A 72,089-nucleotide genomic window follows, 5' to 3' on the forward strand; every position below is an offset into this window, starting at 1 on the left:
GTGCAAAGCGTTCATGTCTTAAACTGCCAGTTCCCATTCAGTTCCTTGATATTCAAGGAGATCCTAAAACACATAAATATCCTCATCTAATTTTCCCATTTTAAAACAATACCAAAATCTGTCAAGGTGGTTTCTTACTGCGATAAACCTAATAAATTATCTTTGCTTCAACAGTGGGTTTTTTTTTTTTTTTTTTTTTTTACATTTCACTAGTCGTACATAGTTTTATTTATTTATTTATTTTTTTTTTTTTTTACATTTTTATTGATATTTTAATGGTTTCTAACATTGTGAGATTTTGGGTTGTACATTTTTGTTTGTCCTTCACCCCATATATGACTCCCTTCACCCCTTGTGCCCACCCCCCACCCCCCAACCCCACTTCCCGGGTAACCACAGTCCAGTTTTCTCTGTCCATGTGTTGGTTTATATTCCACATATGAGTGAGATCATACAGTGTTTGTCTTTCTCTTTCTGGCTTATTTCACTTAACATAATACGCTCCAGGCCCATCCATGTTGTTGCAAATGGGACGATTTTGTCTTTTTTTATGGCTGAGTAGTATTCCATTGTATATATATACCACATTTTCTTAATCCAATCGTCAGTCGAGGGACACTTAGGTTGCTTCCACTTCTTGGCTATGGTGAATAATGCTGCAATGAACATAGGGGTGCATAAGCCTCTTTGGATTGTTGATTTCAGGTGCGTTGGATAGATTCCCAGTAGTGGGATGGCTGGATCATAGGGCATCTCTATTTTTAATTCTTTGAGGAATCTCCATACCGTTTTCCATAGAGGCTGCACCAATTTGCATTCCCACCAGCTGTGTATGAGGGTTCCTGTTTCTCCACATCCTCTCCAACATTTGTTGTTTTTTGTCTTGGTGATTATAGCCATTCTAACGGGCGTGAGGTGGTATCTTAGTGTTGTTTTGATTTGCATTTCCCTGATGATTAGTGATGTTGAGCATCTTTTCATGTGCCTATTGGCCATCTGTATATCTTCCTTGGAGAAGTGTCTGTTCATTTCCTCTGCCCATTTTTTGATCGGGTTGTTTGTTTTTTTGTTGTTCAATTGTGTGAGTTCTTTATATATTATGGAGATCAACCCCTTGTCAGATGTATGTTTTGCAAATATTCTCTCCCAGCTGGTTGGTTGTTTGTTCATCTTGATTCTGATTTCATTTGTCTTATAAAAGCTCTTTAGTCTGATAAAGTCCCACTTGTTTATTTTTTCTTTAGTTTCCCTAGTCTGGGTAGGCATGTCATCCGAAAAGATTCCTTTAAACCCAATGTCAAATAGTGTGTTGCCTATATTTTCTTCTATGAGTTTTATAGTTTCAGGTCTCACCTTCAGGTCTTTGATCCATTTTGAGTTAATTTTTGTGTATGGCGATAGCACATGGTCCACTTTCATTCTTTTGCATGTGGATGTCCAGTTTTCCCAACACCATTTATTGAAGAGACTTTCCTTTCTCCATTGCATGTCCTTAGCACCTTTGTCGAAAATTAGCTGTCCGTATATGTGTGGTTTTATTTCTGGGCTTTCAATTCTGTTCCATTGATCTGTGTGTCTGTTTTTGTACCAGTACCATGCTGTTTTGATTACTATTGCTTTGTAGTATGTTTTGAAGTCAGGAATTGTGATGCCTCCTGCTTTGTTCTTTTTCTTTAGGATTTCTTTAGCTATTCGGGGTCTTTTGTTGCCCCATATAAATTTTAGTATTCTTTTTTCTATTTCTGTGAAGAATGTCATTGGGATTCTGATTGGGATTGCATTGAATCTGTAGATTGCTTTAGGTAATATAGACATTTTAACTATGTTTATTCTTCCAATCCACGTGCATGGGATATCTTTCCATTTCTTTATGTCATCGTAGATTTCCCTCAATAATGTCTTGTAGTTCTCATTGTATAGGTCCTTCACCTCCTTGGTAAGATTTATTCCTAGGTATTTTATTCTTTTTGATGCAATTGTAAATGGTATTATCTTTTTGAGCTCTCTTTCTGTTAGTTCATTATTAGCATATAGAAATGCAACTGATTTTTGTAGATTGATTTTGTACCCTGCAACTTTGCTGTAGTTGTTGATTGTTTCTAACAGTTTTCCAACAGATTCTTTAGGGTTTTCTATATATACAATCATGTCATCTGCAAATAGTGAGAGTTTCACTTCTTCGTTACCTATTTGGATTCCTTTTATTCCTTTTTCTTGCCTAATTGCTCTGGCCAAAACCTCCAGTACTATGTTGAACAGGAGTGGTGAGAGTGGGCAGCCCTGCCTCGTTCCTGTTCTCAGAGGAATGGCTTTCAGTCTTTCCCCGTTGAGTATGATGTTAGCTGTGGGTTTGTCATATATGGCCTTTATTATGTTGAGGTACTTTCCTTCTATTCCCATTTTATTGAGAGTTTTTATCATAAATGGATGTTGTATCTTGTCAAATGCCTTCTCTGCGTCTATTGAGACGATCATGTGGTTTTTATTCTTTGTTTTGTTGATGTGATGTATCACGTTGATTGATTTGCGGATGTTGAACCATCCCTGCGTCTCTGGTATAAATCCCACTTGATCATGGTGTATGATCTTTTTAATATATTGTTGTATTCGGTTTGCCAATATTTTGTTGAGGATTTTTGCATCAATGTTCATCAGCGATATTGGCCTGTAATTTTCTTTCTTTGTGTTGTCTTTGTCTGGTTTCGGTATCAGGGTGATGTTGGCCTCGTAGAATGATTCAGGAAGTGTTCCATCTTCCTCTATTTTTTGGAATAGTTTGAGGAGGATGGGTATTAAATCTTCTTTGAATGTTTGGTAAAATTCACTGGAGAAGCCATCTGGTCCTGGACTTTTATTTTTTGGGAGGTTTTTGATTACTATTTCAATCTCTTTACTTGTGATTGGTCTATTCAGATTCTCCATTTCTTCTTGGTTCAATTTTGGGAGGTTGTATAAGTCTAAGAATTTATCCATTTCTTCTAGATTGTCCAATTTGTTGGCATATAATTTCTCATAGTATTCTCTTATAATCCTCTGTATTTCCATGGTATCCGTTGTAATTTCTCCTCTTTCATTTCTAATTTTATTTACTTGAGCCTTTTCTCTTTTTTTCTTAGTTAGCCTGGCTAAGGGTTTGTCTATTTTGTTTATCTTCTCGAAGAACCAACTCTTTGTTTCATTAATCCTTTCTACTGTTTTTTTGGTCTCAATATCATTTATTTCTGCTCTGATTTTTATTATTTCTCTCCTTCTGCTGGCTTTGGGCTTTGTTTGTTCTTCTTTTTCTAGTTCTGTTAGGTGTAATTTAAGGTTGCCTATTAGGGCTTTTTCTTGTTTGTTAAGGTGGGCTTGTATCGCTATGAGTTTCCCTCTCAGGACCGCTTTTGCTGCGTCCCATATGGTTTGATATGGCATGTTATCATTTTCGTTTGTTTCCAGATAGTTTTTGATTTCTCCTTTAATTTCATCAATGATCCATTGGTTGTTCAGTAGCATGTTGTTTAATCTCCACATTTTTGTCACTTTCCCAGTTTTTTTTTCCTGGTTCATTTCCAGTTTCATAGCCTTATGGTCTGAAAAGATGCTTGTTATGATTTCAATCCTCTTAAATTTATTGAGGCTTGCTTTGTTTCCCAACATATGGTCTATCCTAGAGAATGTTCCATGCACGCTTGAGAAGAATGTGTAGTCAGCTGTTTTTGGGTGGAGTGCTCTGTATATGTCTACTAGGTCCATCTCGTCCAGTTTTTCATTTAAGTCTAATATTTCTTTATTAACTTTTTGTCTGGATGATCTATCCATTGCTGTAAGTGGGGTGTTAAGATCCCCTACTATTATTGTGTTGTTGTTGATTTCTCCTTTTAGGTTTGTTAATAGTTGTTTTATGTACATTGGTGCTCCTATGTTGGGTGCATATATATTTATAAGTGATATGTCTTCTTGATGGAGTGTCCCTTTTATCATTATATATTTCCCTTCTTTGTCTTTCTTAACCTGTTTTATCTTGAAGTCTACTTTGTCTGATATGAGTATGGCAACACCTGCTTTCTTTTGTTTGCCATTAGCTTGGAGTATTGTCTTCCATCCTTTCACTCTGAGCCTGTGCTTGTCTTTAGTGCTAAGATGTGTTTCCTGAAGGCAGCATATTGTTGGGTCTTGCTTTTTAATCCATCCTGCCACTCTGTATCTTTTGATTGGAGAGTTCAATCCATTTACATTTAGGGTAATTATTGAAATATGAGGGTTGAATGTTGCTGTTTTGTCACTTATTTTCTGGTTCTTTTGCATTTCCTTTGTTTCTTGTCCCATTTGTTTTGGACTGCCAATTCAGTTTGGTTGTTCTGACTTATGATTCTTCTAGTTTTCTCTTTGTTTATCATATGTGGTTTTAATTTGATTATTTGTTTAGTGGTTACCTTGAGGTTTGGGCAAAAAATCTTCTGTATGAGATATTCCATTATCTGATAGCCTCCTATTTCCTTATACTAAGTCAATTCAGTCACTTTCCTCTTCCCCTTCTAAGTTGCTCTTGTTATACCTTATTCTATCTTGTGTTGTGGCTGTGTGTTTACAGTGATGAGGTTAAATTTATTTTTGGTGAATTTCTTCCTTTGATCTTTGAGTTTAGTATTTAAGTGGTTGCTAACCTATTCCGGTAAAGATCTACTATTTCTCTGATTTTGTCTGCCTACTTTTCTCCTTACTCCAAGCTTTGTGTTCCCTTTCTCTTCTTGTTTTCAGGCCTGAGGGCCTTCTTGAGTATTTCTTGTAGTGGCGGTCTCGTGGCCATGAACTCCCTTAGCTTTTGTTTATCTGGGAGAGTTACTATTTCTCCATCATATTTGAAGGATATTTTTGCTGGATAGAGTATTCTTGGCTGAAAGTTTTTGTCTTTTAGTATTTTGAATATATCATTCCAGTCTCTTCTAGCCTGAAAAGTTTCTGTTGAGAAATCCGCTGAGAGCCTGATGGGAGTTCCTTTGTACGTTATTTTTTGTTTTTGTCTAGCTGCCCTTAATATTGTTTCTTTGTCGTTGACCCTGGCTAGCCTTACCACTAGGTGTCGTGGTGAAGGCCTTTGTCTGTTAATATATATAGGGGTCCTGTTGGCTTCGCTTACTGGTATTTCCTGCTCCTTCCCCAGATTTGGGAAATTTTCAGCTATTATTTCCTTGAATAGGCTCTCTGTTCCTCTTTCCCTCTCCTCTCCCTCAGGAATACCTATAATTCTTATGTTACATTTTCTAATAGAGTCCGATATTTCTCGGAGTCTTTCTTCATTTCTTTTTAGTCTTAGTTCTCTCTCTTCTTCCATCTGGAGTATATCTGTATTCCTATCCTCTAAAGTACTAATTCTTTCCTCCATATTGTCAGCTCTGTTCTTTAAAGATTCCAGATTCTCCTTTATCTCCTCCATTGTGTTCTTCATCTCCATCAGCCCTGATAGGTTTTTCTTTATGATTTCAATCTCTTTTGTGAAGAAACTCCTAATCTCATTGAATTGTTTGTCTGTGTTGTCTCGTATTTCGTTGAGTGTTTTTATGATAGCTATTTTGAAATCTCTGTCATTTAGTTTATGGATTTCTGTGTCTTCGGGGTTGATTTCTGGTTGCTTGTCATTTTGTTTCTGGTCTGGTGATTTCATATATTTTTGCATTGTGGTTCCTGTGTTGGTTTTGGTTTTCCTCATCCTGGAAGTCTCTGGTTGCACTTTCCACCTGCCGCCACTGTGTGGTGGTGAAGGGCTGTGTAGTCTAAGCCCCCTGCGCTCTGCCCCAGTTTTTCTGCTGCGATCCGCAGTTTTGTTTTGTTTCTTTTCCCCACTGCGATCCACGGGTCCAGTCCAATTTATTCAGGTCTGCCTCGGACCGCTAGATCTGGTCGAGCTGCAGACTCCGGGTTGTGGGGAGAGGGGAGCTCTCTCTTTTGCCCTCTGGGTCCCTGACGTGGGAGGCTTCTCGTTTGCCCCTCTTTATCCGCTCTCTGGGTTGCTCAGATGTTGATGGTAGCCCTGTGGCTCCTCTGAGCCCTCTGTGCGGGAGTTTCCCACTGGCTGAGAGCGCCCGAAGAGCTGCAGTTTCCCGCCGAGGGCCGCCCCTCCCCCCTCTCTGGGAGCCGCGCGGACCGGATCGCTGATCTGATGGGGAGGGAGCGGAGTTCTCCTTACCTCTCCCCACTTCCTCCCTTCCTCCGGGGGCCCAGCACGTTCCGCTCTCAGATGTGCGGCAGTGTGGATCCCTCCGCTCCAGCTTTTGACTGTCTGGGATTCCGTTGTTTGTCTGTGGCTGTTACTTTTGTTGTATTTTGTGGGGGAAGAATTCACGGGAAAACTCACTCCGCCATGATGCTGACGTCACTCCTGATCCATAGTTTTATTTTCAACAGTGGGTTTTTTGATAGTTATATGAGCAATTGACAATTCTCACAGCTGGTTCATTAGAGGCCCTGGTCCTGAAGTGACACAATCACCAAATGTAGTGTGTCAATCTCAATTAGATTTTAATGCAGAGACAAATAAAATAGTTTGAGAATTTTGTGAGTATTGGGGAAATTTAAACGTTATCTGGATATTAAATGACATGACAGAATTTTTGTTTATTTTTATAGGTGTTATATGTGATTCGTAAATTATGTGGGAAACTGTTTTTTCTTAGGATGTGCTGAAATATTTTTTGGCAAACTATTTTCAGGGGATAGCAAAACAAACGATGTATAGGGCCAGCCTGGTGGTGCAAGTGGTTAAGTGCACGTGCTCCGCTGCGGGGGCCCGGGGTTCGCCAGTTCGGATCCCGGGCCTGCACCGACGCACCGCTTGGCAAGCCATGCTGTGGCGGCGTCCCATATAAAGTGGAGGAAGAGGAACATGGGCACAGATGTTAGCTCAGGGCCAGTCTTCTTCAGCAAAAAGAGGAGGATTGGCAGATGTTAGCTCAGGGCTGATCTTCCTCACAAAAAAAAAAAATGATGTATAGTTAATTAGAAAGATTAAGTATATGAAGAAAACTTAAAATTCTTGAGTTTAGCTGAAGGATATATGCATACTCATTGTTATTAGTTTTCAACCTTTGTTTAAAATTTCATTAAAAAAATATGAGAAAATTTTTCCACCCAAAGCTTTGTAGGAACACATACCAGACTTATTGCCTTCTGGTTGTTAATACTGTCTCCCATATGGTTGTTTCAAGATTCTTGAAGTTTACCAAAAATCTTACATTTTGATATTTCTGATTGAGAATCTAAAGTATATATTTGCAATATCCCACCACAGTTTTCCATTACTCAAATTCTCACACCCATAAATCTGAAGGCAGACATTTACATTATATTTTGTTATACTAAACGTTCTATAACATTCCTTGAATAGATCCTTTGGGAAAAACTGCACATACACACACATATGTATACACACATACGTAAACACATGTACATTTACAATTAAACATTACTTCCTTCTCATATTTGAATGAGAGAGGAGGGAAGGACAAAATCATAAACACAGCTATTTCAGCATTTGGTGAAAGAAATGGAACTTTGGAAGCTTGAAAATGACAGAGCTCTCTGCCGAAACACTCCATGACATGAATTACTGCCTCTGTGCTTCGATAGAGTTATTAAAATTTGAAAAGGAGAGAAGGGAAAAGAAAAATAGTAGTTTCCATCCCAGTCTACAAAAAGGGATTAAACATCATGGCATTGACATCTGGACTTTGAAGCAGGTGAATAGAAGGCCTACTCAGGATTGATGGCCCACTGACTTCTATTTAATTCAAAATTACTATTCACGTCATCTTAAATTCCAGAGAAAGCGGCAATCTGGTGTCGCAAATGCTGAATGTGAGCAAGATTGTCACACAAAGGCTGGTACCATATGTGTCAGACTTAAAATAGAAACATAATTTTCTGTTTGGGCATGGATGATAAAACGTCCAGTAATACTGACTTCTGTTAGCATTTGCAATGCTAAATAATTTTAAGAAAACAATCATGGCTATGGTTCACATTTTTAATACAACACATTTTTTAGCATGCATTTATCATAAATAGATAATTTTATATGGATAGAATTTTTCATAAAACAGATATCCTTATGTATATGTATTTTGTATATATATAAAAATGCACCTGTGTGTATGTATAAAATATGCATACACAAACACATGTTTGTGTAGGTATGTATGTGTTAATTATATGTGATATATCTACATTATATATATATATATACGTATGTATAGGACAACCCCCCAAAACAACGAAATTTCTGACACGAAATGTCAGTGACACCTGGTTTAAACTTTAAAAAATTTGAGGACCCCATTACTCATTAAACATTTAAGAGACCTGCTTTTTTGTAAGAATTATATGCTTATAATGAAGATATTTTTGGATTAAGATTGCTTTCTGTCTCAAAGTATTCTACATCTGTAATTCTAAAAGGACGAGAGCTGACACTGAGTAAAAGGATTAGGGAGGTTCATGTTTATATGATCAACACAAAATCAAGGATGTATATAAATTTGTCATAACTAAGATAAGAAACTATGTTCAGGAATATATTAGTTATCTACTGGTGTATAACACATTTCAGAAAATTTAGCAACTAAAAACAACACACATTTATTTATCTCACAGTTTCTGCGGGTCAAGAGTCCACACTTTGGTCCATTGCTTCAGGGTCTCTCACAAGGTTGCAATGAAGGTTCTGGCCAGGCTTATGGTTTCATTTGAGTGTCAACTGGAAAAGAATCTGCTTCCAAGCTCATGCAGTTGTTGGCCAAATTGAGTTCTTTGTGGGTTGTTGAATTGAGGGCTTCAGCTCCTCGTGGGTTGTCAGCTTGAGGCCACCCTCAATCCCTAGCCACATGTTGGGAAGAGGTGCCTTCAGTTCCTTGCCACTGGGTCTCCCCAACATAGAGATCCACATGTCTTTCTACTGGACAGCATCCAGATGGATGACTGGACCTTCAATGTTTCCCAGAGTCATCAAAGTTTCCCTTGCCCATGAATTGCCTGGAAACAGAAGATTCCCAGAACCTGTTGAAAGCTTTCCAGATGGGATAATATATTTCTTTGGAGGTAGTCATTGGGGACTGATCGTCATGACCAAAGAAGCATCAAAGTGCTTTGGAGATGTGTGTAAGAACCTAGCATTTTTGTATAATTCCTAAGTAGAAAGTCTCAGTCATAACCAGGATTAAATTTCCCATCAGCTCTTTACAATGTAGTTTTGGAGTTAAAGAAACTGGATTTAAATAAATTTAAAAATATTTCACTTTATCCATATCTAGGTTTGTGGTGATAAAAACCATTTTTGTTATTTCTCCAAGGATGTTCCTTTATTTAATGGCTGGTCATGTATGTTTTCTCCGGCAAAAAAGGTTTTCTTTCTTCGACACTGAATTACCTATAAGCGTTACAAATTTATCACTAAAGGATGTTAATAATATAGTGCTCTAATTAACTGACCCACATAAGAACGATTTATAGGGACAGAGATTAGTAAATCCAAGAATGAATGAATCATTTATGGGAGCTGAGTCTGAATTAATATCAAGTGGTGGGTCAAAGCTCAAATTATATGCATTATCTAGCGTTACAGAGAAACATCTGACATTTGAAGGTCATATAAGAAAGAATCTTCAAAAAATGGAGACTGCTTTACATACATTTATACAAGACTGGAAGGCCTGCGTATTTCTCTACAGAGATTGAAAGTTTAGAGGATATTGGAGATAGTTGTGTATTCAAGTGCTGCTTATTATTTGTGACTATTTCTTGCTTCATTACCTTTCTTTAGAAAGAGGTAATAAATGCACAATCTTCTCTCAAAACTCAACCTCCCTTCTTACATTCCTCATACCTGATTTCAGCATAAATGTCATGCACTATGTAATGTGCATTTTTCAACAGAGATGAGCATAGACGTTTTTTAAATTGAAAGAAAATGTGCCTTCTTGCATTTGTCCTTCTCAAAGCCCACCCATCCTCTGTTTTTGTGATGTAAGCATGATGCATTCCATAAAATGCAGTTCATATGTGCGTGATAACATACAAATAAATTGTAAGAAGACAATGGAAAGCTTTTAAATACATCATACCAAAACATGCTACCCAGAAATATAACTTCTATTTAGAAACTTCCCACATAGGAACTACGGCAACAGTTTACTCAATAGACCTTCTTGTCTGGTCCACAAGTGTTTGTACCTTCATTGTGAGTTCAATAATGGACTATAATGAATTCCTCCCAAACAACCACAGTGTAACTGTTTGCATATCTTCATGAGAAATTTGTTTTTAAGGAGGAAATTGGAATTCAATATTTAGGACGTTTGAAAGGAGAAAGTCACTAAAGTGATAAAGATGAGATGGATGGTAAGACACAAATGGTGACCCTGGGTCTTTGTAAGTTGAACTAGTGTGGTGTTGCATAACAGCTTATTGAGAAGGGCTTTTAAAAGGTTATTATTCTATTCTACCAAAAGTATTGAGAAACCATTTTTTTTAACTGAAAGTTTGTTGCTCTCAAATTTTTCCTGTATGCCAGTTTCTTCAGTTTCTCAACACTGAAATAGTACACTGTGAAGTTTTTGCTCTTGCTCAGCAGTTCTGTGACTGAGAAATGATATACTTGAAAAATGCTGGAGGCCTGTTTTAGTGGGAGAGCGGTAAGTGATCCATCCCCCACTTCCAATATACAGGTGCAGTGTTACTAGGAGGGGATCTTGCACCATATTTAGATGGGTGTAAACAGCCAGGAAAGCAAGTCTTGGCAGAATTTATTTCTTAATAGGAAGTAGAGAAGAGCAGGAAGTCCCAAATGGCAGTCAATACTATTCAACTCAGCAGACATATGACTGCAAAATATTTATAAATACTAAAAAAGCAAATTTGATCAATTGGAAATGTGAAAATTACAACAAAAAAAATCACATATGTTCATGTATTGGCTTATTTCACCAATCCTGCTGTATGTAACCAATCTCCTCTTGTAGGTGACACCTGCAGTCTACCCTCTGCAAACTCCCTGATGACCCCACTCATGTTCCAACACCCCAACATCCACCTTTGTCCTTCCCACCTCAGTGACACTCTCCTTTCTCTCTATGACCTCAGATATCCCATCTACTGGATCAGCCTTGCACGCAAAAGTCCTCTACACTCAGCTGGGCCTCTAAATTTCCACTAGGCTGTTGGAGATCTTCACCCCTCCCCTTCATGCAGATACCCATCTACCTTGCTCAGTTGCACATAGTAGTTTTTGGACTGAATTAGCTCAGAAGGGAAGGAAAGGGAATGATGAAGAAGAATAGATAAAAGCCAAGATTTTGATTTTTGAGCTTCAAAATGATTCTGAGATTTTAGATAACTAACAAATGGCAATAGCTAGCTGTAAAAAGAAAGCAGTTACAATGGTTGCAATCAAGGCTAGGGTGACATGTGTAAGCATTAGATATTCATTCTTCATTTCCATTTAATTGATTATACATGTGTTGGCATTTTTGTTTTCTGCTTAATGATTTGTTTTATTGATGACTATTCCCTTGATTAATTATATGTGCTATTTATGCCAGTGAGGACTCCTGGCATCCAGGATGGAGGGTAAAACATTTGATCGGTTAATGGAATGGACATATAAACTCAAGTCAATAATATTAATCATAGTAACATAGGATCAAGAAGAAAATATCATTTAGTAGTGATCTGAGGGAAAAAAAAGGATCAGACAAAAACAGAATCATGTAGTCAAGTATATATTAGCAAATAATAAAGAAGAAACCCTATAGAAGCACTTACAGGATGAGCATGGGAAGGGAGTGAGAGAAGGGGGGGAAGAGAGAGAGAGAAACAGAGAAAAACAGAGAGAGACTCATTCTTTACAGCCTTTTATCTCAATGCAGTCTAAGAATTCTTATTTGTCAATACTTGCCAGAATAAAAAGAAAAGTAATGCTATTTAAAATATCTTTTAGAGGGCCAACCTGGTCGCGCAAGTGGTCAAGTGCACGTGCTCTGCTGCGGCGGTCCGGGGTTCCCGGGTTTCGATCCCAGGTGAGCACTGAGGTACCGCTTGTAGAGCCATGCTGTGGCGGTGTCCCATATAAAGTAGAGGAAGATGGGCACAGATGTCAGCTCAGGGCCAATCTTCCTAAGCAAAAAGAGGACGATTGGCATCAGGTGTTAGCTCAGTGCTGATCTTCCTCACTCACACACAAAATAAATAAAAAATAAAATATCTTTTAAATATATGATAAATTTCATGAATCTTTTCTTGATCTAATGAACCAAGTCACTGGTGAAGTCATGTTCCATTTTCATATTTAAGAATCACTGGTAATTTTAACTCCTCACTTTTCTGCTGGATTGAGTTACCACAGGAGAGACGTTATCATTAAGATGTTCTAAAATCATTAACACTTTTTGTTTGCATGTCAGTCTAGCCAAGGGATGCATTGGTTTTTTTTTTTTTTTTGGTTGTTTCCAAAGCTTATTTCAATATTATAAATATGTGCAATATAACCATGGCCTATTAAATAATTACATCAATTAAATTTGAAGGAGTTTAAAATTATTTTTATGTACTTGATATAGGTGGATGTTTTCCTGTTTGGTGATTATTATGTTTTATTCCTTTTATTTTTCAGAATGGAACAAGCTATATCTGCTATCTAAAAGTTGTCTTGGTCTATAACTAAAATTTTAATTCAGGTTTTCAACATAAAGAGTAGACAGAGATTTATTGGACTAATCTTTTGTTTAATTGGCATGGCATGTATAGAATTAATTTTTTCATCTTTTATTAAAACCATCATTGTATTAAAATAGCATTATACTTCAGCTAACTGTAACTCCATAAGATATGACTAAATATAAGGAAAAATAATTGAATAATACTGGGTTTACTTTTAAGAGAAAGTATAATATATCAAAATAATCACTTGGCAGGTTCAAGCATGACATTAAACAGCAAAAATTTAGAACGAATAACTCTGGGCATTAATTATTTTCTTCTGTGAGAAATTAGTTGAAATGAGGTATCCCAAGATCCCTTCAGCTCCAAAATTCTTCGATTCCTTCCCTGTTTACTTATTTTCTCTTCCTCCATCTCTTTTCATTAACTCAAGCTTCCTCTATCCATCACAGAGAAGACTACTCTATTTTTCTCCTTTCCTTTAGAATCTGACTCTAGTTTTCTAAATATTGTTTATTAAGGTTACTTTGGGCTATTATTGCTTTTTTGTGTGTGTGTGAAAATGAAAACAGAATACGTCCTCTATTACTTAATGTATTAGTTATTCCACAATATTTCTGTGTAATGAGCCACCTCTCAAATTCACTAGCTTCCCTCTGGCTGCCAGAAGTCTGAGCTCTCCTGCCACATCCAGTGCATGGGGTCACTTAATCAGTGCATCTCTCACGTGGCCACCTGCTGCACGGATGAAATGAAATTCCAGACTTCCGGTTTCTGGTCCAGCGTGTAAGAAGCTTGGAAGTAGCCACTCTGTCCTAACAACAAGTAAAAAACTGAACAAACTGAAAAATCAAGAGCTTTTCTTAGATCTTTAAGAAAAATTAGGTCAGAGGGCAAACCGCTGCCCCCGAAATCAGAAAAACAAACAGGTAGATACAGAGAATCACAACTTACCAGAGCAGACACCCACTAGCAGAAACCTACATGGGGACCAGCGTCAGGGTAGAAAAACCTAACCTGTAATTGATGAATTGCTGGAGTCTCAGTTTGGACACATCTGAGAGTTAAAAACTCCAGGGGACCCAGTCTTGGAGGGGCAGGCTTTTGTGAGTTGTACCTCCTGGAAATCTACCATGTCTCACATTGAATATCAGAGACAAATCCCCTCCTACTTCTGGCAGGAGGATGGGAAAAGGAACCATTTTGAAATAAGCCAGAGTGTTCTATTCTTCTTAACGAGGTCTGCTCTCAGAAGAAATTATTTAATCAGAGCTTAACCTGTTGGCATTTTATTAGAACCTAACTGACCTAGAGGAAGGGTAATACCCAACTCTAGCTTTTTCCAGCTTTCCACGTGGGAGAAGGGAAATACATGACTCCAGCCCACTCTTGTCCCACCTAAATGGCGGTGGGGGTATGACTGAGCAGCAATGGTGCTGGGGCACAGTACCCCGGCAGAGACTCAATAAAAGGCTGAGACCTAATCATAGGACTAAAGAATGCTTCCCCACTCCCCACACCTTACTACCACGTTACTAAAGGCCTATTTACCTAGTACATTTACCTAGTACACCATGTCAGACTATCAAAAAAAAATTACAAAACATACTAAAAGGCAAAAAACGTAGAGCAACCATCAGAACCAGATTCAGATATGGCAGGAATATTGGAATTGCCAGACCAGGAGTTTAAAACACCTATGATTAATACGCTAAAGGAATTAATGTATAAAGTAGCATGCAAGAACAGATGGGCAATTTAAGCAGAGAGATAGAAATCCTAAGAAATTCTAGAGATGAAAAACATCGTAATAGAAATGAATAATGCGTTTGATGGTAATATTTGTAGACTGGACACAGAAGAGACAAGATTCTCTGAGCATGAGGATATCTCAATAGAAACTGTCAAAATTGAAAAGTAAAGAGTAAAAAGACTGATTAAAAAAAAAAAACCCAGAAAAGAATATCCAAGAATTGGGGAACAACTACAAAAGGTATAACATACATGTAATGGGAATACCAGAATAGGAAGAAAGACAGAAAGGAATAGAAGACATATTTGAAACAATATGACTGAGAATTCCCCCCCAATTAATGTCAGATACCAAACCACAGATCCAAGAAGCTCAGAGAACACCAAGTAGAATAAGTGTAAAGAAAAAAAAAGACCTACACTAAGCATATCATTCTCAAGTTACAATCAAAGTTAAAAAAAAAAATTCTTGAAAGAATCCAGAGGGAAAAAAAAAAAAAACACCTTATCTATAGAGAAGTAGTGATAAGAATTACATCTGACTTCTCAGAAACCATGCAAGGAAGAATAGAGTGGAGGGAAATATTTAGTGCTAAATAAAATTCCCTAGCTTTAAATGATAGTCATTTCTTTTTCCTTCATGCATCTACATGTCGCTTGGAGAGTGATTTATCTAGGTTAGAATGGCTGTGATTGTCTCCAAGATGTAAGTCAGATCTAGGTCTGCCCTACACGGCTCTCATTGTCTTTGGACAGATAGACTAGCGGGGCAGGTGATTTTCACAGTAATAGCAGAAGTGAAAGAGCTAAAGGCCCACAACACAAGTACATTTTATGCCTTTGTTGCATGACAAATACTAATATCCCATTAGCCAAAGCAAAACATGCTGGGCCCAAATTTGAGTGGTAGGAAAGTATGTCCACCTTTGCTACTTCATTAGCTGCCTTGGAGGGACTGAGAAGTCTCACTCCAAATGACACGGATATACAGCTAAAGTTGAAAAACTAGCACTGCTAATTCAAGCTGCCACACTTTCCATGCATTTTGATGATAGGTATATTGTTTTTAAATTTTAATTTACTCAAAATTGAGGCAATTTCCCCTTTATTTATTCCTTTCCACCCCTGTCTACTCTTTAAGCCACTTGCAGGCCAAGCTCCTTCTAGTCCTAGAGTCAGTGAAACCCTACATTGCAGGCAATCAATAGATTTTACTCAATTTGTAAATCGTGTCTAGAAATAACATATTATTTTCATGAGTTTTGCTTGTGTTGAAAAGCCCATAGTTGAACTGACTTCTTGCTCCATGGATAGAATCATGGAAAGGCAAAAAGTCTTTCTTGTGATATTTCTTCTGATATATTTGCTATAGTGAGTAATTATGTTTCCTTTTAGGACAATTACAGTTCTAGGTGGGAAACCAAGCAAGTGGTGCCTTTGTGGTCCAATAGCAATTAGCCATCCAACATTTCTACTAACAAGTAAACAAAAATATCATTGTATTTATTGACAAAGCTGAATATTTCAGGTAATTTCAGATGTATTTTGAAGAAAGCACTTCCTAACCAGCACTTCCTAACCATTACAAGTGTAATTTCCTCTACCAGGAAGACTAACTATTATCTACCTTTGAAAAGTATGTAAAGCTTTTATATTCCGACAGTGTCATTGTATAGATTGCCATGCTCGAATCATAGATGGAGAGTTAATGAATATTAAAATGCTTCTCTTACTGAGTGGTAGGGGGAAGGGTGAGGCATATGGGTACAATCTCCCATTCAATAAAGAATATAGCTAAAATGGATTTTCTTTTGCATTTTGCACTCAATAAAATGTTAAAATATTTTTTCTGAAAAAAATTTGTTGGCTGTCTTTGTTTTTTGTTTTTGTTTTTTGTTGTTTTTTTTTTGTGAGGAAGATCAGCCCTGAGCTAACATTCATGCCAATCCTCCTCTTTTTTTTTTTTTTTGCTGAGGAAGACCGGCTCTGAGCTAACATCCATTGCCAATCCTCATCCTTTTTTTTCCCCCTAAAGCCCCAGTAGATTGTTGTATGTCGTAGTTGCACATCCTTCTAGTTGCTGTATGTGGGATGCGGCCTCAGCATGGCCAGAGAAGCGGTACATCGGTGCACGCCTGGGATCTGAACCTGGGCCGCCAGTAGCGAGCGCACACACTTAACTGCTAAGCCACGGGGCTGGCCCTTGCTAAGTCTCTTTTAACAGAAAAATAAAACACTGAAAATGTTAATATTATAAGATTTTTATAGTATTAAACAGGATAACAAATTTACTTTACAGACTCTGAAAGAAATAGAAGAATGAATTTAATGCGGTTAAATGAACACACATATTTTCTGAATACATTCATTACTGGATCAAAATTGCTCCCCAGCATCATAGTACATTAAGATGGTATGTGTTAATTTGTCAGCACTTCTTATAACAGTCTCTGTTGAATATGTATGGATATAATAGACTCATAAAGATTAGTACTTTTCTAAAAATGCTTGAATTCAATAACTTGGAGGAATTAGTATAAAATTTCAGTGATGCACAATGAAAAAAATAGACACATCAAAAATTTTAACATATAATACTAATTGATTCAGCATTGATAATGATGTTGAAACTATTCAAAATATGACAGCACATTGGTTACTCTATGAAGTAAATTTCAAACAGATTAAATACTTAAATATTGAAAGATGGAGGAAAAAAGTAAAAGAAATCTTTCGGGAAAATACATACGTTGATAACACATTTTTAACCAACTGTAAACTCTGAAACTATTTTTATAGTCATTTTTTGTTTTTTCTAAGTTAATTTTATCTTTAGTACAGTTTTAGATTTATAGAAAAATTACAGAGATAGTACAAAGAGTTCTAATATGTTCTGTAATTTTCCTATTATTAATATTTTTCATAATTATGGTGCATTTGTTACAATTAGTGAACTAAAATGGATATTTTATTATTACTGAAGGGCATTTTTTTTTCAGATTTATTAAACTTTACCTAATTTACATTTTTGTTTTTCAGGAGCTCATCTAAGATACCACAATTCACTTAAGTTATTTTATCTCCTTTGTCTCCTCTTGGCTATGACAGTTTCTCAGACTTTGCTTTTGATAACATTGAAGTTCTATGGAATATTGTTCAGATATTTTGTACAATGTTCCTCTATTTGGATTTATCTGTTATTTTTCTTATGATTATACTAGTGTCATATGTTTTGAGAGGAAGAACACAGAGTGAAAGTGGCATCATTATCACATCATGTCAAAGGTATATACTACAACATGACTTATCACTGTGGATATTAACCTTGATCTTCTGGCTGAAGTCGTGTTTTTGTGTTTTCCTACTCTTAAATTATCTACCCCCCACTCCTTTTCATACTATACTCTTTGGAATGCAATCACTATGCACAACCCACACTAACGGAGTAGGGAATTATGTTCCATCTCCTTGACAGTAAAGTTTCTACATAATTTTTTTTTAATTCTCCACTGGTATTTATCTTTTCTCTCCTATTTATTTATCTAATCATTTATTTCATTTATGCTGGATTCATGAATATTTATTTTATATTTTGCATTATAATCTAATACTACTTAAATGTTACTTTATATTGGCGCTCAGATTGTTCCAGCCATAGCCCTTGAAGCTCTTGTAGTTGGCACCTGTGTCCCCTTGACATACCCCTATCATCTGTGTGTGTGTGTTTCTTTTGAGGACTTTTTTGAACCTCCTTTATTTTCTGACAATACAAGATGCTCCAGGCTCATTTTGTGTATTTCTTGCCGTAGTCCTAAAAAGCCACGATTTCTCAAAGAAGCTTTGCCTCCTTGCATAGCAAAATGGTAGTAGAAAAGAGATCTGAGCTCTCAATATGTTTTGTTCTACTGGATGTTGTTGCTTCTAGGTCTTCTCAATAGATAGAGCAAGAGAATATATATGTGTATACTAACTCATGTATATACACCTATTTATCAATATTTCTATGTGCCACCATCAGTATCTATATTAATCTAAACAAGTGTTCCTATTATCGTCTCAAACTCTAATGCATTATCATGTGGATTATTACAACCTCTCCCTCTTACTTATCTGTAAGCTCTCACCCTAACAATAGAAACCTGACTCCCATCATAGGCCATAAATTTACTTAATTGTTTGATTCTAGCATACACATAAAGTGGTATCAGAATTTTTAACCCATACCCCTGTGGGAAACAATTTTATCAACTAGAGCATTGTGCCTACATACAGTGTGTTCTACAGACGTCACTCGTATCCAAAATTACTTTGATCAGCACCTTTTCACTCCTATTTCTTCAGTGAGGTTGTTTCATACATTTGTAAGAGTTAAGTTGTTTTTGAAAAAATAGTTATATTTGAATAAATAAAAATAAAACTCTTTTATGGTAAAGCGTAAGATAAGCAAAGTCAATTGACAAATGTCAGAACTAGGCAAATCGGATTGATATCTTGAATGTACTATTAGTTCTTAAAATTGATAAGAAGCACACAAATATTCCAATGACAATATTTGCAAAAGAAATAAGTAGGAAATTTATAGAAGGATGAATTCAAATAGTCATCAAACATATGAAAATCTCAAATTTCAAAGTAAGTAGGGAATTTCAAAAGAAACAATAAGTTATTGACCAGGACACAAACAAAACACTAAAAAACAATTAAAGGCTATTTTTCTTTTAGATAAGAGGGAAAGGTTATTCATATGCATTACTGATGGAAATCAGCCTGGCCAAAAAATTCAAAAAAAAAAAAAAAAGGTATCCCCTTCCTCCGAAAAATTCTGCTCCTGGTAATTCATCCCATCAAAAACAAAAGTACATATTAATATTTAAGGACATATGTAAAAATAAATATCAAATTAATCTTTACACTGGAAAGAAAATAAAACAGCTGAATATTCATCAGTAAGGAATGACTGAATACATTATGGCATGTATGCAGAATTTATTATCAAGCATTTATTTAAAAATTGAGTAGATACAGTATTGTTAACTACAGATACTGTGCTGTACAGCAGTAGATCTTAAGACTTATTCATCTTGTATAACTGAAACTTTGTGCCCTTTGACTAGTACCTCCCCATTTCTCCCTTCCCCCCAGCTCCTGGAAACCACCATTGTACTCTCTGCTTCTTATGAGTTTGACTATTTTAGATTTTTCATATAAGTGGTATCATGTAGTATTTGTCCTTCTGTGTCTGGCTTGTTTTATTTAGTATAATGTTCTCCAGGTTCATATATTTGTGGCATAGGCTGTGGTGATAGTTTGATGGATGTATACTTACCTCCAAACTCATCAAGTTGTATACATTAAATATGTACAGCTTTTTGTATGTCAATCATACCTAAATAAAGTTGATAAAAGTAGTAAAAAGAGTCAAGAAAGAAAAAAATTGAATTCTATGCCCATTGATGTGGAAGGATATCCACAAAGTATTGAGTAGAAAGAAGGTGAGGAAAACCTAATTAAAGTTCTTATAATAGGATTCTTATTTTACAAAGCAAAATATGACATATATGTACATGATTCTTTCATAAAACTTGCATAAACCATGCATATGATATTCTTATTTAAATTTGGTATTGAAGCAAGGAGTGATGAGGGGCAGGATTATTTTGGTGGTGGGAGAAAGTTGGGGTAGAAAATCAAGTCAAAGAAAAAAAACTACACAAAAAAGTAACTGGAAATGATCATATTTATGCTTATATGTTAAATCGTGTGAATGGTATACATATGAGAAAATTAAAGTTATTTAAAATAAATTATATTAGAAACTCCTATTACAACATATATTATCTAGATATTTAATTGATACATGGTGTCTCAGTCAGTTCAGCCTGCTCTAACAGAATACCATAGGTTGGGTGGCTTACACGACGATTTATTTCTTACAGTTCTGGAGGCTGGAAGTCCAAGAATTGATTGCCAGAATGGTTGGGCTCTTGTTGAGAACCTGGGTTATGTCCTCACATGGCCTTCCCTGGTGTATGCACACACAGAGACACACACACACACACTCACACACACACAGATCCTGTGTTCCTCCTCTTTTTATAAGGGCATTAATGAGGGCCCCATCCTCATGACCTAATCTCATGCTAATCACCTCCAAATACCATCACATTGGGCGTTAGAGTTTCAACATATGATTTTGGGGAGAACACATGATTCAGTCCACGGTACACAGGCTGACTATTTGAAATAGATAAAAATTACATATATAGATGTATACACGCACGTGCGCGTGTGCATGCGCATGCGCACATTTATAGCCTATTTTATTTTTGCCAATATAGAGTAACACTAATTGTTTATATTATTGATATGACATGGTAAAAACACCTATACAAATTATTTTAATGAGAACTGTAATATGCAAATTACAAATGTATAATAAGTGGGCAAATATCAATTTAATCTGAGTTATGAAGTGAGATCATATTTGAGCTAAATAGCAACTGGGAAGTAATTAGCTATTAATTTTCATATCATTTTTCTCAAAATGTAGGTTGGCTTAGAGCAATTAACTCAATAGAAGACTTTATTTTAACATGCCACTTTAGGCTTAACTGAAAGGTATAATACTATTCTGATCCATGGAACTTGTCCAGAGAATTTATTTCAAACAAAGTGGTGAACTCATTTCAATCACAGTAATAGATACATCTGCCTTACTAGATAGTAATGTACCCGTATACCATAAAATATTTTAAGTACCCACATACTATAAAATATTCTGTTGTTTTCTTTTGTATGCAATAGTTACTAATTAGAATTGAATAATTTTTTTGTCTTATAAAGTATTATTAACCTTTTAGCCTCAGGAATTTGTCTTATTCCAATCAGTTACTCAAAATTAGTCCATTCCTTTCTTTAATAAAAATGGCTTATCTCAGGGAAATAGCATGTAATATCTGGAAAATCAAATATATTGCAACAGAAAATCTCAGAAAATTAAAATACAGTTGGTCAAATATGTGAAGTCACTTTTGATGGTCTTGTGAGTGAAAGGCTACTAAGAATATTGGTCTTGGTAATTGAAGCAACCAAAAATTGCATCTGACATTTTGACCTGACAGTGAATATGCAGACATGGAGAAATCTCCATTATTCGTTTGATATGTTAAAATATTTCCAAATGTACAGGAAAGATATTTTAAAACACTAGAGCTAGGCACATTTATGTAGTGACTTTTCCAATATTTCAAAGTTGGAGACAGACACTGGACAAGGAAAAGTTTAGAATACTATTGTTTTGGAGGAAGCGGTTACAATTTTGAAGGTCTTCAATATCCAGTTATGTAATATAAACAGGGGCTGCAGCCGGGTGAGGGCTAAGGAACAAATCAGAGTGTATACAACCTGTCTCAGAACATTAAAATTCAAAGTAAAGAAAGAACATTTTTCTGGACAAACAAAATATGTCCCCAAAATGAAACTGACCTGTAGACTTTCAGTGTTCTGAAAATTATGCCTAGTAAAACATTACTAATGTTTGATTAGTATTGGAAATCAAAATCATTCTATTGCTCTCCACATATACTCTTCTGCAAAGTTCCCGCAATCTAAAGCTTACTAGCAATGTTTTTCACAGTGATATTATTCAATGCATTATATTGATATAATCAGAAATCAAGTGTCAGGTCTATTTAACACAGCAATAGTCAGGAACATTTATATGTTCATATGAGAAATGTATTCAGCCTTCCAATTCTGGCTTAGACAAAGTAACAGTGACAAGACATATCTTCTGCCAACCTTAAAGAACAAAAATAAAGGACAAAATATAAAAAATGAACAGTTTTGAAGACTGAAGATGGAAACTGAATGAGTTAATCTCTTCCACTGCCCCAATTTAACTGCTTGAGAGATTTTCCAGGATGCAGTTCAAGGATGGGGAAGCCAGGTGGAGCCTGGTGGGCTCTCTATGTTGAAGAGATGGAGTTGAGATTCTGAGGAGATCTAGGAGCCCAGATTCTGCAAAAGAAAATACTAGAGAGAGATTCACAATAAGAGAACTCTGAAGATCTGCAGGAGATACACCTAAATTATTTGGATGAGAAATGATGAGCACATGTGCAAGAAAAGAACTATCCAAAAATCTGAGATTACAATGCCTAGGATAGTGCCTGTTCCCATTAGATACTCCAGAAAATCTATCACTCACAAAACATTGGTACAGAACACGTGAGCATCTTGCCTCAGGAGTGGGGGAATCCTTAGACTGAGGACTAATTCAATTCAGATTAACAAATCTTAGGAGCAAGACCTGAAAGGATCAACCTATTTCCAAATAATGTATCTATGTCCTAGAGTCAAACTCCAAATATTTAAAGAAACACACAAAAAAAATAGCTCCCAGAAAGACAAAATTCACAGTTTGGAAATCAATTAAAAATTACCAGGCATGCAAAGGAGCTATGAAATATGACCCATAATGAAGAGGAAAAAAATAATCAAGTACAAATGATCCATAAATGACACATATCATTAGCACATGGAATTAGCAGAAAATGAAATTAAAACATTATATTCCATATGTTCAATAGTTTAAGTATGTATGAAAGATATAAAAAAGACAAATAGACGAGATAAAAACTAAAGTGTATAAGATGAAGACAATGCATTTATTGGTATTAATGGCAAATTAGATATCAAAGAAGAAAAGATTGGTGAACTTGAAGATTTCTCAATGGAAACTCTTAAAATTAAGCAAAGAAAGGAAAACTGGGGAATTCAGCTCCAGGCCAAAATCTTATATGTGATCTTTCAGGCCCAGGCAAAGGAAATCATAAAGGATTTACCTGGCTGGGCTAATGGCAGAAAGTTGCCCTCCACACACCAAACTTGATGCCAATGCATTGCAACCTCTGAAGAGAGTTGCGGTCAATACTCAGGTCCACAACCACCATTGCAATCCAGGCCCAGATTGGATTGGCATGCTTACACATAGATCTTCTTTTTTGGCCAAATGACTCCATTCTGAGGCCTACTCACCTAGGTTCCCTCAGCCAAGACCATTCCCAGGCATTTCCTTGTGAGGAGATTTAAACTACTAAAAATTAAATGATTATTAAACAAAGTTTAATTTTTTTTGATTCTGTCTTGGTAAGTTGTGTTTATGAATTTTATTTAAGTTTTCAAATATACTATATAAAGTTATTAATAATACTCATTAATTTTATTCATAAGATTTGCGACATTTGTACTTTCCTATTCTATGCCCAGTATTTTTATCTATGCCTTCCCATTCGAATTATAATTGTCATATTATACTTTCATAGTTTATTTTATCCTTGGTCTCCACATTCTTTTCAGCTGGGATAGTTTAATCTTTGTTTCCTGCCCTTTCTGTTCTCTGGAACATCTCTCTTCTACCTCAATCCATTTTCCATACTGATTTTAGATTGTCTTACAATGCATCTTTCATCACTTAAACTTCCTTGCTCAAAACTTTTGGCTACTCCTCATTTTTATTAAAAAAAAAAAAGAAATATTTCAGTCTACTACATATGAACTACTAATATAGCCTCAAAAGTCTCATTGACTCAACAATAATTAATATGTGCCTATTATGTCAAGCATGGGATAGGGTCTGGTTAGCAAAAACATAACAATTTCCTCTTTTATTCTAGTGAGAGAGAAAAACATTAATCAAACCATCATAAATGCATGTAAAATTTCAGAGGTGACACGTGTTACAAAGGAGAAGAACCAATTCTATGAGAATATGAAATAGAGGCATTTAATCTCACTAGGGGTATCAGTAATCATTCCTCAAAGGGGCCATGCTTCTGCTAATAACAGAAGAATAAATAACATTTGACTCAACAAAGAGGGACAGTTTGGCCCTCCAGAGGAAAGAACATGTGCAAAGGCCCTATGGTTGGAGGGGCATGGTGTTGAAAAAGAGAAGGAGAAAGCCAGGCTAGCATGGCTGGAGAGAAACAATGTGGCAGATAAGCTTCGGGGATAGGAAGGAGCCAAACCCTGAATGGTTTTCATGGTTATATTGAGGAGATTGGTCTTCATTGATGCACAACTGGAAGTCAATGATCACACTTGTGTTGTGTACAAGTACTTTATCAGCAGTAAGGACAGAGGATTCAGAAGAGGCCAGAGTGGCTACAATAAAGTAGCTGGGGCAGGATTTCAGGTAAGATATGATTGTAGCTTGTACTAAAATTGTGAGGATACAAAGATTGCTGTATTGAGGAAATTATATTTGAGAGATGAAAATGACAGGACATGATGGGTACTGGGTTTGAGTGGAGTTAAGACTAAGTCCTTTTAATTCTACTTCTCCAATATATTTCAAATTGATTACAATTTTTATGCACATCTATATTGTCTTAATATAGGTTTTAATATAATCTTTAACATAATATAATCTTTAGTATAGATCCCAATAAAATGTTTTGTTATATTTTAATCTTATCCTTACAAGTCACTGGCTCCAAAACTAATCCCCTACAAAATATATTATCCATTCCACCCATATTTCCCTGTTTAACATCATTCAATACTTCCAAAAATGATATAAGTTCCTGAATATTATATGCAAGCTTTTGTCCATAATTCATGATTTCCACAACCTAACTTTTCCAAACGGATACGAATTGTCATGTTCTGTGCATATGCTGTCTCTTCGCCTTTGAATGTCCCGGAGAGTCATTTTTTTTCTTGTCAAACAAACACACTAACATTACATACTCAAGAGGTAACTTTAATCAACACTTACTTGAATTTTCCAAAGAGTTCTAAGCTCTTTCCTTTGCCCTACTTCTGTATCTTGTACATTCTTATATATATATCTGGAATACCTAAGCATTCCGTTTTTTTTTTTTAATTACAAGACTAACTCTCAAACCAAAAAAAGAAGAAAAATGCAGTGCCTTTTTTTTACCTTATTAGTGTGTTCCTATTTCTAGATGTGCTTTTGCTAAATAGTCAATGCTCATTAAATTGTTTATTATTTGTGGAACTGAAGTACACGCTATGTATTTGCAAAAACAATAAAAAAAAAAGAATTTCACTCTTTTGTAAGGCAATGTTTTTAAAACACAATGTCTGAATGAAGGTTACAATATCCACCTTCTAATTTCGTTGACAAGTATTTTGTTTTTAAAGTTGTATATAAACAAACAAGAATGCATGTATTCTCTATAAGTTTAATTTCCCCTTTATACTCTAATTACAATTTGGTGAGACTAAATTCTCTAATATGATGTATTAGTAGATACTGTTGAAAGTTTTTCCAGTAATTTCAAGAAAATATTTAAAATTGCTAAAGCACAATTGAGGCTATTGCATTTCTTTGGTATATTGACTTTTTACACATAGAAAATCAAAGTTTAATTACTGTTCACGTTTGATGAAAGGCTTTACCTGGCAGGTCTCAGGCTAAGCTTCTGTTAGCTCTGACGACAGTAAATAGATTTTCGTAGTAAGCTGTATAAATCCATCTGAACACATGTAATAACGTTTCCTTTTCTTGTTTACTAGATTTACCCTTATTAGAAATTCAGTACTGGTTCCATTTGCATATTCTTTATTTTCTATTCAAAAATATTAATTAAATTATTTTGGATGCCATAGATGGAACATTGAAAACGTTCCTCGATGCTCATTTTATGGCTTTAATAATGTATCAGTAAAATATAAAAATCTGCATGTTTTCAATTCTGATCTATTCAAAGAATGTGCCTTTGATTACTAGTGGGGTTATAGTTATGTGTTGCCAATGTGGAAAGGATGGAATTTGACTTAATTCTAGTCCCTACTCTCTCAAGCGTTGATATAAGGGAAAATATGTTAAAGAAAACTTTCCAACTTTTCCCCAGCTCAAAGACACCCACTCTAGATCTTTCCAAGCCACTTAGAAAATCAGTGCCCTAAAATTGGCACTTCTGTTTATATTGTCCCATAATCTCTGGAATTGATTTAAAAGTCTAACTCTGTGCCATGTGGGACTATGGCCTCCAACTGAAATCATTTTTATGGAGCAGGAAATGAGACACAAAACCCTTCTGGCTTTGCTTGTTTTGTTGTTTTTTATTTTACTTTTGACCTATCATAGAATAGGATTGCATAATTTACTTGTTTCAGAGACAATCATGAAATGTTTATTTTATTTTGAAATTACCAATTCTCGAGACTGAAAGAAACATTGAATCATTTGGTAGATCCATGCACCCTTCTCCTATTTGTGAATTGTTTCCGCAGCGCTTCCTGACTAAGACACACTTCAGAGTCTGTCCTAGTAACCCATTACTACATTTCAAACTCTCTCAAATTATGGGCCACTGAAATGACGATTACTTTGAGGCTATGATATAATCGTTGCAAGTATTAATTATGGCCACAGCGCCAAAAGAACATTCAGGTTTATTAAGTTATTTTAATGTATTTTGTTTTTATTTTTTTGCTACAGCTTTTCAGATTTTAGCTGGCATTTATATCTATGATGCAAAGCACTTTGGTTATGTTAAATAAATTGACTTGCTACTAAATTAAACGATATCCATACATAAATTAAACAATAAATTAGATTAAAAAATTCACATTTTAAAATTGTCTTTTATCCTTCCTCCACTTCCTTTGCTACACTGACAGTGAATATAAAATTGTAAGAAGAAAAGGTTATCTAATGAGCGTTTTTAGTTTGTTTTATCCCTCTTTTTAAAACGTATATGTGACAATATTAGTAAAACTTTGCAAAGCAAAAGAAAGCCACTTTAAGATAGATAAGTTCAGTTCGTAATTAAACTTGCTATTTAAAATCACTGTTTTTATGTTGGCTTTTTTGCAGAGATCACAAACATAACTATCTTTCAATATATTATATCCTGCAATATGTTCCAGTTTGCCATAAATAGAGATTTGATTTCCATTAAAAACAAACAACAACATGATATTCTTAAAGAAACATTTAACTAAAAACAAACAGCAGATGTTTTTAAATACCAACAAAAAGCATTGTGATACCATGTAGATCTAAAATTGGAAATAATTGCACAACAAATATTTACATTAGGCTGCATATGATTACTCATGATTAGAAAGTTTACTCATGATTCTCTCGACATCATAAAGATGGTCCTTTGTGACTAAATATTGTGTGCAGGTCTGTTTTACCAGGGTCAGAATACTTTTTGCAATACAGTTAGTACTTGGGTGTTCTTGGGCTGTGATAGAACTATGGAGTCAATACTTAAAAAGGAAAATGTAAAAACTCTGTATCTCTAATTAAAAAGAATTGGCTTAATAAGTGAAAAAATAAAATCCTTTGAAATAATCAAATAAAAGTACATAAGCACCTAAAAGTCAGACTGTGGAAAAACCTCAAAAAAGATTACATTTGACAATATTCATCAGTCTTTTTGGTTTTTTTTTGTGAGGAAGATCAGCCCAGAGCTAACATCCATGCCAATCCTCCTCTTTTTGCTGAGGAAGACTGGCCCTGGGCTAACATCTGTGTCCATCTTCCTCCACTCTAAACGGGACACCGTCACAGCATGGCCTGACAAGCGGCGCGTTGGTGCGTGCCTGGGATCCAAACCCAGGCCGCCAGCAGCAAGCACAGCACGCGTACTTAACCACTACTCCACGGGGGCCGGCCCCCGTCAGTCTATTATTAACGACATATCTTCTTTGGATCCTTAACATCCTTGGTGTGAAATATAAAAAATATCTTGCTATCAAATTTGCCATATTGCATACTGGCTGAAAGCAACAAATTTTTTTGCTGCTTGGGTTGAAATAGCATCCATATCACTTATGAGCTTTCCTTGAGAAAGTATCCTAACTGGGCCTCAGTTTTCCCGTCTGTTAAATGGTATAGTACATACCTCAAAAGATTATTGTGAGGATTAAATAAATAGTGAATAGGATAGCATTATATACATATAAAGTATTATATGTTTTAGTTATTTGTAATTTACTAAAGTCTTTTACTTTATTTTTTATTTTATTATTTTTTTTTGTGAGGAAGATCAGCCCTGAGCTAACATCCATGCTAATCCTCCTCTTTTTGCTGAGGAAGACCGGCTCTGATCTAACATCTATTGCCAATCCTCCTCCTTTTTTTCCCCAAAGCCCCAGTAGATAGTTGTATGTCATAGTTGCACATCCTTCTAGTTTCTGTATGTGGGATGCGGCCTCAGCATGGCCGGAGAAGGGGTGCATCAGTGCACGCCTGGGGTCCGAACCCTGGCTGCCAGTAGCGGAGTGTGCGCACTTAACCGCTAAGCCATGGGGCCAGCCCAAGCCTTTTACTTTAATCATCTGAAATAAAAAAATCACTTTGCATCAATGTAAAGTCTTATGAAAAAAATATTTCAGTCAAAAGTAAGATTTCATAAAATTTGGCTAGTGTAGTAGATGATAAAAATAATAAAATCTACTTATCATTAATCACTTATAATATAATATACCCCTCAGTAAACCCAAGTTTTTTCTTCCATTTTTCCCTTTGAATTGTCTTTGTTATATCAGTATAAAACACCAGTGAAAATTCTGATGTTAGTCTTAAGTTATTATAGTTGCTGCCTCTACTGTATTTCTTTATAGCAAGCTTGAACCAAACAAAAATGCTGGATCATTGGAAAATTTTAACTCAATGAAGACCCATATTTTATTCATCATGTTATAGGGAATATGTAGCTAGTGTTAAAATATATGTTTAAAAGGTAGTGTAAAAAATTGTAGTCACAATATTGTTTTATGAAATATGTATGTGTCTGTATTATATTTAAGAAATTAATATTGAGTTTTTAAAGTATATATTTTCAGATACCTCTGATAGTAGTTAATTTTCTTTTCAGATATATTAGTACTTTAAAGAACTACAAAACAGACATATTTGCTTAAAGATAATCACAAGGACATTGAGACAGTAATATTCTTATTTGTCTTTATTTAAATCTATAAAGCAAAAGAAGAAAATTAAGCCAGACTATCGTATTCAATTCATAATATAATTTGGTACAAAGAGAAACATTTTTTAGCAAGGTAATAAGGTAAGTGAAAATGAGCGGATTGTGTGTGTGTGTGTGTGTGTGTGTGCATATGTGAAACAATCTATACATCTTCAGGCAATAACATTGTAGTCCAGTCTTATGAAAACGTAACAAATCAAAGGAACATATAGATTGATTGAAGTATGGGGCTGTAAACTCCATGTTTTAACAGTCACATCCCTCATAACTTAACTAAAATGTATTTGTTTTTTTTCTGAAAATTAAAGTTTCTGAAATTTAGTCAAATTAATAACCACAATATAAGTTGGCATTGTAAATTTCCAGACAATATCATATTTACAAAGCAAGCCTTTATAAAATCAAGTCACTGTGAGAAAGTATAAACATTATGCTCAAAGATAGTAACACTTATTTAAAAGCATTGTAGCTGAATGAATACAAAACAACAAAAAACTATTGTCTCTGTGACTGATACTGTAAAGTTAAAAGGATACTTGAATTCAGAAAAAAATTCTTTTATACGTACATTTTTTTATTTCAAAAGGTACACAATTCTCATTTTCTGATTTATTCATATATATATATACACACACATATTTATTCTGATATAGTCAATAAATTAGAATATGTGAGGATTTATTTTTATTATTTCAAAATTGTGTCAAAAAATATAACAATAATTATAATGGCAGATTGTTGATTTTAATTTGTACTGTATAATTTAACATGGTACGTGTAAGAATGTTGACAAGTTTTTTAATGATTATATGAGTTGTATCTGTGATAGAATAAAGGTACAGAGCCCCCAGAAATGTGGAATTCTTTCTGAATTTTTTTTTTAGTAAATTACTCTGATCTATATCATCATTATCTCTGACCCCGTTCCAAAAATAAATCAAATAAACAAAAGTCCAATCTTATCCAACAACTGAAACATAACCAATGAGGTAATTAAATTAAAAGTAAAAAATATATAGAAGATGAAACTGAGGGGAATAATGAGGTAAGATAACAGTGGTAACACCATCAATATTTGTATCACAAAATAACATATATGGTCGTTGCATGATATTTTCTTATAATTTTACCATACTTAAGGAAAATATTAATTTGCTATTTTGATAGATATGGATTATGACTTTTCCAAATTATCAAAGAATGGTTCAAATTAATACAATGAACATGATCAGTTTATTTAATAATATGATGAGTTACATATTCAATGTCCTTTTTAAAACACTGCATACATATTAAGGATTTGGGAGAATCAAGGTTATGACTAATGACTGTAAAGGAATAGGAGAGCAGAGTGCTGGAACTAATTACCTTTAGGAATTGTTCTGTGCAAAAATTGGTATTTGATTACTCTCGTTTGTCTTTTTTCATTTGTTTCTTGCTATGACCTCTGTGATTTCTAAGCCTTTGTCTAAAATTTAGGAAGACGGAATGGATTAAGTAGAATTAGAAGATGATAGATCTGCTCTTTTGCTTTTCAAATATATCTGAATCATATATTTCATTATATTTATTGAGAATATTTCCTTTCTCAGAATTTTATGGTGAAATGGATGGAAAACTTAATGCAGTTAAGGCTTGTAGAAAATGAAATGAGTGATTTCATTTAATTTAGAGGTTCATATAAACACTATGAAAGCAAAACATGACTTCTTGTATGCACATTTGAATAAACTACTCCAATTTCACATTTTAATTTCACCTTCTTTTAATAACTTTTGCCAGTTTCAAATGCTACCTGCTTATGTGAGATGGTTTGTAATGACTGTTTCCTACAGTCTCCCAATTTTTGTATTCATTCTTATTTTTTCCTCTTTGCTTGAAGACTTAGACCTCATTGTTTCAATTATCAATTGTAGTTTCGTATTTCTCGAATTTAGATTTTCAGCTCTTCCCTATGTTACACGTCACTCGGACAGCCAGCTTAACAAGTTAAATATCAAAATCATTTACATATTTTAAAAATCTCCTTGTAATGAACCTATCACTTAATCATCCAACTAGGGCTTAGGGAGAGAAAAAAGACCTCTATTCTCACCTAGGAAACAGTCCCTTACTTTTTTCTGCTGTTTCTGACTGCATCCCTATTTTATTTACCATTTTTGTCTTCCAGAAATTTGACAATTATAATTTCCCTTCAGCCCATGTACTCTTGCTCCTGTTTTCCCATTCTTTGGAATATCTTTCCCAACTTTCTTTAGTCTAACTCTGCTTATCTTCAAGCCAAAAGAGAAGCTGTCTCTTCCAGGAAGCCATGTCTGAAATTCTAAGCCAATCTATATGTTAACTCCCTGTGTGCTTCAGTAGTTTCTTTTGCTTGTTTTTATCACAACAATCACCATCTTATATCGGCAAATGATCTTCAGTGTATGTCATCACCAATTTAAGAACTTTTAGTGGCTAACAGGGAATCTGATGTTCAATAAAATTGGATTGACCAAACTGAATTAGACAACAAATGTTATGTGGCTCTATGTAGCCTGTCGTTATTTCACTCACTGAACTGAATCATTTTAAATTTAAAATATTCACTTTATTCTTTTCCCAAGGCCTCTATTTATTTTTTCAAGAACAATATTTATTTTTAAGCATAATTTCAATTAATCACTTCTTTTTTTTTTTTTTTTTTGTGAGGAAGGTCAGCCCTGAGCTAACATCCGTGCTAATCCTCTTTTTGCTGAGGAAGACTGGCTCTGAGCTAACATCTATTGCCAATCCTCCTCTTTTTTTTCTCCCGCAAAGCCCCAGTAGATAGTTGTATGTCATAATTGCACATTGTTCTAGTTGCTGTATGTGAGACGTGGCCTCAGCATGGCCGGAGACGTGGTGCGTCGGTGCCCGCCCGGCATCCGAACCTGGGCGGCCAGTAGCAGAGCTTCGCACTTAACCTCTAAGCCACGGGGCGGCCCCAATTAATCATTTCTTACTTAGGACAACTGGACTATCAATTGCTCTGTCAATATAATCATTACCTAGCACGTCGTCCTGTAGAAAGCTTACTCTCATTCATACATAATTCATTTATTTTCACCTCTGAGAATTTATATGTTGCCGCGTACAGATAAAAGACTATATACCTCATTCTCTTTTCAGTCTCTTTTCTCTTTTAGTTCATTATTCAAAAGATGATTCATGAGTCACCTTTAATGAGTGGAGGCCTCTGATGTTTCTTGCTAGTATACTCTATAAGTTAGAATCAAACGATTGTATATGATTGTATAGGTGTATTTCAATTTGAGAAATAATATTCCCCCTAACAAAAAATTTTATGAGAAAAAGGTTAATTAATGTAAGTCTTTGAAATTTTGGTGAATCCCCAGTCTTTGGCAAAATTAAATCTAACCAAAAGAAAACAATAAGCCCATTCCCTAGGAGACGGATTGTACTTTTAAAGAAGGAGTAACTTGAATTAACTTTAAATTGCTTCCCTTCCTCAGGCTGGAATAAATCCCCAAACTAGATTTTTAATTGGTTCCTGAAGCTCTTTTTTCTCAAATAGAAACATCAAACTCACTCTGAAATGGAATTTGAAGTCTACATTAGCCCAAGGCAAGAAAAAACAAAATGAAATAAAATTTACGTCCACATTTTCTCTTTAATCTAACTCTTTTTACTTCTTGTAAAATCCCTAAGAAGGAAAAATCAACATTGCTTTGTTTGATGTTTGTTTTTTCTTAAGTGATGACGTACATGGGAGTAAACTCCTCTTAATATAAGGCAATTTCCACTTTAAAAATGTGTATCAGGTCAAAAAACCATGGGAATGCAATTCAAATATAAATAAGGATTCTAAACACACTTAGTAGTTGATTTCTGATTTATGAGGTTAAATTAAACAGATTAAAGATTAATTATATTTTAGTATTTATTTTATCTATTGCTTTTCCGTGCCATATATGAATTCTTCGTATTGTAGAGTAAGTCATTGCTGAAATTAAAAGGGGATATGAGGTTTAAGAGGTTCAGTCTCCTTCTTTACACTATTGACAAAGGCTATATATGATTTTTTTAAAAGAAAGGAGTCTGTTTATTGAAACCAAAAAAACAGAGAATACCGTTTTAGTATATACATATTGTGGAAAGTTTATTCTATTGTATTTGATGTAAAACTTTGCCATGCACTGTTCTAGTCCATACTCCTCTACCCACCACTAACCTCCCTCTAGATGGTGCAAAAAAATGAAGCAAAGGATTCAACAATAGCCTCACTGGTGTCATCCTTAATTTCCAGCCCTTTCATTATCCCATATGCTTGGCAATTAACTACATTTTATATTTCTTTTAGAAAATCGAGAGTACCAATTATGTTACCAAATTTTAGGCTATTAATTATACCATTGATAGAGAGAGATAGAGTGAGTTAAGTCACATTATTTGTGGTAGTTATATTCTATGAGGTCACTTTAAACACTAAATTAGCCAACACTGAACTATTGCTCCTAGGGGAATTACAGGATTAGGTTCCTGAGAGCCTCTGGTCACAAGATTTTTGTCAGCTGCTCAATACATAACCTTGTTTTATGTGTGTTTCTGTTTAATGACACCCTATTCAATATATATGTTGTTTTTGTTAACATTGAATTCACTACCAACAACACTATAACTTATAACCAAACAAATCTTATTTTATACACCTATCTTTTCTGTAAGGCACATCACAGCTTTTTGTGCTTAGGAACACTAGACAGCAATTTAACAATACATCTGGGAGCCATTTTAAATAGGAAAAAGCATAAAAATGAGAAAAACTAATAGGCCACAAAAGGAACACTTCTTTGTAGTACAAAAGCTGAAAGAGGGCTGAGGGTCGCCTTGTTCAACCTCATCTGAGACCAAGCATGTCAGGCAACTCAAACTTTTGTTGCTCTGCACATGTCCATGAATGCCCTTGATAGTACTGCAAGTATTGATTTGGGGGTTACAAATAAATTCTAGCAAGTAGGCAAACTCACAAATACAGAATCTGAGAAAAAGGAGGATTGAATATAAATATATTTTTATATATATTGTATGAGTATTCACGTACACTGTATATGCACATATGTATATATAATAATATGTATAGTATATTAATATAAGTGTTTATGATATACATGCATAAACATGTTTGTGCACATGCACATATGTATGTGTGTGAATATATGTATATGTGTATATGTATATCACCTTTGAAGATTTAGAAGAAGGATCGTAAAAGAGATGTAATTTTCCACAGTTTACAAATGTTTCTCATAAATATAGAGTAGTCTAGTAAGCTTGGCATGAGCTTCAGAGATATTTTTTCTCATAATTTACATATTCTTTCCATAAATTGACTTTTTGTATAGTTTTAATATTATGTAGGTTTAGGACAATATTTGCTTGAATAAGGATAAACCTCAACATCCTGTCGAAGTATACACAACAATAATTTCCCTATGTGCTGAGAATTTCAACAAGAGAAAATTTATAGAGGATTTATTTCCCCAAATGTAGAATATATTCTGTGGTAAACCAAATCCTGACCCTCCAAAGATGTCCACATCCTAATCCTCAGAAATTGTGAATAGGTAAGGTACATGGCAAAGAGAAACTAAGGGTGCAGACAGAAGTAAGTTTGCTCATCAGCTGATGTTAAAATAGGGAGATTGTCCTGGATTACCTGTGTGGTCCTAATATATTCACAAAGGTTCTTAAAAATGGAAGAAGTAGGCATAAGAGGGGAGTCAGAAAAAGAACTGTGATGACAGAAGCAGTTTCAGAATGATGTGATGTTACAAAGACTCAACCCTGCATTGCTGGCTGTGAAGCTGGAGAAAAAGAACCGCGGAATGATCTATAGTGACTTTTGCTGTAAATAGATTTTGTCTTCACAATCTGTTGGTGATAGTTTGCATTATTGAACTGTAATCACAAAAAAACATTTTGACATTTTTTAAATCAAATATAGCTTCTTCCATGGTTGTAAAAAAAAATAAAAAAGAACCACGGTTGAGCGCCAGGGACAGTCTCTAAAAACTGGAAGAGGCAAGGAAAAGGATTCTCCCTTAGAGACTCCAAAAGGAACGTGGCCCTGCTGAGTTTAGTCCAGTGAGATTTCAGACTGAGAACTGTAAGATAATAAATTTCTGTTGTTTTAAACCACTAAGTTTGTAGTAATTACTTATAGCGGCAAGGGAAAATTAATGTCTCTCTCCTCCCTTCTATCTCTCTAATTCTGTATACACACACACACCCATGCATGTACACTATACACATACATATATAAACATGTAAAATATATATTATACAGATATTTTAGCTATCTGTGGTTTGTATTACATATTAGCATGCCTATATATACTGATTTCCATCATTTCAAATATTAACTCCAGTGATATATTTGTATAAACACTGGCTTGCTTTCAACCTGTATTTCTGTAATTGTATCTTTTGTAAAGAGACACTTGTTTTGGGTCTATGAAAACGGGAGCAACTCTGAACATTTAGTCCATGCCTTAAGTTCAAGAAGATTCACATTTTGGCTTTTTCAGTAGCAAACCTGCCCCTCGTACCAACATTTGAAAGTCTTACGTGCCCTGATGGAGCCCCACATGTTATTACAGAGAAGTTAATGAAACTTGTGTAAGGTAGAGAGATAATGTTTTATCACTTTAACAATTAACCTCAGAGTTCTTCTTAGGAAAGGAACCGTGTTTGTAGAACATATTTTGATGGGCTGTGTAGAATAAATACGATGCTGAGGATGTGAGAGGAGAGCGGGAACCTGAACAATACAGGTGAATGGAATAGCTGTACTAAATCAGGAAATATGAATAATAATGGAGAGGTACCCATTAGTAGTTTTGTTATAAATATTTCATCCCCATAGCACAATTTATAGTAAGATTGTGTTGCTTTGGTTGAATATGTTCTCAGTTTCTGAAGGTTGTATTGCCTAGAGGGGAGAATAGGAGGCTGCTGTAATCGGCCTCTCCCTCCTGAATTTCCTCTCCCAACCTCCCCATATGCACTGCCCACTGACTTACAAGGGCAAAGGACCTTTATTAGTGTGACAGAAAATTGGAGGAAAATTTTATTTCTAAAGAAGGAATTTTTTATGCACCGTAACTTGGCTGCTCTCCCAATTACCACCCCTCTCCCACCATTTTGCTATTGTTGTAAACATCGCAAGTCAATCCAAAGTAAATTGCATTAGGAAGTTTTCATATTTTTTGGAATTTTTTTCACTTTGTTATTTATTGTGCTCTTCTTTTTATATTCTGTAAGTGTTTATGTTTTACAAACATGGTTTAGAGTACAATTTTGTCATTTTTAAAGGAAGGTGTTAGATGAAAGAGGAGGATTCTGTGTTGAGGCCTACAGACAATGTGGAGATGCTTAGTGATGAAGAATTGTAGTCTTCTGTCATTTTACTGCCCTCATGACCAAGGGATCCCCAAAAAGTTAGTCTTTCCAATGAAAGCTTCCTATCAATAAGTTTTACATGTGTTGGTAATCCAAGTTATTGAATACCATTGGAAATCACCTGGGGGAGGAGGTGACTAGGAAGCGACTTGTAAATGTGGCAATGGCTGCAGTAAAATTTTAAAAACACTAAACTATATTTCATAACCATTTGAAAAATAAAGGAGCTATTGGAATCTCAGAATGAAGCCTTTATTTACAAAGTTATAATTAGTGTAAATGCTTAGAAAGAAAGTCATTTAGTAGTAAAACTGAAACATAGTCAGATAAAGGAAAGTCAGGTAGTGAGAACCTCATAATTCCAGCATGCATAGTGAATAAATTGCTAGCAAACAATGCAGTATGAGAGAAGCAAAAATATTTCACTCTCAAATAGCATTATATGTTGATATATTGATGACATGTCACATCCTACAGAGGAGATGTTTTGTATTACAGTGAAAGAAACAAAACAAAACAAAGCAAAAAAACCCTTCTGTATCCAGGTTGAGAAGTCAACAGATTTCACCAAAATATGTCAAGCTGTAGCATTTGAAATATTTTTAAATGATGGTCAAATCTGAAAATACATTTTTCTTGCTACAAAGAGCTGGCCCCAACAATTAAAGGCAAAGATATACTTAATGTTTTATTCGTATCTAGCAACAAAAGGTCTTTCTTGGAGGAAACATGTTGGCGTCTGTACTGACAGTGCTCCATCCACAGTTGGCTCCATGAAGGGTTACACCTCCTACAGAATAAAGAAAATCCTGCATCTTCCCAACAAATCAATTTCTTTGCAGAGATACACTAGTGCCAAAGCCTTTAGAGATTAAATTTAAAAATTGTATATGATGCTACAAAAAGGCTCCCATTTATTACACAAAAACTAGTTGATCTAATCACATTTAAGAAAAATGCCTGAAAATCTCACTTAGATGACATAAAATCCCTGCCGCACGTAGAAATTGGGTAGGTTACCAAAAGATGAGTTTTCCATAGTGTATTGAACTGAAAGGTGAAATACATGAGTATGTACAAGAAAAATATAAGCAGATTTTGCTGAATGCTTTGAAGATAGAGAACAGCTGCAGAGCTAGCTCACTTAGCAGACATTTGTCATCACATGATCCAGTTGAACAAGTCACTACAAGACCCCGGAGAAAATACCTTTCTTCTTCAAGTGTAAGCTTTTTGGACTTTAAGGGAAACTGAATGTAAAAATCATACTGCAAAAGAAAGTTTTGAAATGTTTCTATTGCTGATTGGGATTCAGAGAATGGGTGAATATCAGCAAGATTTTAGGCTTATTGTAAGCCAACTAGAAGATCTGACCAACAAAATTATAGTTTCTTCCCTTCCTTTCAACATAAATATATGACTGCGTAGGGTTCCTTTCTTTGAATCTTCTGCTTAGCCTCAAAGCTTGACTTTGAGGGAAAAGAAAGAATTTTGCAAGATGAGTAGTTAAAATAGTTGTTTTAAGATCCTTATCTTCTAATATCAACATCTATGTCATCTAGATTTTGACTCTGCTCATTATTTTTTCTCTTGAGAATTGGTTATGCTTTTCTTTTTCTTGATACATTTAGCAATTTTGAGTTGGATCCTGGACATTTTAAATGTTATGATATAGAGAATCTGGGTTCTGTTATATTCCTCCTAAGAGTGCTAATATTCTTTGTTTTATTTTAAGATGCAATTAGCTATACAGTTAATTCAATTACAAAAATCTTTCTTCCCTGTAGTGGGGGGTAGCTCAAATTTACATCCGATTCTTTGAGTTTTAGCTGGCCTTTTTGAAGTCAATACCATGTTTGTCTGGTTCAAGGGTCAGCCAGGTATTTGGGCAGAATTTGTACACAGAATTCGGAGCTTCCTCTCCTTGGCTCTCCTCTTTCTGAGATTTTCACCTTCAGATTCCAGTGGCTGTGATTGCCCTGAACTCTGTCTTGCAGTTCTTCAAAAGAAGGAGGCTGTGGGTTTTTCTATTGAATTTTTACGCTCCCCCTCAGACCAGTCCTGCCTGGACTAGTCTCAGGCTAAAAGCACAGCTTTGAGAAATGCCTTCATCTTGGGGTGTTCCCTCTTTCCAAGTGCTAACTCCCCTCCAGTACCTGCTTTTTTTATATATTTATTTTTCCATAAAATATATATTTATCTTTTTTCTTTATTCAGCTTAAATCACCGAAATGTATCAGTAAAAATAAACTTATATTTTATATATTGCATGTGAGAAAACATACCTCACTAGAATATTGTAAAGTAGTAATTTTTTTATAAGATATTTAGGCCCACTTAGATGATAAAGCAAAAGTATCAAGCAGGACTTTTTTTTTTATGAAAAACGGGAGGAAGAGGCTGAAATTTCCTCTTCCTAGCTTAATAACTTGCTTTAGAGTTGATGTCCTCATAAGAAGAGAGAAGCAAATATAAAAATAGAATTGATAAATTGGCCAAAATAAAGAGAGCTACAGGAAAATGTTGTCTAATTAAAAGATCATTGAAGATGATTTATAGATTATTATATCTACAATTACAGATCATTCTGATACATAGTGTGCTATACAGATAATTTTTTCTTTTAATGTAGAGATTCCCTGAGACTTGACCAGTTTCTTAAGGGTTCCTCCAGGAAAAATAAAATAATAAAAATAATATTAAAATCATTTAAAGTTAATAAGAAACCATAGAGTATTATTAAATAGGACTATGAGATCACAACATTTTAGTTTTGAGAATATAGAACTTAGTAGTCATTTGAGAAAACACACACAGATTTAATTGAAAATCTACCATTTTGGCACCACTGTATCTATTTTTTTAGAATGGGAAGTTTTAATTGACAGGTGGTGGGGATTTCAGTTTGTTCATGAGACTATTAGATTTAATATTTTTTATGTTTTCAATAGATTAAATCTCTTTTTACTATCATCTTTTGACAATAAACCTAGATTGTCAATGTCTCAAGCACATAGGTGACAGTCATATATCTGGAAGATTTAAGAGATAATGATACAGATAATGAGGAAGGCTGTAGTTGACCCAGGGGTAGGAGACCTAAGTGTATGTGTTTATTCATAGATTGGTGACAGTTTACCAAGATGCTAATCCTTACTTCTTTTAATTGAATTGAACATGTTTTGAAAAATGAACGATCATTTAAAGGCTGAAACATTTAACACTAACATTCTGGCAACATTTCTTAGATTCCCGTTGGTATTGAAATACAAAATGCTATGAAATATCACTGTAATGTATTGAGGCAATTTCCTTTTCCTGTGCTTGTGGGTTGATATTTCTGAACAACGGCTGCAGATTACATTCTGAAAGCATGCAATTGATTTTCAAACCCTTTTCATCCTGATTGCAATGTTTAAACAGCCATCTGAGAAATTTCCTGAGACGAGATGGACTGCTTTTTGTTTTACATGGCCAATAGTTTAAATTTTAGGTTGACATTTAAAGAAATAAATATTCAAGCATGAGGTAAATTTGAAAGTCATTAAGATTAAAGGTTTACGGTAACATATTTTCCCTGAGTGTTAAAACAAACATCGTATCATATTTATCCAATACTAACCTGGCTAACATATGAAGAATGGAAGCATTGATTTGACTTTGACCCGAATAATGATGTACACAATTATAACCTTTGCAAGAATGAATTAAAGCATATTCTAACTTTTTCATTATTTCACATTTTCACTATCAGAAGATCATTACTCAAAAGGGAAAGGAATGCTTTGCAGTGGGCTCTTGCTCAGAGTTATATTTCAAGTTTTCATCATATTGGAATGGAAGGACAGGAAAAGGAAGATGAGGACACTCTATCAAATCATTACTTGTAGTTTTTCACATGTAATCCTCAATGTGGCTTAAGATTAACCAAGAGAACAACCCATTTTATTTCAGCAACAAATCTCTCAGTAGGTTGATGGAGGAGATGCATAATATACGTTATTTGAATACTTCAGCATATAACTTTTATTTGCAAAATGCAAGGAAGATTTTACTTTAAAGAGAAAACTTCATACCCTAAGGATTTAATTAAAAAATACAAGTGAACAAAAATTATGAGAACCTGTGAACATTAAAATAGATGAAAATTGCAAACGTTTAATATGAAAAAGTAAATTATATCATCCCTTGATTTGTTGAACATAATAATGCTTATTGAAATGAGTCAAATGACATTTTTTCTTCTGAAGGTCTTTCTGATATATGGCATTTGAAACTTACTTCATTGTTCATGATCATTAATGTTTAATTTCAAAGATCATTTAATATGTACTTTGTAAGGAAGTCTGGATTTAGACTCCCAAGTTTGCTTGCTTGATTGATTTGGTTAACTCAAAGAAAGACACTGCTTAGTCAAAATTCACACAACACATGGACTCTAAGTACCCCAAAGTGAATTCTCAATTCTATATAATTGCTAATTTTTAAATAAATAAAAAAAAAGATTGTTTAACTTTTGTCCAATCCTTTCTAAGGGCAAGTGAGAGTTTAATACCTCCATCTATATTTAGCCCAAAGCATGATTTTTTGGTAATTCAACTTAAACAAACCTGTACTGATGGCCTACAGTGAGCCAGGTTCTATGTCATTCACCAAAGATGCTTCAGTGAACCAAACAAAAACACCAGCCTACGTGGAGCCTATATTCTAGAGGTGGTGGGGCAACAGATAACAACAAACATAAACACACGAATGATATTTTATATTAAAAGGTGATGAGCTCTGTGAGATGAAAGATAAAGTAGGGCAAGGAAAAGGCTTGCAATTGTAGGTGGGGACTGCGGTTGGGTTACACTTTTATTTAAGCAGATAAGGGTAGGCCCATTTTGGGGATATTTGAGCAAAAATTTGAAGAGGTAAGGGAGTACACCATGAAGATATTTGGGGAAAATTGGTCCAGGCAGAGGCAGAACAAAATCCTAAGAGTGGAACTTGCATGGCACATTTGGAGAAAGCTATGAGTCTAGTGTGGTTGGAGAGGAGTAAACAAGAGCGAAAGTAATGGCAGACGTCTGAAAACTAACGTGGGGGGCAATCATGTGGGGGTTTTAAGTCATTTTAAAAAATTTGGCTTAGAGGAGGACGGAGTCAAGATGGCGGAGTAAGCAGACTCGGAACTCACCTCCTCCCGTGGACACAGCCAATTTACAACTACTCGTGGAAAAATTACCACTGAGACAGAAGTGAAAACTGAATGAGAGGAACTCCTGCAACAACGGACAATCCTAACTGAGGTGGAAGAGGCAGAGACTCCCTTCTGGAGAGGAAAAACGCCGCCTTCACAAGCCGCCAACGTCACGGCTGCCGGGAGCAGCTCACAGTTACGCAGCCTCCCTGGAGACGCGGGGCCCTGAGCCGGGAGCGCCCCCGCTGTGGGCATTGTGTGGACCCAGGACAATCGAGACCAGCGGCATAATATGTGACTGTGCCTGCTACTAAAACATTGGGGAGTACCCCCAGAAAACCCGGTTCACAAAGAAACTAAAACTGGCTCTTACAGGGCCCGCGCACAAACTCACCCGTTCCAGAAAGCATCCTAAAATCACCAGAAAGAAAGGTGCACAGTGCTGTGGTGAAAAGAGACTCACCTAATAGGCCCTGAGTGCATCTTGGTGAGGCGTGAGACCTCTCCAGGGACTGGGACATTGGCGGCAGCCATTGTTGTGGCCTGGTGTGGGCGTGCTGACACAGACGCCATTGGAGTTCTCCCTGGGGCCTGCTAGCCCAGGGTCTGCCTCACCCGCTAGAGCACCGATTTAATCCAGCACAGCCAGGGCAGGCAGCCCACCCTAGAGACTGGCCCCACCCAACAAGAAGCCCTCAGGCAACTTGTGGGCCTGCATAGATTGGTGACTGGATTCTCTGCAGCCTGGCAACTGAGCCGACTTGAGCGGGCAGGGTGTGCACAAGGAGCGGGTGGAGAGTGTGGGGCAGTGGTGGAGTGTGTGGGGCTCCCGCAGTGGAGAGACTGGGTCTGCTTGGGGAGGTTGGGGCGCTCACACGGGGCAGGACTGTGTTGACTGTGTGTGTGGACCTGTGGGCGGCAGGGCCTGTCAACTGCAGAAGACTTGTGCTTCTCAAAGACCCACATAGGGGGTTTGCTCCACCTTCCAAAGCCTGAAAAAATTGGGTGATCCCATGCCTGAGGCCAGCACCACCCAGCTGCAATCCTCAGAGAGCAGACAAGAAACCTAATAGGCTAGAGGCTTACAGCAATTGTAAGGCCCTGAGCCTAACAACCTGCCATCCTGGGGGCCTACTCACTTAAAAGAAATACTGCAACACAAATGTGGTATTAGAACTTGCAGCCAACTGTGCTGGGGCTCCCCACACCTGATAAAGAGACTGAAGGGCCCACAACAACTACAAGCAGCTGAGCATTACAACAGCTGGCCAGGAGCATAACTCGGCCTCCCTGGGTGCCTACAGGGAGAGCAAACAGGCCACAACAGAAGGACACACGTAGCCCACATAGGGGTCACCTCTGGAACATTGAGAACTGAGGGAAGCACACTGGAAACCTCCTAAGGCATCACTTACATAAGGTCACCTATCCAAGAGCAGGAGACATAGCTGACATACCTAATACGTAGACACAAGCACAGGGAAAGAGGCAAAATGAGGAGGCAAAAGAATACATTCCAAGTAAGGGAACAGGACAAAACCCCAGAAAAGGAACTAAGTGAAACAGAAATGAGCAACCTACCTGACAGAGAATTCAAACTAAGAGTGTTAAGGATGCTCACTGATCTGGGGAGAAGAATAGATGAACTCAGTGAGAATGTCAACAAAGAAATGGAAGATATAAAAAAGAACCAATCAGAAATGAAGAATACAATACTGGAAATGAAAAATTCATTAGAGGGACTCAAAAGCAGAGTAGACGATACAGAAGAACGGATCTGTGAGCTGGACGAAAGACTAGAAGAAGTTACCCGAGGTGAACAGGTAAAAGAGAAAAGAATTAAAAAGAGTGAGGACAGTCTAAGGGACCTCTGGGACAACATCAAGCACACTAACATCCATGTTATAGGTGTCCCGGAGGGAGAAGAGCGAGACAAGGGAGCAGAGAATCTATTTCAAGAAATAATAGATGAAAACTTCCCTAACCTAAGGAAGGAAACAGACATCCAGGTACAGGAAGCACAGAGAGCCCCAAACAAGATAAACCCAAAGAGGCCCACACCAAGACACATCATAATCAAAATGTCCGGAATTAAAGACAAAGAGAGAATCCTAAAAGCTGCAAGAGAATGTCAAGTTACGTACAAAGGACACCCCATAAGGCTATCAGCTGACTTCTCAGCAGAAACCTTACAGGCTAGAAGAGAATGGCACGATATATTTAAAGTGCTAAAAGGAAAAAACTTACAGCCAAGAATACTCTACCCAGCAAGGTTATCATTCAAAATGGAAGGAGAGATCATAATTTTACCAGATAAGCAAAAATTAAAGGAGTTTGTCACCAAGAAACCAGTGCTACAAGAAATGTTAAAGGGACTGAGTTAAGGGGAAAAGAGAAGACCACAAATAGGAAAAATTATCTATTTCCATGATTAGAACGTAATGGATACAAATACACAAAAAAGAGGTTAGATATGATATCAAAAACATAAAAGGAGGGAGGAGGGGAGTTAAGAGTACAGCTTTCAGACAGAGGTCAAACTAAAGTGACCATCAATTCTATATAGAAGAAGAAAGGAACAGAGAAGGACTACTAAAACACTGAGAAAAAAAAAAAGTTAAAAAATGGCAGTAAGTACATACTTATCAATAGCTACTTTAAACGTCAATGGACTAAATTCTCCAATTAAAAGGCATAGCGTGGCTGACTGGATAAAAAAACAAGACCCATATATATGCTGCATACAAGAGACACACTTCAGACCTAAAGACACTCACAAACTGAAAGTGAAGGGATGGAAAAAGATACTCCATGCAAATGGCAATAAAAGAAATCTGGGGTAGCTGTACTCACATCTGACAAAATAGACTTTAAAAAAAAAACTGTAAAAAGAGACAAAGAAGGGTATTACATAATGATCAAGGGAACAATCCAACAAGAGGATATAACACTTGTAAATATCTACGCACCCAATGTAGGTGCACCTAAATATATAAAGCAATTATTAACAGACATAAAAACAGAAATAGACAGTAACACAATAATAGTAGGGGACTTTAACACTCCACTTACACCAACGGATAGATCATCCAAACAGAAGATCAATAAGGAAAGATTGGCCTTAAACGACACACTAGAACAGATGGACCTAGTAGATATATACAGAGCATTCCATCCAAAAACTGAAGAATACACGTTCTTTTCAAATGCACATGGAACATTCTCCAGGATTGATCACATATAAGGTCACAAAACAAGTCTCCATAAATTTAAGAAGATTGAAATAATACCAAGCATCTTTTCTGACCACCATGGTATGAAACTAGACATCAACTATAGAAAGAAAATCAGAAAAGCCACAAATATGTGGAGATTGAACAAAATGCTACTGAACAATGACGGGTCAACGAAGAAATCAAAGAAGAAATCAAAAAATACCTGGAGACAAATGAAAATGAAAATACAACATGCCAGAATTTATGGGATACAGCAAAAGAGGTTCTAAGAGGGAAGTTTATAGCGATACAGGCCTATCTCAACAAACAAGAAAAATCTCAAATAAACAATCTAACAATGCACCTAAAGGAACTGGAAAAAGAAGAACAAACAAAGCCCAAAATCAGTAGAAGAAGGGAAATAATAAAAATCACAGCAGAAATTAATGAAATAGAGACCAAAAAAAACAACAGAAAAAATTAATAAAACCAAGAGCTGGTTCTTTGAAAAGATCAACAAAATTGACAAATCTTTAGCTAGACTCACCAAGAAAAAAAGAGAGACGGCACAAATAAGTAAAATCAGAAATGAAAGAGGAGAGGTTACAACAGGCAGCTCAGAAATACAAAAGATTATAAGAGAATACTATGAAAAGCTATATGCCAACCAATTCGACAATCTGGAAGAAATGGATAAATTCTTAGAATCATACAACCTTCCAAAACAGGATCAAGAAGAAATAGAGAATTTGAATAGACCAATCACCAGTAAGGAGATCGAAACGGTAATCAAAAACCTCCCCAAAAATAAAAGTCCAGGACCAGACGGCTTCCCTGGTGAATTCTACCAAACATTCAAAGAAGACTTAATACCTATCCTTCTCAAACTCTTCCAAAAAATTGAGGAGGGGGGGAAGCTCCCTAACTCATTCTACGAAGCTGACATTACCCTGATACCAAAACCAGACAAAGACAACACAAAAAAAGAAAATTACAGGCCAATATCACTGATGAACATCGATGCAAAAATCCTCAACAAAATACTAGCAAATCGCATACAACAATATGTTAAAAAGATTATACACCATGATCAAGTGGGATTTATTCCAAGGATGCAGGGATGGTTTAACATTCGCAAATCAATCAACGTAATACACCACATTAATAAAATGAAGAATAAAAATCACATGATCATCTCAATAGATGCAGAGAAAGCATTTGACAAGATACAGCATCCATTTCTGATAAAAACTCTGAATAAAATGGGTATAGAAGGAAAGTATCTCAACATAATAAAGACCATATATGAGAAACCCACAGCTAATATCATCCTCAATGGTGAAAAACTGAAAGCCATCCCTCTAAGAACAGGAACCAGACAAGGATGCCCACTGTCACCACTCCCATTTAACATAGTACTGGAAGTCCTAGCCAGAGCAATCAGGCAAGAGAAAGAAATAAAAGGGATCCAAATTGGAAAGGAAGAAGTGAAACTGTCACTATTTGCAGATGACATGATTTTATATATAGAAAACCCTAAAGAATCCACCAGAAAACTTTTAGAAGTAATAAACGAATATGGTAAAGTTGCAGGATACAAAATCAACATACAAAAATCAGTTGCATTTCTGTACACCAACAACGAAGTAGCAGAAAGAGAAATTAAGAATACCATCCCATTTACAATTGCAACAAAAAGAATAAAATACCTAGGAATAAACTTAACCAAAGAGGTGAAAGATCTGTACACCGAAAACTGTAAAACATTGCTCAAAGAAATTGAAGAAGACACAAAGCAATGGAAAGATATTCCGTGCTCTTGGATTGGAAGAATTAACATAGTTAAGATGTTCATACTTCCTAAAGCCATCTATAGATTCAATGCAATCCCTATCAAAGTTCCAACAACATTTTTCACAGAAATAGAACAAAGAATCCTAAAATTTATATGGAACAACAAAAGTCCCCGAATAGCTAAAGGAATCCTGAGAAAAAAGAACATAGCTGGAGGTATCACACTCCCTGATTTCAAAATATACTACAAAGCTATAGTAACCAAAACAGCATGGTCCTGGCACAAAATCAGACACACAGATCAATGGAATAGAATCGAAAGCCCAGAAATAAACCCAGACATCTATGGACAGCTAATCTTTGACAAAGGTGCCAAGAACATACAATGGGGAAAAGCAAGTCTCTTCAACAAATGGTGTTGGGAAAACTGGATAGCCACATGCAAAAAAATGAAAGTAGACCCTTACCTTACACCATACACAAAAATTAACTCCAAATGGATTAAAGACTTGAATGTAAGACCTGAAACTGTGAAACTTCTAGAAGAAAACATAGGCAGTACGCTCTTCGACATCGGTCTTAGCAACATCTTTTCAAACACCATGTCTGACCGGGCAAGCGAAACAATAGAAAAAATAAACAAATGGGACTACATCAAACTAAAAAGCTTCTGCACAGCAAAGGAAACCATCAACAAAACGAAAAGACAACCTAACAATTGGGAGAAGATATTTGCAAACCATACTTCTGATAAGGGCTTAATCTCCAAAATATATAAAGAACTCATGCATCTAACAACAAAAAAAACTACCAACCCAATTAAAAAATGGGCAAAAGACCTGAACAGACATTTCTCCAATGAAGATATACAGATGGCCAACAGACACATGAAAAGATGTTCAAAATCACTATCAGGGAAATGCAAATCAAAACTACAATGAGATATCACCTCACGCCCATCAGAATGGCTATAATTAACAAGACAGGAAACAACATGTGTTGAAGAGGATGTGGAGAGAAGGGAACTCTCATACACTGCTGGTGGGAGTGCAAACTGGTGCAGCCACTATGGAAAACAGTATGGAGATTCCTCAAAAAATCAAGGATAGAAGTACCATATGATTCAGCTATTCCACTGCTGGATATTTATCCAAAGAACTTGAAATCACCAATTTGTAAAGGTACATGCACCCCTGTGTTCATTGCAGCGTTATTCACAATAGCCAAGACTTGGAAGCAACCTAAGTGCCCATCAAGGGATGAATGGATAAAGAAGCTGTGGTATATACACAGTGGAATACTACTCAGCCTTAAGAAACGATAAAATCCAGCCATTTGTGACAACGTGGATGGACATTGAGGGTATAATGCAAAGTGAAATAAGTCAGAGGGAGAAGGTCAAATACGGTATGATTTCCTTCATTAAGTAGTAGATAATAACAACACATAGGGACAGAGATTGGATTGGTGGTTACCAGAGGGGAAGCGGGGAGGGAGGAGGGTGAAAGGGATAATTCGGTACATGTGTGTGGTGATGGGTTGTAATTAGTATTTTGGTGGTGAACATGATACAATCTATGCAGAAATAGAAGTACAATGATGTACACCTGAAATTTTTACAATGTCATAAACCAATGTTACTGCAATAAACAAAAAATTAAAAAAAAAAAAAGTTTGGCTTATACTCAGAGTGAAATGGGGAGCTAATTCAAACTTTTTAGCAAAAGAATGAAAGACTGAACTTAGGTTTTTTAATGATAATTCTGGCTACCACATAGAGAAGTCATGGGAGATGGACAAAGGTCAAATCAGGTCAGTTAAATTATGAGATTATTGCTGAAAATCAGACAGGGAATGATGGAAAATATAGCAAATCTAAATAAGTACATCTATTTGAGGAAATACTCCGGAGCATCTTTGAATAGGAGACTATCTAGTTTACACACTGGTCACATCCAACATTCACAGGATTTTAAAAGGTTATTACTTTGAGTTACAAGTTTGGGAACATGCATTCATTTATTGTCTATGGAGAGTCATTTTTGGCAAGATATTTTTAATGCAATAACTACATTTCAGTGTGAATTATTTGGTGTGCAGTTTGTATAAAATACTTTGAAATATACCATACTGGTATACAGTAAAATTAAAGAGAACTTAGCAGGCTTAATTCATAACCCTAGTGTTGCAAACTTTTTCTCCTTTTGCCCCTCCAAAATATATTTCTCAGAGTTAGGTCCAATAGGTTGAGCAACAAGCAATGATTAGGTGTGACTCACAGATGATTCCAGAGTTGGTTTATAATCTTGAACCAAATTTGAAAAATAAAAGCTTCTTTACTACAATTCCTTTTCACGTCACTCTTGTGCGTGTCCTGTTTAACAAGGTACTGACTTCCTGATGTTTTTGGAAAAAGTTAATATTTATCTAACTAACTATTACCCTCTACTCCATCTAGTCATGGTTCCAATCTGAACCACCATAATTTTGAACCATTATTCAACATCTTAACTAGTATATATTTATTTACCTAACAAGTTGGGCAAGCCTGATATTTTCACATGGATTCCCACATCCACAGTTTAGGAAAATTGCGTACATAAAAATGGTCCTTTTTCCCAAAAATCTGGGATATATTTACTATAAAGAAAAAAATTAGATCATCTTTTAAACGCTTGCTATATTTTTTACAAGATTACAAAAACATTTTAACTAATAAATAACTTAAAAGATATTTTATAAAATATAAATAAATTGTTACAAAATATATGGAGATGTTTCATTAATTAATTATTGACAATTAGTGAATAATTAATAATTAATACTTACCCAATGGTGGAGTTGCTGGTAAGACACACAATTTGTTGTTGTTGTTGTTGAGGAAGATTAGCCCTGAGCTAACATGTGTTGCCAATCTTCCTTGTTTCTTTTTTTTTCTTCCTGAGGATGATTAGCCCTGAGCCAACATCTGTGCCAATCTTCCTCTACTTTATATGTGGGTTGCCGCCACAGCGTGGCTGATAAGTGGTGTAGGTCTCCCCTGGGATACAAACCCACAAACCCAGCCCGCCAAAGTAGAACACGCTGAATGTAAACACTATGCCACAGGGCTGTCCCCAAGACACACAAATTTTGAGGAAGAAAAACAGAATGAAAACAAACATCGTCGGAATACAGAGCCTCCTCAGCTCCACCACTAATAATAGTGGCTATCCTTTAAGTACCTCTTGCATTTCCTCCAGCTATCAGCATCCATTTCTAGAAACACCCTTTATCTTTCATTTCTCTACATGTGTACAAAAAACAGCACAATTGTATTTAGCTATGTTCATTCTAATATCAGAAAAGTAATATGCAAATAAACATGTAATCAGAGAGGTGAGTTTTTTGTCAAATCTTGTCAGTCATTCTCAGTCCAAAAGCTCAGGAGAAACACAATGCTTATATTAGGAAAAAAAAGAATTTAATTATGAAATGTAATCAGCACTCATATTCTGAATGCCTGCTTGCTCCTTGAAAAAAATTTTGCTAAGTCATGCCTTCAATTTCAAGGACCTTGCAATTTATTGGAATGGGAAACTGTGAAGAGACGCACACATCACCAACTCGAATACAAGACTCTGGGAGAGAAGAGCTGGAAGTTAGTTCTGTGATGCCCTAGACTGTAACAGACATTTATTAAATCTTGATCCATAGGATATCCATTTCACTTTATTAAATGGCTCTCTATAAACCTAGCGAAATAAATGATTTTCCAGATATTGTAAAGAAGGTAGAGCTAAGAGATTTTACAGTGTAGGTTCAAATTCTTCACCTGACTCCCATAGCTTACAAAATAATCTCTTGCACCCTTTTCAGCTGCATCGTAATGATGTTAAAAGCAGAGCAGTTACAAATTTTCTACAATTCTGTGCCCTTGTGAGTCCAGCCAGGAGTTGCTGTGAGGACAGAGAGAGCAAACTGTCGTCACTTGGCTGAACAGCAACTACTGCCTCTGTAATACCTATAATAACTGGGCCCTGCTTCATAAAATTGAAACAAATTACTTGGAAGTAACTTTTTCAAGAAACATAAATACTTTAAAGCTATTGCATCTGAAAAGTTAATTACTCTGAGTGCAATTCAGCATAATTTTCTTTCGAAAAATATTTTATATTAAAAGCGAGGCTGTTCACTAATGTGAAAAAAATGATTGTTCTTTTTGTGACAGGTTATCTTTTAATTTGCTGTTATTAATTCTTTACTGATCTTTTTAATATAGATAAATTTGAAATATATTATATGGCCTTTTATTTTCAGACATTGAGATATATTTAGAACTAAAGAAGAAACGAAGAAAGTAAATATGCCTGTAATTCTTCACACTCTGGATGCTTCTATTCCAAAGACAGGGACAGCTCCCAAGACCACACTGTGAATTAGGCTAAGAATATCAATTAGGCTCAGAAACTCCCTCTTCCCCACCCTCGAGCAAAACACTATTTTATATCCAGTCTTAACAAGCTGCAGTCTACTAGCTGTCAGTGGTCGTAGTCTCGGGGCTGACAAATTAATCTACATTAAGGCATAGTAACTGGTAATATCAGTACTATTTTCTCAGAAAATATTTGCATTTCAGTAGGGACTTCATGTTAGCCCAAAGGAATAAACAATTAATAATGGAGGTGCAGTTATCTTTGACAAGGCATTCAGAGGTCTCTTGTTTGAAAATCTTTTTCAGGGTATGGAATATCACTACACATTACTTTGCCCCCAAATATGAATGGCTCTGATCAGAAATAAGCATGCTGATGGGGCAATATTTAACTATATATTCTTCCCCACATAAATTTGCTCCTACAATTTCAAGCGGATAATGGTTTACTGTTTTCTAGCTTAATGGATATTTGTTGCAGGAAAGTGGAAAGAAGCTGCTTAAAGTCAAAGAGTTTTCCAATATTTTATAAAATCCTAATTGAGTAAAGAGGTAGGTGTTCCAGATTAGAAACAAAGAGTATGATAACTTAGGTAAAGGCAAGTCAACAATTGGTTGGTTTTCCCAAGGCTGAGCACAGGTTGGAAAAAACCTGAGAATTGTGAGCCCCTAAGAGGACCTCCACCAGTTTGCTGGAGGTGGGGTAGGGAGTGGGCTTGAGTTTATGGTGAAAGATCCAACTGAGCAGTATGGAGGCTGAATCCATGTGCAGGAGCACACATAGTGACCTGAGTCCCCAAGCATGGCCCAGAGGCAACAGAGCCGTGGGGAATTTGTCCTCCTGATGCACTAGTGTCATGTAAACATGTAAAACAGTACATCGTGCTGGATTGGAAGTGTGGGCCCAGGAATAACCAAATTTAAATTGTTCTTCTGCTATTCCTAGTAACTGCATTTCTTCATCCACACTCCAATCTTTCACCTCCTATCTTTCCAGTTCTCTCTCTTTAGCACTCTGCATCACAACGCTTTGTCTTTCACTGCTCCTTACCTCCAACCCCATGTTCTCCATTCCCTTTCTTCCAGACTATGAATCCATGATGGTCTTCCCCAATGCTTTCCTATTTCTCCAGAGTAAAAGTCAAAGACCTAAACTTGGCCTGCAAGTTCAAAATGACCCACCCACTTTATCACATAATCTCCTACCACTTCCACCATTTTGCACACCTCTTCAGCCACAAGCGACAGCTCATCAAGTATAATTTTCAACCTAGAAGGCATGACATACTTAAGGTCTCTGCCTAAATCTAACTGTCAGAGAGGCTTCCCCTGATCATCCTGTGTAAAACAAGAGCTCCTCCTGCTCACATCATTCCTATCCCCTTCCTATTTCATTTTATTTTTTTTGTGAGGAAGATCGGCCTTGAGCTAACATCTGCCAATCTTCCTCTTTTTGCTGAGGAAGACTGGCCATGGGCTAACATCCATGCGCATCTTCCTCCATTTTATATGGGACGCCGCCACAGCATGGCTTGCCAAGCAGTGCACCAGTGCAGCCCGGGATCTGAACCAGCAAACCCCGGGCCACCACAGTGGAGCATGTGCACTTAACTGCTTGTGCCACCGGGCCGGCCCCCCTATTTTATTTTTTACATAGTACTACATAACATTGTGGTATAGATTCAATATCACTAACTTAAAATTGAATTAACTTAGTCTCTATCTTTCAAAATATAAGGGCTCATAACATTAGTTATTTTTATTGTTAATATTAAAATTACTTGAAGTTTCACTTTTTTAAGCTCAGACTTCCACAGTTGTGGTGGCCAGACCCTCAGGCTCGCTCCCAGGGTGTTCACATCCTGTAGAATCCTCTCCCTTTGAGTGTGGGCGGGACTTGTGACTCGCTTGTAGTCAATGGCATATGGCAAACAGGAAGGGATTTTGCAGAGGTGATTAAGTTTACAAATCAGATGATTCTGAGTGAATCGAAAAGGAGATTATCCTAGGTGGGCTTGGCATAATCAGGTTAACGTTCCAAAGAGAGGAACAGGACACTCTCTAAGGCGACAAACCTCCTTGCTGTCTTGATGAAGTAAGTGATCGTTCACTAGAAACTGTGGGCAGCCTCCAGCTGATAGCCAACAAAAAAGTAGGACCCTAAGTCATACAGCCACCAGGAAATAAATTCTGCCAAAGATCTGAATGAGTTTAGAAGCAGATTGTCCCCCAGTTGAACCTCCAGATAAGAATGCAGCCTGGCACATACCTCGGTTGCAAGTTTGTAAGATCCACAGTAGAAAATCCAGTTACATCATGCCTGGACTCTGGACTCACAATAATTATGAGATAATATATGTGGGTATTTTTAAGCTTCTGAGATTGTGGAAATTTGTTGCACACCAATTTGTTATGTAAAACACTAACATGATATTCTTGGGTAATTTTTCTGGCGCTTTCCTCTCTTAAATAGTACATTATATTATAATTGATTTTTTTTTATATGCCTGTCCATTATTTTTTTCTTTACCCCATGATCAATTATTAAAATTTTAAAGCGTTTAATATTTGATCATTGAATGAATGAATGAATGCAGCCCCTCTCTCTGTTACAGTAATGAAAATATTCAGGAAAGTAAGGGGCAGGGAAAGATAAGACAAGCACAGCAATCTCTTCTTATGTTTGATTGGAAGAGTCAGAGCAAGTACATAGTAATGATGTTAATTAGCAATTCAAAAAATATTTTAAGATAACAGCATTTCACTAAAGTCTTACAACTATCCTGAATAAGAAGATTATGCATATTTGAGTTACTACAAATTAGAATCTCAGAGCATGTGAGTGATTAGTACAAGGTCACACAACTAAGGAGCACTACATTTGTTTCTTTTGAGCCCAGATCACAAGCACTATTTGCCACATCACATTGTCTATTATCATAGGATTAATTACATCAAATTATATGGAGAACATTAACAACATGTCTACTTGGATGATACCAATGTTCATGAGATAGTAGGATTTGTTCAATTTATCAGCATCAAAGCCCGAGGCATCTTTGTTAACAAAGAAAAGACACTTAAATAAAATTAAGAAGTTAAAGGCCAGTTGCTACTCTGATCACAAACCCAGTGTCCTCTAACCCAAAACTTGCCCTTGTGTCAATGTGAGTAATTAGTGCTTCTGACTAGATTTAACAATGTTCTATATTTTAGATGCACTAACTAACTAACTCACACAACATTATCTCATCTACATTTCACAAGTTGAAGAATCTCAAACAGGAAAAATAAAGATTAAGAACCTAGCCCAGGATCACAACACATTAGTAGCACAGTAAAGATTATTGTTTTTGACCTCTTAATATCTTTTGCTAGATGAAACCCAAACCATAATCTTATTGTGAACGCTTTGCTGTTTGCAATTCCTACGGCTTTGTACGGAGTTTTTGCTCATTCCTATTGAAAAGACCAATGGCCTTGGAGTCGTCACATCTTATTTCACACCCAGCTACTCCCCAAGTTCCCGGCAGAGCCCAATACCCACTTTGCCAGGCCTTCATTCCTGGCAGTGGGCTATGGATGAGCTTCTCACTGAGGGCAAGACATAATATCTGAACACCTTGAATAGCCCACTGCCCCAAGAAGTCTCCTGCCTCCAAACTACACTGATCTATAGCAGCACTCACACTGCAAGCATTTTTTTTAAGCCCGCATCCCAATAATTTAGAGCACCACGTTGGATTTGATGTCTTTCTTGGTTTCTCTTGTGTCTTTCAAACAGTTTTTCTTTCTTCCCACTTCATATATCCTCTCTCCTATGAAGCAAATGTCATCAGCCTAAATTTTCTACCAACTTCCTTGCCATCCCCATCTTCTAACCATGATTTTAGCTCTATTTCTTAACCACCAAATCCCTGCTATGTTCTTGGCAGCTTCACCATCCGTATAGATGATCTGACCAGTATTTCTCACCAGGATTTTCCAGCCACACCTCAGCAAAATACTCATCTCTTTATATTCCAAACCTCTTTGGAGGTAGAACTTTGGAGTTCCACCACCTCTGAAATCTCATTTTCCTACTTCCCATTCTCCAAGCATCACTTCCCACCTTTCCAGGTTACATAATTTAGTACAACAAGGTAATCAGTTATTCAACCCCACAGTACTTCTAATCCGCTTAGCACTTCACTTTCCATCAGCACCCTCTGTCTTGCTTTGGGATCCATTAAAGCAGACAGGAAGACAAGTACTTGGGTGTAGGTAGTTTATTTGGGAGGTGATCACAGGAAGAACAATTAAGGATGTGGGGAAAGTGCACCAGTGAAGGGAAAAAAGCCAATAAAGTGTGCAATAAGGAGCTGTTTACAATTTTACAAATGGAGGACAATTTTACTAGAGACACTTTGTGGAAGCGCATGAAACACACTTCAGAATTTTCCATAGAAGGATGTAGAAGTTGGTGAATTTACTCAATGGCTCCGCATTGATTAAGATCTGCATCTGGGGGTTAAATTCTTGTCACTTACTGTCAGATTGTGCTGAAGATAAGCTGAACAAACTGTTGAAGCATTAGAGAAAGCCTTGATGCAGATCAGATAAGAACCAATGGCATTTGGAGTGGGAAGTTGACAGCATGAACGTGACCTGCTCACTGCAGGTTACATTAGAATTAAGATGTGAGATGGGGCCTCAACAGGCCCTTACATTTTCGTCTTATTACCTGGCATAGGTTGCATGGGGCAGCCCTCTAAACACTGACTTTATTCACTCTTTATTATCCTGGATTCTTCATTCTTCTGTTGTTCTCCTCTGGCAAAATACGGACCTTGGGTAAACCTAGCTATTCATTTTATGAAGCTACACCTAAGTAAATTATTATTGCCAAAGGAACCATCAAGACTGGATTCATTTAAAATGTATGACAACATTCTTGAATTTGAACTCCATAAACCCAGACAATTCTCTGGCAGTTCCCTTGTATGTTACTTCTTCTATTTCCCAGAGGAATGTTTCACCCCCTTTTGCTCAAACCATAGTTTATAGACAAAGCAGGTGTAGAATATGTGGATACAGCCTATAAGGATCTGAACCCATGTACTCTGCACATCTGTTGTGACTTGGAAAAGGTAGTCCTCTCACATTTAAGCCCAGCCATCCTAAATGTGCTCTGGGGTTCATCCCTTATTACCTTTTTATGAACCTCACTCTTGCAGTCATTATCTTTCTTTCCACATCATCATATGCACATATCTAATATCCCCCATCTTAAATAGAAAAATAGCAATAAACAACAAACTCTTGCATGCATGTGGATTTCTGGCTACCACCTCATTTTTCTGCTACTTTCCACAACAAAACTCAGAGTAAGAACGGTATAAACATACTGTCTCCACTTCCCCATCACCTATTCTTTGTCCCAACAATTCCAAATTTGACCACACAGAGCACTGAAATAACTCTCATCCAACTCGCAAATAATTAGTATTTTGCCAGCATTTGTAATCGTTACTTTCTCTTCCTTATCCTTGTCTTCATAGTGGCATTTGACACAGTTGATCATCCCATTTTGCTTGAAATATTGTTTTCTCCAGCTTTCATTGAGACTCACACACCTATGTTTTTTTTGTTTTTGTTTTTGGTCTTGCTGTTTTGTGGGGTTTTTTGCTGGTTCTCCCCCTCCCCCACTACAACATTGAATACTCTTTCATAGTCTCCTCTGATGGATTTTTTCACTTAGCCACGTCCTTAACTGAAGAGTACCACAGGGCTATGTCCTAAGCTCTCTTCTCTTCTTCATCTATACTTTCTTCCTAGAAAAATATGATCCATTCTCCAGGATCTCATAAAATATTTTATGATGACTCTCATTTCTATCTCCAACTGCATGTCCTCCCCTGAATTCCACACTTTTTTCCTTTTTTTCTAACAGTCTGTTTTTTTCTACTTGACTATGTAGCAGACATATCAAACAAACTGGCCTCTCCCCATCTTCTCTCCTACTCAAGGCTTCTCAGTTGCAGTTAAAGACTCTGTGTGTGTGTGTGTGTGTGTGTATGTATTTGGAAAAAAAACATATTTAAATGATAAAATATAAGCACTCTGAACGTAAGTAGAAATAAAAGGAAGGAAAAGAAAAAAAATATTAACTTAGAGAAAGAAATAAATAATTAATGGTAATTTAATTGTGAAGGAAGGAAGAGAGAGAGAATCTAATACTATTTTGAAAAGTTAGAAGTTAATAAGAATTTTTTGACCACAAAGCAAGAGTTTGTGGTAAGTACCCCACAAATAAATTTTGCCGTGGTAAGTATTACAGAGTGCATAGAAACATAAAAGCAGAGAAAAGAGGTCAAGCAACTTTTGTTAATAGAGAATTTTGATATATTTTTGTAACAATCTTTGTAAATATATATGGAGATAAATGTATAGATATATATATAATCATTCATTGTGTCTAGAATGAACTTTTATTTTTTTTTTTGTGAGGGAGATCAGCCCTGAGCCAACATCCATGCTAATCCTCCTCTTTTTGCTGAGGAAGACTGGCTCTGAGCTAACATCTATTGCCAATCCTCCTTCTTTTTTTTTCCCCATTGCCCCAGTAGATAGCTGTATGTCATAGTTGCATAACCTTCTAGTTGCTGTATGTGGGACTTGGGCTCAACACGGACGGAGAAGCAGTGCGTTGGTGCGCCCGGGATCCGAACCCAGGCCACCAGCAGCGGAACGCACACACTTAACCACTAAGCCACGGGGCCGGCCCTAGAATGAACTTTTATAAAAGGCAAACCGAAATTAACCTCATTCTCTCCTCATATTACTATTCCTTAAAAAATCATAATGAGAGTGAAAAGCTGGAAGGGGCATAAAATATTAAAGAGAAAAGTCTCACTTTTTTGCATGAGGAAATGTCAAGAGGGGCCACTCTCATAAAAATGGTTGGGGACCTGATTGCTGTGAGACCTGATGTCACCCTCCGTCTATTCTGTTAGCATCATTGGCAGCTGGGATCCTTTCTTTGCACTGTACGTGGCCCTTCCTCCATGGAGATTTTCTGCCATGGGACGTGCGGCCACGTCAGAGAAACATCCTTGCCAGTGCCTGTTAGTGTCTTTGCAGAAGCCACATCATTCACAATTTTATGGCCACATTGCTTCTTTTCACATCATAATAGCCAAGAATTTCCATGCTCCGGTGCACTCAGTATCTGGACAGGGAGTTGGCAAGAGGCTCGACTTGGCTGAGTAATCCAGCAAACCCAGCTTTGCACTGCCAGCAGTGGGCAAAGACTACCACTGCTATACCTTACCTCAGATACCAACACACACAGGAAGAGGGGGCAGAGGTCACTGGGGGAGGGGAGTGAGGCTGGGGTCCACTTCCAACTTCCAACACATGCTCCATCGTTCCATCAGAATTCGCTTACAAAATACAAATTTAAAGATAACATTACTAAGAATTTCAAGACTGCAACTGCAGAGCGTTGAGCTCCAAGTTCAGGCCGTTCTGAGGGTGAGGCCCTGTGCTACTGCACTAGTGGCTCGCCCATAAATCCAATCCTGTTTGGAGATAGAGAGAAATCCTATGAATGACTGAGAATAAATTCATCACACACATTGCTTGATGAAGTTGGGGACAGACAATTGGTTGATTTTAAGAGCACAGTGAATATTTCTTGCACATTTTAGTTATAAAGAAGCATTCATACGAAACATGCATACAAGCAGACACACCCAACAATTGTTGTTTTACAATGAACTTTATTATTAAAGACTTTTGCGATGTAGTCTAACCGGCATTAGCATTCTTTATCTCATGAATATTAAAAATATCAGATTTGTGTTCAAATCATATATTATATGCTAGACTTGCTTAGCTTACATAAGCCTTCTGAGGCACAGTTACTTCATCTTCAAAATGCATGTAATAGTTGGATCAAACTTATTAGGTTGTGGACAAGAGTAAATAAGGCAAAGTATAGACAACGATCAATCATATAAGAGCTCAATAAATATTAATAATTTATTATTATTACCACTATTGTATTTCAAACTATGTTTACTATAGGAAGCACTACAATAAATTTTTTTGTATCAAACATTTTTTAAGAATGTTTCACTTGAACAGATTTCCAAAAGAGGAATTATTAGATTAATGGTTGTGTTCATTTTTAAGACTCTTGACAAACAAGTCAACATATATACTTCTAAATGGTTTTCAAAATGCGTATATAATAATTACACTCCCACTTGCTGGGTAGGAAATGCTCCATTTTACAGATGACTGTAGTTTAATACTTTAACATTTGAATACTTTAAGAAGAGTGCATATGAGTACGTGTTCTCTCTCTCTCTCTCGGCTACTGATGAATGAGATTTTGAGAGACTTAGCTTCAAAGTCGATAGCAGATGGCTCTAGAGGAGATATTTCTGTTTCTACCAATTGACCCTGGGATAACACAGCTTGCCACAATGAAGGTATGACATGGATATAGAATTCACTCAAACCATTCTGAAGCAACTAAAACAATCCAAGTGTTCTTACTGTAATATACCTGGAAGATCAATATGAATTTTTGACAGAGTACTTAGCCATTTTCCATCTTTGTATCAAGTAGCTTGGAGAGGGCCATAGTCCTTGATGTTCTTTTCAACATAAGTATCTATTTCAGGCCATCAGACATATCTTCAGTCTAGTGATTTTATGAGAGCAATTCCTGTTTGCTACTGTTGCAACACATAGCCAAGTTTATGATCACTACTGGAATTGCAAAATGCACCTAATAAATATGGGATTTATGAGTAAATAATGCCTGCTAATGGCATATGGCTGATTTGAATGCCTCTGGCAGTTCTCAACTGGACACTCCTTTCATTTCCTGTTTAAGCCAAGGGCAAATATTGGAAACCACACACATAACAGGACAATTTTGTTACCCTAAAGAAATGGGTAATAAATGTGGCTTAATAAAAAAAAGATTCAAACTGGGGCAGATATCTGATTGTAGTAAAAGTTAGTATCACGTGAGCAGACCAGCAGATATTTTAGCGAAAATATCTCCAGAATTTAGTCGAACAATTTGAGGCAGAAAAGATTACTTCATATCGAGGACAGCATTTCTATCAAAAGAGGTTCTTTCAATAACTTTGACATGTAGTGATACTGAGATATTTTCTTGGTTCAATACAATATATAATTGGTTCTGATAAGAGGTAACTTCAAGGTTTTTACTTTGACCCTTATCTACATGTCATCTAACAAATAGATAACTCCATTGGGAAAGAAGTTGTGGCTCTGCCCTATTGATCATGAAAACATGATTTTCTCAGCATGCAAAAAAATATATCAAAGCATGAACAATGCCACAAAAACCACATAGTCGAGTGAAGGATGCAACTTTGTCTTGAGAGTGGATTTATACTGTTTGCTATTATTCAGTTTTCTCAAAAGAATGAAATATTAATTATCAAACAGGATACGTTGGCTACTAAGTAAACTAGATAAAACAAAATGAAACAAAAGGTAATAAGAAGAAAACAAGAGGATCGTGTACATGACTGTGCAAAACATTGCTAAATAAATTTCCTATTGCAACTATTTGCAGGAACTCAGAAATGATGAAAAATTAACTACTAGCACTTTCTAGGATATATAATTATTGGATAATCAATAACAGACAGTGAGTAGCAGTGGATATTATATTTAGAATTGTGTTCTGCTAATATCTTTTCTGTTAGGATTATATTATTATTTAAAGTTACACATGATGGAAATTTTTATGTATGAAATATTTTCTTAATTCAAAGAATGTTAAAAAATTGACTTTGTGTTATTTTGGTCTCTTCTGATATATTTTCTGAAGCCCCATAATAACAGAATGAATTATTTCTATCTGAGAATGTCAAGGTATATTGCTCCTCAAATCAGATATGTTGAACTATATACATATCTATAATAGTACAACTGCAAACTGATTTCTTCCAAGAGACAGCTAATCAGACATGAAAGATATTCTTTACATCTCTGAACTCATTTGCTGTCTTGCTCTATTTTCTATTTCAAAATTTCATTAATGCTTCTCTTTCTTAAAGAATAACTTTTAATGAACTCATTCACTGTTCTTAAATGTTTTTATTTTACTCATAATTTTATAATTTCAAATGTTTTATCCTAAAAGTTAAAAACTTAGATTGTATTAAAAAATATTCTTGGTAGCATTGTCACATCAATCCATCTTAAGAAAACACATCAAATTTTCAACAAGTAGAGGCAATGGCACAGATATTTCCTGAATTATTTTCTATCATTATACAAATGGGGCTTATAAAAATAAACATTCATTTAGAAATGGAATATTATCATTTTGGATTGTACCTCAAATTTTGAGACAAAATATATTTACACTTCTATAAAGATTTTCTAAGTGAAGTTTTTTTTTGTGCATCCTCTCTTATGTTTCTTTCTTCAATTCCTATCCATTACTATCTATATTTCACTGAGTCACAATGAACTGTTAGTTATCCTGTTGTGTTTGATCCTAGCACCTGAAATTTTTGCAACTGTTTTGCGATTGACGTGACATAACACTTTACAACATTGATGCTTGTTTTTTTTTCTTCATTAGATATAGACAAAATTAAACTATGAAGACACTTGGCTGGGAGCATCAAATAGGAATTTTAAAAAGTAAGTAATTTCATACTTAAATAATAATTCTCTAAATAATTCAATGATTAGTACATAGCTATACCCAAGATAATTTCTGATTAACACACAAGAAGTAAAAGTGACATTAACTTTAGTCCTTTATGTATTTAAATAATGAATTGGAGAATGACATTGATTATTATAGAAGTAATTAACTAGAGATTACATAATGTTTAATGTGTTGTCGTTGAATAGGAATCATAATATCCATCTATAATATCTTTTGTGAACAACATATCTACACACTGCAATTTGCTAATTGATTATGTATTTTGTATACTCTTTACATTAATTAGTTAACTGATGTACAAAAGCAAAGACAGCTATGAATCTAATGTAAAATTGACTGGAAATGATAATTTAGATATAAAAATGAATAGTATTCTAAGTTTCAGCGCCTGTCTTTTTTTTTTTTTTGCCAATCTTCCTTTTTTTTTCCCTTTTTCTCCCCAAAGCCCCAGTACATAGTTGTATATCCTAGTTGTAGGTTCCTCTAGCATGGCTTGATGAGCAGTGCGTACGTCTGTGGCCAGGATCCAAACTGGCAAACCCAGAGTCAACAAAGCAGACTTAACCGCTAAGCCACTGGGCTGGGCCCCCAAGCCTGTCTTCAATATGAGACACACAACGGAATTTTCTCTCCTGTAATTTCTCTATGAATGGGTATTCTAATTGAAAGTGCTCTTGTCTATGAGATTCCCAATTTCTACAGGCAACACTGGAGGATAAAAAACAAAAAGAAGAGATGTTATTGAGGGAGGAGGCATAGTTTACCAAGTAATATCCCCTCATTTTGCTTAAAAGGGAACTGAAATCTGGACATTGTTCTGGACGGGGTAAGATAATCCTAAAGGCATAGAAGGACCAAGATTTCCTTACTTCTACACTTAGCAATATAGAACAGTGGTTGGGAATACTGCCTTTAATTTCACATTGTGGGAGAGAAAATCCCGAATTCTGACTCTACTACTTAATAGCAGTGAGACATAGTGAAAAAGATCACAGAGTTTAAGGTTACTTAAATATTCTAGACTTTTTTTTCTTTAGTTATCAAATGGGAAGATAATATATATTTCATGGTGTTGGGTGGTAAAAAATATTTTAATTTTCTGGTATATATTAAATAATAAAATAAGAGTTAACCATAATTATGTATTTGAGAATTTATAGAAACACAATTGTGATGAAATAATCTATAAAAATGCCATGATTATTATTGCTATAAACATATATTTAATAGAAATACAACTTTTGAAGTAAACATCACAGCCCTTTCAGATTGTATCTGTCTTCCATTTACTTTATAGTTGTGGTTTCATGTTTTCTAACTTGATAACATATTTAACTTTACATATTTACTCTTGTCACAGCCCAGCATTCTCAGAAATTCCCCATCTAACGTGCAGCAAATCTGAGTTGCCCGGCCTGTTTGTTTCACTCATGTCTGCAGGATTTACTAAGCAGAAAACAGTGACATCTGACCTTCAGTTTGAATCCAGTAAAATAAAGAGGTGCTCATTCTTTAATTTTCATGTGCTAGAGACACAATTTGCTTGAGTAGAACTTCCAAATCACAAAAAAGGAAGTATTTTCAGGGGTTTGATTAATTAAAAAAAAAAAAAAACTCTAATCAGAAAATTTAGAATAGGCTTACCTATAAAATTTTTTCCTTAGCGTCAAATGGAGAACTTTTAGAGACATATTCACGTCACAATTAATTTCAATTAGTTGTTTTCAATCAATATAACCGATTTGTACATAAATCAATAGGCAGTTATATAAAAAAATATGATTACTAAGTTTTGCTTATAATAAAATGCCTGTAATAAAGAGATACACAAATCTATTGTAAGAATAAGCAGAAGGGTGTTTTCTGATTTTTGGTTTTTGGGGGTTTTTTTCCTGAAGAATTCTCTGACCTACCAATTCTTCTTCTGTCCATCTTTCTGTCTCTTGTACACATAATTTCTACTTGCAAAGGGGAAGTACAGAGAGTTTTTATTTTTGCAAAACTCAAGTTTATAGCTTATCTGTTAAATAATGTATTAAATCAGTAAAGGAGCACTCCAGAGGGTTTCAGGCTTGAGCATTCAGCTATAGAGCATCATGGTATAATGCTAACAACCTATGGTTTGAAAGCAGTGGTTCTAGACAAAAATATTGACTCTGGCACTTAGTGTTCTTTGACTTTGAACAAACAAGTTAACCTCTCCAGAAGTCCACAATTATAAATAGGAGTAGCACATATGTTTAGACAATGGCAATAAGAAGTAAGGGTGGTATAGATGGGAGTACAGAATTAGCCAATGTGTGGATGGGAAGAGTCAATGTCATGTTTGGGAATCAAATACTGTGGCAGAAAGTGGTTCCAGAAGAAAGATATTTGAATCTTGTCCTGTAGATCCTAGTGGTATTTTAAAATTCCTTAAGCAAGACATGAATAAAGTAATGGAACATTAATTTTGTAGAGATGTGCAAAATAAATTTGAAGCTGAATATATAAAAATATGTAAAAAATAAAAGACATCTGGAAAAGACAGTTGGATTGAAAATATGTGGTTACCTCCACTTCCCCTTAAGAATCACTATAACAATAAAGTTATAAACTAAAATAGCACAAACCAACAAAGAATTAGAAAAACAAACAAGATAACAGCAACAGTATCAGTAAGTCTAGAAAGAGAACAGATACGATATAATTGATTTAGAAAATTCATGGAAGTTTAAACCTTTCTGGAATAGTCTTAGAAGAATTCTGATTTATATACATGAACTCCAGAAAGACTCATGGATTAGGGGCAGAAATCATTACAGAGAGTGGAGGCGAAAGTGGGGCAGAAAAGAAGAATTATTTAGAAGTCTGCTTATGAGGCAGACACAAATTTTTGTCAACACAGACAGAAAGACAACTGCCCTTCTAAAGCCAGGGACAAAGTCAGAGCCTTGTTCCTTGGAGTGAGTAAAACATAAAATATGCAAAAGGGAAAACCACGCACAGACGTGGATGAGGTAACTTACACAGGTAGGCATGGTCAGAGTGACCCATCAGCTGAATGGTGAGAACTTCACCCAATCCCAGTTCAATTTCCTCTCCAGGCTCAAAACACTCATCAAGGATTATACAGTCTAGTCAGAAGATTAAAATTAAAATATACTGTCCTCTGTAGGAGGCCTAACCTGTGGGAAAAAGGAAGAAAAAAAGAAAGTATGAAAACAAAAAAAGGAAGAAAGAAAATTCTGAGAATTTTAAATACCCAAACATAGTCTAATCAGACCACATAATAAAGCATTCTGCTTTACAAACTTTGCGCATAATCACAGAGAAACCAGAGTTCTTAAGTGAGCGTGCAGCCCGAAAGCAACAGATGTTTGTAAAAAAATAACAATAATAATAATAATTTTAATTTAAAATAAATAAATAAAATGAAAAGTCAACTTAAAAAAGTAAAGTCAAGGCATCAAGAATCAAACCAAGACTGTAAGGACAATCTATGAGTCAAGAGAACTCAGCACACATACCCACATCCAGTGGCATGCAGCCTCCAAGATGTTCCATAATAACCCTCGCCCCTGGTATTCATGACCTTGTGTAAATCTCCCCTATTGAATACCTTGCTACTGAAAAACAGAATAGAACAACATTGAAGGGAAGCCATTTCAGTGATTAGGTTCTTTTCATCCTACTATCTGGCTTTTTCTTAAGGTACAGACCTTAGAGATACGACCTATCTTGTTGGAGGGGCCCATGTGGCAAGAAATTGTGGGTAGCCTCTGGCAACAGCCAGCAAGGAACTGAGACTCTCGGTCCAATAGCTCTTGAGGAACAGTATCCTGCCAACAACCATGTAAGTGAGCTCAGAAGTGGATACCTGTATAATTGAACCTTTAGACCCCCCACTCTGGACAACACCTTGCTTTCCCTCTTGTGAGGCTCTGAAGCAGAGGACCCAGCAAAGCTGTGTGCAGAGTCCTGACCCATAGAAACTGAGAGATAATGAAGATAATAAACGTGTGGTGTTTCAAGTTAGAAAGTAATTTGTTATGCAGCGATAGTTAGATACACACACACACATACATACAAGATGACAAAATAAAATGTGTGATACTAGAAATTAAAAAACAAATCCAAATATAGAAGAGAGGGAAAAAGGTTGGGAAGGGGGTATTACCTGTTTTTTCTTTTGGTTGTTGGACTTTCTGGTCACGTACGTACTCGACTTTATTTCTCTTACCAATTTTGAATTGAAATTTTTACCTGTGTGTTCCTTCAGACTTATATGCCCATGTGTATGCCTATGCATAACATGCATCATGACCATTTGTTAAACATTTAATATGATAGAATAATCGCTGGGAAATTAATCCTCTTATTCCAGCTCTAAGATCAATATCAATCAAGCACAACTATTTTTATACTTCTTATCACCTCAAAAAAGTACATTTGCTCATTGGGACAATTATATGAGGATGGTGAGAGAATGGATCTGGTGTGCGAAAAGTGGTATGGTAAAATATATCAGAGGCTAAACCATGCCCAGATATTGGGACAGAATGTGTTGAATAACTTTAGCAAATCAATCATAAGATGGAATACTGCTTGCGTACTTTGGTGTGTGAAAATTTGCTTTGAGGTTAATTTGATTCATGAAAACAAAGTAATGCAGTATGTCTTATAGTTTCAGTATCTTTAAAAATTCATATTTTTTTGACGTGCACCTCAGTTGACATAAATTTTCCCCATGTTTGACTGCTTAATTTCTACTCATCCATCAACACCTAACTTAAATGGCATATCTACCAAAATTTCTTTTCTAAACCTTAGACAAGACTTGGCACCAGTGGTCAAGATTGCTAGTTGTCCCTCTAACACATTTGTCTGCATCTCTTAGAGTTATAAACAGTTTACTTTGGTACTTGGCCATTTGCTACGTTATTCTAGTTTCCTGTAAAGTAGAGGGCAGTCCCTCTAGTGCCCTTAGCTGATTTAATAAGACCTTCTCATCATGTTAGTGAATATCCAGCAAAATAATCTATCCTTCACTTAATACACCAAGTTAGAAGACACTCAAGACTTTGGGCCAGTTTTGGTTAAGCCACCACAAATATAGTTTCCACTGCATAATGAGGGATGAATATTATTAAAATGTTTTGAATGCAAAAACAATGTTGTGTCCCCTGAGAGATTATTAGTTGACAATATTCTACCGATAGGTAGAGTTACATTTGAGTATGTCATAAAGGTTCTTGTAAGTGTCCTTCTTGAGTATTAGGTGTGAAAAATAAGACATATTTGACCACCATATCATGCCAACATTCATCTACTCAGACTCCATTCTGATTCTGTAGATGCTTGCTTGTATAGCCTTACAACCCCATTTTTATCTGGAGTAGTTATAGAAGGAATAGAGATGCCTCCACACCAAGCAGACAGCAGTGATGCATATCCCTTCATATCCAGATATTTGTCTTAACAATGTGTCCTCCTGGTTCACAATTCAGTGTATCAATTGACCACTGACAGTAATAAAATGCCCAGCATTATTCAAAGGTAATAATTCTTTCAAGTCTTTAGCAGAACAAATATAGTAAGCATAAGCAAAAAAAATAACCCAATCAATCATAACAAATAGATATTGAGACTGGTGATTAAATGATGCTGGTTAATGTCTTTTCTCTAAATCACACATACAGTGGACTCAACAAATTCTTGTAAGTGGCTTACATATAATTATTCTTCTTATAGGAAGTCAAACCTGGGAGCTTTCTCAGCAGCAGCTGTCTTGGCCACACATCTGAGAGTAGCAGCAAAATGTATTATTCCTCTGCACTGAGATGGTATTTTTAGAATAAAGTGAGGGTGTTTTCTCCAGCAAAATTTCTTATTCATGTGCTTCATTATCAACTGCCACAATTTTCCCCTTTTCTTCTTGTATTTATTACCTATCTTAACTTGGAATCAGTGACCCAAATGACATCCTCTATTTCAGCCATACTATGCATCCCCACTTTAAGTAACAAGATTGGAACTGCTGCATCTTCCTATGTTGCCCATTCTCAGTATAAAGATAAAGGATGATGGGGTCACCTCTATGACTAGGAGTCCCTACTTACCATCATTCAAGTCCTTGTTTAGCCAATAAGATGAAATTACTCTCCAGCTCATTTTACTTTAGAAAATTCACAGAGAAGTTCAGAGGAACTGAAATAGTGCTCTGACACCAATGCTTTACTTTGCCAAATCACAAAAAAAGAAATCCTGGATCCATTCCTTTCCAAAAAAATGGAATAATGTGTAAGTTGGCAAAAATAGATAGTTGAGTAGTCACACAATCCCACACTCTTTTACTCTAAGTACTACATCCCAAAACCCCTTCAAAGTTGTCCTCTTTTCCACTCTCACATTTAGATGAAGAACAAATTTACCCATTTTGAGCCAGCCAACATTTTTTTTTCATATTATTTGCCATTTCCATTAACACATATTCAGTTTTCCATCCCAGTTCTCAATCAAACAAATACCTTGTAGGTCATAAGGGATAGTATACATCCATATGATGTAATGCTCTTTGAAACATTTTAGAATATTGGCAACAGGGAAATGCGTTCCTTGCTCTGATTACATACAGCAATATATAGCTGGGGAGAACAAGTTGATGCAAAATACTTTTCCCACATTCTTAATAGTATTCCATGCTGTTGGTCTGGTTAAAGAGCAAGCAGAGCTTGAGCCAATGGTGATGGGCCAGTGGTTAAAGTTCAGTGCTCTCACTGCTTCAGTGGCCCAGGTTCACGTCCCAGTTGAAGAACCACACCATCTGTGTGGTTGCCATGCTGTGGCGGTGGCTGACATAGAAGAACTAGAAGGACTTACAACTAGGATATACAACCATGTTCTGGGACTTTGGGGAGGTGAAAAAGAAAAGGGAAGATTGGCAACAGATATTAGCTCAGGGTGAATCTTTCTCTGCAAGAAAAAGAAGTAAAAAAAAAAGAGTAAGCAGAACTCAAAAGTGTATTGCATATCTATTATAGTCAGGATCTAGTTAAAGCCTCCTGGAGTTCTTGGTAGGAGTTCTGTTTAGTACAACTCCCAACTAAATGTAGGAAATTGTCTTCAGAGAATCTTACCCAAATCTATCTTTCCTGTTGACATTCTATATAGTGTTTCATTACATTAGCAGCTTTGGCAGATGAAAGAGGTATACAGCCTTTTCCTGACCAACGTTGCATAATTTAAACATATCTGTGCCTGGTCGTTTCAAGAAGGTACCTCCAATCTCCAAAAAAGAGCGTCAGTCTTTGCATTCCAGCCACTTTCTGAGCTAGTAACTAGTCATTGTCCACACGAGCCACTTTAATTCTTCTGTGCAATTTCCACATGGAATTTTAAAATTGTATTAAGTAATCAAGGATATCTTTAGAATCCAATCACCTAAGGCAGGAGTTTGCAAACCACTATAATAATTTATTTTGCAAGAATTTTCTTGACCCATTAAAATCCAAGAGCATTGCATTACTTTTGATGACTCCGTCAAGCAAGGGCCTTCCTCCTAAAGGCAGCGAAGATCTGAGTCCTTTGTAGCCTTGCCTACAGCAGCTGTGGATGATCTACTGACCTGGTAAAAGAGATCTGGCCATCTGTCCACACACTCGAACTAGAGCCATGCGAGCAGTTTTGACCCAAGTGTTCGTGCGGATCCAAATATTATCCAATTCTTTTTTCCTTACTATATAGATAGCCTTAATTTTACTCTTTGTGTTTTCTTGCCCTTGACTTCCTCAATTGATATTTTATGATCTGCAGAGAGAATGGCTGCATAATTCCAAACTGCTTGCTTCTGCTAATTTGGAACTCCCATTAGTCAATTAGGCTGCTTGCTTTGCTTTAAAAGGGAAGGAATCCTATGGTTCATACCATTCATCATTAGAGCTCAGGTTTTCTAGTTTTATCATTTTTCCCAGAAATGGTGGCCAACAGTTCACGGATATAACATATTCTTCAGAAGCTATCACCAGTAGTTTTCTCTCAGATATGTCATTTCTACTTCATCAGTAATTTCAGCTGAGCTGCTTAATACATATCGAAATCATTATCTCAAACACTACCAATGACATAATAGGTATTTTAGGTCTAAAAAACATGATCTCTCTCAATATTTGCTGCTCTCTTCTCTAAAGCCAACTGAAAAGTCATTAAAATTTTTTTTGAAGAGAGTATATGTAGCTGCAGTGTCACGTAGCTTGTCCAAAATCCTATTATTTGTTACTTCTGAGAGACACTCCAGATTGCAAGCATTCATATGCCTGATCTTTCTAAAATGTTTTCCATATCAATATGCATTTATATGGTCCTAAACAATACCACTTGGGGTACACTCCTCTGCAAGATTCTAAAGCAGTTTTAATTCTATATTTTACTCAAATTTATTTCAGTGAGAGGGGAAAGGAGAGAACCACCTTATGTTTTGGGCCTAATAGCATGTACACACATGGATATTCAAGGAGACGTACAAAGTATTGTACATTTTTATTATTACTTTGGTTTATTACTGTGTATGATGTGACTCTCATGGCCCCACCAGTATTATTCCAATGAATTATTGGGCTGGTATCTATATTTTAGCCAAATTAATTATCCTAGTCTATTATATATACTATCACACTTCTCCAATATCCCTTGGTTTCTCACTGCCAAACAGAAATTATCATGAGATCTTCATTACAATAAATCACTTTATTTTTTTTAACTAGACTTATTATTGTGATCATTTTCTTATGCTAGAGAATTCAGGTATTTTTAGAGGAGGAAATATGAATTCTATCATAGCCTACCATTCTATTTCTCTAAATAGACTGGCATTAGCTATTGTTATTTCTAAATAGGTTGCCTGTTAGATTTCCTGTACAGCTCCACTATCTTGGCATGGTGGAGACTATTTGTGGAACTGCTTTATCATAAACTGTTAATGTCCGTAGCAAGTCGCTATTTTCGCAGTTTGGAGAGCAATGTTATAAGATTAGTTAGATTGCTGATTTTATCATACTATAATTAAATATAAACTTTCTTTTGATTTTCCTTTTTGTATGATTAATATATGGGAAGGATTAGTCACTTATGAAGGTTTCCATTTAGCATGAGCAATTAAAACAAAACGAAGGATAGACTTGCCTGACATTTGAGCATATGTTGGCAATCCATTCACACATCACAAAGATACAAAGATTATAATTAATCAATTAGATATAAATAATACCACCAGAGGGTATTTTTTTTTCCTTTTCTTTCTATCTTTCTAATCTAAAATATCACCTTAAATGCTTATTTTCACTGGGCATCACTTTCTACTCCAAGTTTTACTTTCACTCTTCTAGTATTTTCTTCTTGTTCTTGGACATATCACAGTATATTATCATCATATCCAAACATTCACGATTTTAAATCTGAATAATCATGATTTCAAAATTTAAATGAAATGGGTGTTATAATTCAGGAATTTATCAAGAAACACACATCCAAAAATATTGTTCAAAAACTAATGTTAAGGAGATAAGCAACTTTGTCATATACTAACAGGAATTTTCTTAATATACGTAAATTTGGTTATTGAGAAAGAAATATGTATATCTCATGTTTCAAACTATAAGAGACTATAGCCAAAATGTACTACTTACTTTGCTTTTAGAATTACTACGTTCAGTTGTTACACATGTAAACTCGTTGTCATCTAGATTTTCTGTTAAATAATTCATTTCCTAATGTCTGACCATCACAGAGCATCAAAAGCATTGTAATACTCTTGAATTTCAAAGAGTCAGAAAAATTCTTGCTAACTAAATGAATTATTATAATGCTAAATGGTATGGATTAACTTTAGACATTTAGACCATTTTAAGAATCAACTTTTTAT

The sequence above is a fragment of the Diceros bicornis genome, chromosome 20, assembly GCF_020826845.1.
Source record: "Diceros bicornis minor isolate mBicDic1 chromosome 20, mDicBic1.mat.cur, whole genome shotgun sequence".
Taxonomy (NCBI): domain Eukaryota; kingdom Metazoa; phylum Chordata; class Mammalia; order Perissodactyla; family Rhinocerotidae; genus Diceros; species Diceros bicornis.